Below are 66776 nucleotides of genomic sequence, written 5' to 3'. Positions count from 1 at the left end.
TACGTAGCCATCATTAAGGCTAGCAATTTGGGTTAGCCAACTTTTCGTTAATTTTCTATAAATAACCAGTTTGCTTACGTGACAGCTTATTAATCGAAATTTTTTTACACGTTTACCCTTATTAATTAAGTTGACTAATTAAAGATTTTTTTTAAAAAAATTTGAATCTTTCCGATTTGGAAACAGTTTTTAACGTGTATTTCAGGATTTTATGGACGTGAGATATGCGTTGACTTTAGCTAAGTTTGTTTCTATTTTCGTGGCTATTAATTATGGAATAAAATCAGTACATATATTCTTTTATTTAATGAATATTATTTTATTCAAAACAGCGAATCATCCTTGATGAAACAATTGGTATTAACCGTAAATATGTTTTGTATTTACAATGCATTTACAATGAAACAATTGGTATTAGCTGTAAATCAATGTTGTATTTACAATACTGGATAAGAATTCACTAGAACCAAAATCTCAGCAAATTCACAATCACTGAAACAAATCTCATACACTCAAAACCACCAGCACGTAGCACACCCCACCGGAGGCGACTTCGAAGCTGTCGGATAAGCTGAGGACGAGGCACGAGCACACCCCGCCGGAGGCGTCTTCGAAGCTGTCGGATAAGCTGAGGACGAGGCATGAGGCCGCGCTGATGAATCTATTTACAGAGCCGGATCTAGACTTACAGGCGACAGATAGCCCTTCATCGCTGTAGCATCGCCGCTCCGACACCGAGACTCACCTCTCCGCCGGAAAACCTTGTAAGCAGATTTCCTAGAAGCAATAAGAAATAAAGCCCAAATTATATCCGAAATTGACATGTGAAGATGAAATAAAGCCCAATTTCTCCTCTTTTAAACGAATCTTTTCTTCTTTCTTCTCGTTGCCTCCCCAGAGAAGAAAGAAGATGATAGAAGAAGAAAAGATTCGTGGTGCTCCTGTCGGCAAGGGAGCATCTCGGTGAATTTGTGGTGCATGTGTTTTGAATGGAATTTGTGGTGCGTGATGTTTAAATACGTTTGTTAATGATAGTCACTTGATTTGTGTCTTGATTTGTGCCATAAATTATGACCTAATATTTTATTACCATTTTAATTATTTGCCTGAAAATAATGAGCGGAAATTTAACACTGAGGCCGGTTTGGTCTTTTTACCTTTTGTAAATTGGTGGGTGTGGCTATTTACTAAAAATTAACAAAAAGTTAGCTAACTTTAAATCTCCTACAAAAATGGGTATACACTTATATAACCCGCGTACATATATACACACATGTATAATATAAATCTAAATATATTGTGATTGTAATTTGTATTTGTGACACCAGCCGTGTTATCTATTAATTCACTGCAGGCAATGTTCTTCTTACTCAATAGGAAGGACTATTTTCCGTTAATTGATGGTTGATAGAGTAATCGTCAAAAAATCTACAATATACCCTGATTTCAGGATGGTGGTACGCATTTCGTCACTTTATCTAAGTGACATGTGGCATGCATTTTTATATGTCACTCACTACCCTGTGCGCATAGGTGCATTGATTTTTTTTTTTCTCTTATTTTTATTTTGTTCACATATAACGCCTCATAGCAAACTCTTTCTATCTTGTAAACAGGTAGCGAATTGCTTAAAATACTCTCTTGCGCATGCCTATAAATGTACAGATAACTATGAGATCCGCGGATAACATTTATGGCTTTGTTTTGCATTGATTCATAATTATGTGAAAGACAAAACTTTTAGCTTTTTTCGTTTCTCTATCTTTGGAAATACCCATTTAATTTTTTTTTTTCGCTTTTCTCTCTCTCGTGTATAGCACAAAAACAAATACATAATATAGTACTGAATAAATAAAATATACTGAGAATAAAAATGTTATAGTCTTTTTTATTGCTATACAACTGTTATGGTTAATTGTTGGTACTAGATTTCGTCCACAAAAAACACACAACAAAATTGAGCTATATGATGAAAACCCAATTAAAAAGCAAACAAAAGGATAAGGAAGGCCCAACCATTCGAGGAAGAGCTGGACTCATTCACAGAACTCGAAGAAAGATAGCGCACCTGCAACTCGATGCAGTTCGAAGAGCAGGTAGATCCAGCTTGATAGAGATCCGTTCGGATAAAGTTCAAAATGTTGAAACAGGTGTAATAAACGTGATTACTTACAAGAGCTGCTTTGAAAAAGATATCTTAACGTATGAGTTGCATTGATTGGGGTGGACGTTGAAAAATTAGATATAAAATATATGTAGTGAGGTCCGGAATAGGGGCTGATCTTTTTTTATATATAACTGTTGTACAATTTTTGAAAGTCAATAGATAAACACGTTAGACTTTTATTTTATTCTTCTGAAGATCTCTATATGCGTTCTTGTGCATCACCTTTGGATCCGAAATTTGAAATCCCGAAACATGGATTTAGCCGAGCTTATTACATAAAACAAATATCATTTCAAAATATTTGTGAGTGTTGATCTCTATAATATACACATTAACAATTTGGGCGTCGTCTGTGGGGTTGTGAAGCACCCGAAACTTAGGCATATATAAATTAGAAAATGTGACGTAATATTTCCAGTTTGAATTACATGTTATGTGCTATATATGCTTTATGCTTTACTTGTGCTTTAAAGGTTTTCAAGTTTTTCTATTAGATATTTTATTCGATGATTTATTCGTAATATAATTTGAGACAAAATTATATATGTATAAATTTAATAGTAATGAAAATTTTAGCTATATGTGACACAGTCCCTTTTAAAATAATTTATATGTATATTAATTTTGTACGTACATATAATATGCCTGATAGCACATAATTGTAAATTTATTAAAATGAAATTTAATGGGAGACTATCAACCTCCACTAAAATAGTGCAACACTATTTATAATTGTAAATTCATCCTACAAAACACAAAATTATAAAATTTACCCTAATTTATTTATTTTATAAAAAGTTACATATCATTAATTAAAAAATAGTAAATAACATAACATCAATAAATTATATAAAATTAGTTAAACACAATACATACTAATAAAGTACCACAATAATTTTACTAATAAAAATGAAATCGTATGTAATGAATGTTATCCCAAAATATATTTTTTTCATTGTGATTTTTTTTTATTTTAAGAATAAATTGTGATATATTAACATAATATTTAATATCATTATAATTTAATTTAATATAGTTTATATAGAATAACAATATCATATTTATAAACATAACAAATTAATAGAGAAGGGTTAATATGCATTTGGTAGGAAGTAATATTGAAAATTATAAAAAAAAAAAAAAAGTGAATACTTTTTTCAAATAATTAGGTAACTACTTATCTTAACACTTTCACATTGTTATAAAGTCACTCTTTCGTAAATATTAGGTAAATTGCCACAAACATGACGTTTCATAGCCAACGTGAAAATGTAAATATGATAAATCTTACTTTTTTAGTGCGGGAAATAGTTGTGTAAGTTGTAGACAAAAGTATTATTTGATTTTGATAGTCAAACTATTTAGTATAAAAATTGTACTATTTTAGGTTAGAGATGGTCTTAGGTCCAAAATTGAGATACTCGCTGATACTATGTCGTATCTCAGATTCGAATTTGAAGAAATATTCAAACTCACTCCGATTAAAGATCGGGTGGTACAAAAACTAGATCTAATAAGTTTGTATTATTTAAACATAATTAAAAAAAAAGTGAAACATGTAAAAAGGTACCTTGTCCTATGTCGAGAATCCTCCATGGTCGAGCCCATTAGAGTCTCCTTCTCCCAAGGGAGGCGATGATACTAAAGATTGAAAACCTAAGTCTTGATTTTTTGTGGGAGATAGAGAGTGTGATGGCTACTCTTTCTTAGTCTTTATATGTATATCATTAAACGCAAATATAATACTCCTTATCTTATTATATATTAATTTGTAATGATGAAAGAAATATGTATTCTTTTATAGGTCGGCCCAAATAGCTCTCCACTCTTTTAAAATTATAGGCTAATTATTAACATATTTATAAAAAAAAATTAACTAATTTGTTAAGATTACATTTCAATATTCCAATAATACTCTTAACAATTAATGTTATTAATTCTCAGAGTAAAAAATATTAACCTTCGTATAATTTTGTTAATTAATTTTATTGACGGTAACAAGAAAATAGTCAATCTCATAGTTAATATTATTAATAGTAAAAAGAACAATAGTTAGTCTTATTCACGGTTACAAGAACAATAGTTAGTCTTATTCACGGTTACAAGAACAATAGTTAATCTCATATGTAGTTAATTTTGCTAACGGTAACAAGAACAGTAGTCAATCTTATTAACTGTAACAAGAATAATAATTCATCTTATTAACGATAACAAAGAACAATAGTCAATCTTATTATCGATAACAACAATAATATTCAATCCTATTAACGGTAACAAGAACAATAGTTGATCTCATAATTAATCTTATTTACAATAACAAGAATAATAGTCAATCTTATTAATAGTTATAAGAAAAATAGTTAATCTTATTAATGGTAACAAGAGCAATAGTCAATCTTATTAACGGTAATAAGAACAATAATAAATCTTATTAACAAGGGGAAATGGTGACAATAATACTCAATGTTTAGTCAAAATAATACTTATATACTCAACGTTTTTTTTTTCTTTGGCAAAAATACCACATGTTACGTTATAGTGGTTATGTTCTAGTCGGACCGTTAAGTGAAGAGTGAACGGTCAAAACTGAACAAGTAATATTTATGTTTGGTTTTGTATTTTGTTTATGACTATATATATGTAAATTAAATTAATAAATAAGGGGAATAAATAATCGTTATCAATATTTCTTCTACTTCTTCGTCATCTCTCCTTGTCTTCTTCTTCTTCTTCTTCTTCGGAACCATAGATCTCTTTGAATCTCGGTTTAATCTTCTCCTTCTTCTTCATCTTCTTTTTCCACACTGCTCAGTTTGTTAGTGGTCTTCTTCTTCATCATCTCTTTCTTCTCTTCTTCTTCTTTTTCTTCTTTGAAATCATAGATCTCGTACTCGTCGTCGGAGTTGTGAAACTTAGGACGAGCAGACGAAAAAGACGGAGACTTTCTCATCCCGACGCGGCGACTAGAAGAGCCCATGGAAGAAAGAGAAAACTTTTCTTTCTAATTTATGATTTTCATCGTAACTGAAAAAAACTACGTTCTCTCTCCTTTCTTCTTCACCATCTTCGTCGTTGTCGTCCAAGCACAACGGTTTCAGGCGCGATCCATGTGGCATTTCGACGCTGCGTTTTTCCGCCGTAGACAATGAAGAATCGAAGAAGAATAAGAAGAAGAATCGATATTGATATTTGAACAATCGAAGAAGAAGAAGAAGAATCGATATTGATATTTGAAAAATCGAAGAAGAAGAAGAATCGATATTGATATTTAAAAAATCGAAGAAGAAGAAGAAGAGAAGTTTTGGGGATTTAGGGATTTCGAGTACGATGGCTATTCTATATTGATATTTACTTTACATACTTAGTTTAAATGTTTACTTTAATTATTTTTATTTAAAAAAAAACTACTTTATCGATATTTTAATTCATCAGATAGGTAGATTCAAACCACGTGGATTTCCGTCTATCACTTAACGGACTGAGTAGTAACGGAACCACTATAACGTAACATGTAGTATTTTTGCCAAAGAAAAAAAACATTGAGTATATAAATAGTATTTTGATCAAACATTGAGTATTATTGCCACCATTTTCCCCTATTAACAACAACAAGAAAAATAGTTAATCTCATAAATAATCTTATTAATGGCAACAAAAAACAATAATCAATCTTATTAACAGTAACAAAAACAATCATCAATCTTATTAACGGTAACAAGAACAATCTGTAACCAGATAATTAATTTTATTAACGGTAATAAGAATAACAATAATCATATAATTAATATTATTAAATGTAACAAGATCAATAATTAATCTTATTAACGGTAACAAGAATAATAATTAATCACGTAGTTAATAATATTTTTAGACATATATATTTTTTAGTTAAAAATATTCGTAGGTATATATATATTGATTAATTGACTAACTATTATTATTTTTTAATTATCCCCTTAAAAAGCTAATCACTTATAAGCTCCTATAAATTATTTATATAATTATGCGATTCCAACAATACATTAATAAGGATATACTCGAATTGAAACCAAACCCTATCTTATATTTTCATCCTCACTCTGAAATTGAGGAGTAATTCTATTTAGCTTAGGCAATTAACAGTGATATTCATTTATTTACTCTATGGGAAATATTGCAAAATCATATCAAATCACGTAAAATCGAATAATAATTTGAATCCTAATAAGCGAAGTCGAAATCCTTGACCGCCAAGGAACCTTCCTTAGTCTACATGAAGTTCGCGTCTATATATAAGAGCACATCGAGAGCTAATAATTAGGGTTCCACAAGCTGGCATAGAATATAAATACTACGTACTTACTCACTCGCTCGCAAAAACCATCTCTGATCCTTCCAACGACGATCCCATGGCTTCGAATCGGTTCTTGGCGATCTACTTTGTGCTCCTTCTTGCTTTGGCAAAGACTGGTCAAGCTTATTATGATTATCACCCCGACGATCAAGGTCAAGGAAATTAGTTCGAAGATTGCTTCTTGGCTAGGGCTTTTGGTTTCAAGAGAAGTCTCAAACAGGATGATCCCAAGATAGTTAGGGTTTTTGATTTCGGAGCTAACGGCAATGGCACAGATAGCACTCAGGTGCGTACTTGCGTGTTTATAAATTACCTCTCAGTTATTATATTTTTAGAATGTACGTATATAGAACAAAGAATATAAATATACGTGAATATGTAATTATAGGCGTTTGGTAGAGCGTGGGACGAGGCATGTTCATCGAAGGGTACGGTGAGCATTTTGGTGCCAAGAAACACTTATCTCCTCAGACCCATCACTTTCAAGGTTCCTTGCAAATCCGATCGAATTAGGGTTCAGATTCTTGGAATCTTTAGAGCTTCGACAAAGATTTCGGATTATGGCGATGATAATCCAAGTGGTTGGATTGTGTTCGACGGAGTTCAAAATCGGACTGTGGAAGGCGTCTCCGGTGGAACCATCAACGGTTGGGGCGGTGTTTGGTGGAACCGCCCATGCAAACTGAATAACACTCAAGTGCGTAACATTATCATAATTTGACGTAAATTATATATATTTATTTTGCAATTACAACAAGGTGACTAATTTTTTTTTTCTCTCTATATCAATTCATTACAGCCTTGCCCGCTTGCGCCTGCGATACGTTTACATATCACAATTCACAACACGTTCATATTTTTTTATATTATATAAAAAATTTAGAACAAAATTACTATTAGTTGAATTTATTTGCAATGATATATCTATTGCTTGCATTAGATATATAGCAACATCGTTGATATATTTTTTTATTATATAAAACATAGAAAAAATATTACTAGTTAAATATATTGCCATGATATACTGAACTATAGTTTGAATTACTATACGTGAAGGCTGTTACATTCAACAAGTGTGAAAATTTGGCTGTGAGGAATATGAGATCGTTAAATGCACAAGGAACCCATATTTCAATCAACGGCTGTAACAACGTCACTGTCTCCGGACTCACCGTGACTGCTTGGGCGAATAGCCCCAACACCGACGGAATCAATGTCAGAGGAACCACCACTCTCACCATCTCTGATTCTGTCATTGCAACCGGAGCCGATTGCATTGCTCTCAACGATGGCACGAGTAACGTGCGAGTTTCCGGTATCACTTGTGGACCCGGTCACGGCATTGGGTAACATTATTATTATTAATTTGATTATAAAAAAAATTAAATACTAGCACTTCCTATATTATGTGTGAAATTAATTAACCTATGGTTTGTTTTTTCTTCGTTTAATTAATTAGTATCGGCAGCCAGAATTCAGATGGGCATGTCTTTGATGTCACTGTGGACGGAGTCGTATTTTCCGGGACAACTAGTGGGCTGACAATCAAGACTTGGCCGGTAATTAATCATTCAAAATTCCTACTATATATCTTAGCATGATTTACAATTTATCTGATCTACGTAACGTAATTACATTTGTTGACCACATATTAAAATATAACATAACATGCAGGGAGGTTCAGGAAACGTTACGGGTATAAAATTCATGAACATTGCAATGGCGAATGTCCAAAACCCCATCCTCATAGACCAAGAGCAAGTAAGTGATTCATCTTTCTAAGTTAATAACTCTGGATTCTAATATTCTTTTTTGCTGTATTCTCTTTTTGTCTCTAATTAAATTATGATATAAAAAAAAAAAGATGTAATGATTCACTAGAGAGGGACACGTGCTGTGGTATTGACTATTTTGTTAATTTCTATATTAATCAATAATGTGACAGAACTCTGCGGTCCAAGTGTTGGACGTGTTATACCAAAACATAACGGGAACGACGCTTCTCCGGAGGCCGTGAATTTTGATTGCAACGATCGCTTCAAATGCCGAGAAATCGTTCTTCAAGATGTCGATCTCCGCGGTGACAACAACAATGTCGGCGCTTCATGCAAAAACGTCGAGTTTACCAAAATCGGAGCCATTGCACCTCTTTGCCCTGATGACGTCATCACAAGCTCAACTTCTACTCCGAGTCAACCTCCGGTGACTCATTCTGTTGACCACCCTTCAATTAGCGTCGACGATTTTGGAGCCAAAGGGAATGGCAAGGGCGATGACACTGACGTAAGAACACGCACATTTATTTAAGTGCAATTATTAGTTTATACTAATTTCTGTTTTATTTCAAGGCCGTGCTGAAATTGTTTTTCTTCTTTCAGGCATTTGAAAGGGCTTGGCAACATGTTTGTTCATCCAATGAAGAGATTTTCCTAGTGGTGCCTAAAAAGACTTATCTCATTAGGCCAATTAGATTTAACGGTCAATGCAAATCTAAAATCACATTTCAGGTAAATTAATATTATGTATCAATTGTTTCATCTATTCATATAGAGTCTTTTATTAATCATAATAATTGTATAGATTCTGGGGACAATAGAAGCATCCAAGGACCGGTCACACTATTCCTACAGAAATTGGATTTTGTTTGAGAGAGTCAACGATTTGACTGTCGAAGGTGGCGGAACCCTCGATGGGAACGGAGAAGTTTGGTGGCGAAACTCTTGCAAATGGAACAAGTCAAGGGTAAATTTGATATCCTTACCATATTCTACCCAAAAAGTAAAAAAAAAAAAATTATAAAATATACTCAAGCCCTAATCTAATTACTAATTAGTCTATTTTCGCTGTTTTATTTTGCAGCCTTGCACGAATGCTCCAGCAGTAAGTATCTCTATTAAAGATAAAAATAAAAACAGTGAATAGTTTTTATTTATTTATGGTAATTGAATTTTGTTGTATATTAATTATTTTTTTTATTTTTTATTTTTTATTTTTAAGGGTCTAATTTTCCACGAATGCCAAAATTTGGAATTGAGAAATATGACAATAAAAAACTCCCCACAAATGCAAGTCATAATTGGAAGCTGTGAAAACGTTAAAGCTCACAATCTGAAGGTGAGTGCGCCGGGAAATAGTCCCAACACCGATGGAATTCATATCACTCACTCCCGGAATGTCGACGTCTCTAACGCCATCATAGGAACTGGTAAAAATAGTTACTAGCTACCAATTTTACATTTTTTTTTAATATTGAGTTTTGTTCATTATTTCTCACATAAAAACTTGAATTTAATGCTTGATGTATATATAGGCGATGATTGTATATCTATCGTGAGTGGATCGAGTGGCATCAGCGCTTCAGACATAAGATGCGGACCGGGTCATGGAATTAGGTTATTACTTTTACTAATTTTACAAAATATGGTTTCTCTGACCAAGTAAAAAATAATATCAACATATTCTAATTACATTTTCATATATATAGTATTGGTAGCTTGGGACATGGAAATGCCGAAGCACACGTCTCTGATGTGACGGTAACCAGAGCCAGATTTTTCAGAAGCACAAATGGTGTCAGAATCAAGACTTGGCAGGTAAAAATTAAAGCTAAACTATTTAATACTTTCTATATAAAGCAACATCAATTTAATCTGATTTTCGACCATCTCATATCTATTTTAATTTTTTTCTAAAAAATTCCGGGAGGTTCAGGGAATGTGAGCAACGTCAAATTTGTTGGTTTTTGAACTCAGAATCGCTGCACAAAACAGTGAATACACAAAGCAAAATACACACAGTATTTTCTGGGAAAGGAAAAAAAAAACAAGGTCTGGGACAGTTTTTGTGGCTGAGGTATTTTATCAAACACTTGCAGTACACTAAAAGGAAAAACAGAGGATAAAACGTGAGGAATTTTTCTGGGCTTTTATTATCAAGATGAAGAAGAAAACAAAGCTGGAGATGATGCTCAAACGTACAGACTATTTGCTATTTATAGAAAAACTAGCAAGTAACGTAAATACCTCCATTACATCCCCACATAAATTCCAAAACCGTTACTATCATAATCAATTATCAGTTACCAGCCAGGAGATCAAAACACACATTTATTCCTCCATTATTTCCAGAATAATGCCTTGAACAAGTCACAGTTTAGACTTACAAAATTCAGGGACATTGAGATGCACAACTTTCGCAATGCGATCATCATTGATCAGAACTATTGCATCGACAAAAACGGTTGCAAAGACCAAGTAACAATTAAATTACAAATCACATATTCTTCTTTATTTATTTCTTCTTCTTCTTGGAGTACGTACTAGAGTAAGCTTTTGTGTGTGATATCCATTTGCAGGAATCGGCGGTTGAAGTGAAAGACGTGTTGTATGAGAACATCAAAGGAACGATCGACAGAGGAGTTGCCATAATGTTGGATTGCAGTGAAAGGCACAAGTGTGAAGGCATTGTATTGCAAGACATCAATTTGAGAAGACAAGAAAGAGGAGATCATGCCACGGCTGTCTGCAACAACGTTCACTTCACCACCCTCGTAAATGTTTCACTGCACTGCCCCAATTAATTAATTAGGAGTTTCTAAAATTATTAGGTTTATTACTTACGTTGATAGTATTTTTAAAATTATTAAACGTTTATAGTAGTATTGGTATAGTATATAATTAAGCACTTAAGTGTACGGATGATATAGACCAACAAAAAGTGCACAGATGTTATTTTTATTTAATGAGGAGGAGTATTAAGCATATTTATGTTTATTTTATTTTGTGTCTAATAGAGTCGAATTAAATGTATTGTTTTTACGAATCTGTTTATGTGTTTAGCATTTAATAGAATTTATAATTTCAGAAATTGTGGGTTCAACTTCTTTTCTCCAAGATCTAACTAGGACGAGGATTACTTTACACTGAGGACTTTGTGTTGATGCTTTGAGCAAAGTAGTTGGTATATTTTAGCTTATGTAGTTTATTCGAATTGTCATTTTGTGCTGTATATTCCTTTTGAACTTGGTAAATTTTGTATTTGTTTTCGTTTCTAATAGTGACAAACAGTTACATGTCCAAATTCATAGAATTGCTTACACTTATGCAGATGCGTATCAAATATAATTGTTGTAATCTAGCTCAGCAGTTCGTTCTCCCTTGTCACTTCATCACATCGCCTAAGTTTCACCTCACCACGTCGCCTAAGTTAAGGTTTACCTCGTCACCTCCCCTTTCTTCCTGACAAGCGTGCCTCGGAAACCTTCACTTCATGGAATTCATCTCGCATGGGAAAAAGTGTTGCATTTATTTGTCATCCTATTTTCTATGTCTTGTTATCTGTGTAATATTTATTATCCTTTATTTCATAGGCTTAATTATTACACGTATTTATTACACTCTCATGTATCTAGTCTATACTAATGTATCCACCATATGTATAAATAGTTGATACAATTTCATACCAAATAGAGGAATAATATTCAAAGTCTAGGAATACTCTCTTTCATTTCCGACATTTTTTCTCTTTATTTCTACATTGTATCAGAGCACAGAAATTCAATTATCATGAACACCTTCGAAAACTCATCCGCTCTCAATATCACTTCGACCACCTTGCAGACCCCGTCCACTCAGTCTCACTCTGAATCCTTCTCCCAACATATCACGAGCTAGAAATTCAATGGCCACAATTTCCTACAGTAGTCTCAATCTATGCTCATGTTCATATCGAGACAAGGTAAAGATGACTACCTCATAGGCGTGGCTACATCTCGGAAGATTGAAGATCTGGCGTTTAAGAGTTGGAAGGCAGAAAACAACATGGTGATGTCCTGGCTCATAAACTCTATGCATCCCGAAATCGGGGAAACCTTCCTCCTTTACCCAACAGCAGCAGAAATCTGGCAAGCAGCTAGAGAAATCTTCTCCAACTCCGAAGATGTGTCTAAGCTGTTTGAGACTGAGACTACCCTCCATGACCTACGTCAAGGAGAGATGTATGTTACTCAGTTCTTCAGCTCGCTCACGCATCTATGGCAGAAGATCGAAACGTGTGTTTAAACTATTATCTTGACTCAACTAAGACCTCGATGAGGTCAGAGGTCGGATACTTAGTACAAAACCACGACCATCTCTCTGTGAAGCCTTCTCTGCGGTCAAACACGAGGAAAGTAGGAGGAAACTCATGCTTGGAGTTATCAGTCTTGTTATAGAAGCATTTATTTGTCATCCTATTTTCTATGTCTTGTTATCTGTGTAATATTTATTATCATCTATTTCCTAGGCTTAATTGTATCTATGTAGTATAGACTAGATACATGAGAGTGTAATAAATACGTGTAATAATTAAGCCTAGGAAATAGATGATAATAAATATTACACAGATTAAAAGACATAGAAAATAAGATGACAAATAAATGCAACAATTTTTCTCATGTGAGATGAGTTCCACGAAATTCGTGGTACTGTTTCATATTTTATTTTGAGTGAGTTTTAGAAGAAAAAAAAAAGGGGGGGGGGGGGGGGGGGGTTCTGGTTCGGATTTAATAAAACATTGATTTTCATATGCTTACCCTGCCTTCAAAAGTAATTATTTTGCATCGATTCTTTTTGGAAAAGTTAGTTTTAAATGTCTTCTATCTAAATACGAAATCGAAAACTATTTTCAACAAATACAGAATAGTTTCTAATTATTTTCAAATCGTTGAGCATACCAGTTTCAAAGTTTTGACCTAATTTTGATTTTTAGATCTTAAAACTCTTAATGTGGCTTCGATAATTTTTATTTTTACGTTGATTCTTTTTTAACACGATAATTTTACATGTTGTCTTTCTAAATCAGAAATCGAATAATATTTTTATAAAATATATATTATTTTATGATTATTTTAAAAACGGTGCGCAGACAGTTTTTTGCAAGAGTTTTAAAGTCAGATTTTAGCATTTCTTTTATTTTTAATAAATAGTTAAAAAAAAATGATTTTGGCCATGGTGCCTTTACAAAAAGTGATCAAAATTTTGTTTTATACGTACTGGAATTTTTACATAAGATTTCTCAGAGTTATAATTTTTTCACCGAAACCCTAATAGCCAATGGTATTTTCGTACTTTCACTTTGAAAGTTGTTTCTAAAAATTTCCAGAACCAGAAGTATGTCTTGAATCCTTTTCTCACCTGATCCATGTAGTATTTTATCCCGATTAGGTTCCAAGTCTTTTAGGGCGTCCAATTCCTTTGACAGTTTACGATCGTAACTTCCGATATCTAGGTGAGAATAATCTCACTACAACACGGATTTGTTCTGAAATAAATTAGCGACTATGCGATTTGTTTTAGTTGTGTTATGTGACTTTATATGTTTGATTGTTTTATTATGTGTGGTATGATGATATGTTATGATTCATATGTTTATGATATGTTATGATTCACTTAGGCATGTTATCTACAATATGTTCTTATTCGAAGCATGTTATCAAGTATGTCAATAACTTATGTTATTCTTGCATTTGACGTAATCAAGTAATAAGATTAACATGTAAATAAGAGGGTCGTACCGCCTTGATCCAAGGAGGTAACTAGATGATCTTCTCGAGCCGAATCAAGGGCTCACCTAGAGAATTTCCTCACAAGTTTATCAGACAGATGAGACGTTCTATGGGAGGTTGCAGCCCATAATTCATTACCAAATTGTACACTGAAATTGGTACGACTACTCTAGGAGACCCCGAATCAAAATATGTCAGGCTTTACTATTTGATATCATGTGTCACCATTTAGCAAGTGAAATACTAATAACTGGTTATGCATATTTATTGCTCTTGTTTTGTGAGTATAGTTTTTCTCGCTGAGCGTTAGCTCGCCGATGTATATCTGTCTGTGTTGTAGGTAAACAACCTATGAGCAAGTGAGGAGGGTGGATCAGCGGTGACGATGGCGAGAGGGTTGGGTTATGGTTGCCGTTTTAAAAAATAAAACACTTCCGCTTTACTTTAAGTTTTTCAATAATCCAAACCCAAGGTTTTATTTTTCATGGTTTAAGTTATGTTTTTCAATTCCGTTAAAGGTTACGACTTTATTTATGGTATTTATTTACAATGGTATTTTTGGGTTTTAATTTCGTTTATGCAACTTCGATTGTTTTTTTTTTTTTTTGGTTTGTTTTAGTTCATCAAGTTTTTAAATGAAAAGTTGATATCAGAGCAAAGAACTTGCGACCCCCTTCGCTATCGATCGCACGGCTGCCCCCTTAAAAAACTGCTTGGCCACGGTATCCAACTCGCCGCGGCGGAGAATATTTCTAGCCGCGGCGAGATATCTTCGCCGTGGCGAGATATATACCTCGCCGCGGCGACGAGTTTCTACAACGCCTTTGTTTAGTGTTGTAGAAACCACCCGCCGCGGCGAGAGATGAATTTCGCCGCGGCGGATTACATTTTTTTACAACGCTTTCACTGTGCGTTGTAGTAAGTTCTCGCCGCGGCATAAAACACATGGCGCCGCGGCGTGGATTCTACAACGGATTGTTAAAGCGTTGTGCGAAATCTGAAACACCAGGTTTCTACAACGCTTAACTATATGCGTTGTAGAATCTCCAAGTTTCTACAACGCTTAACCATATGCGTTGTAGAAACTTGGTGTTTCTACAACGCTTATCCATAAGCGTTGTAGAAACACCAAGTTTCTACAACGCTTGTCATAAGCGTTGTAGAATCCTTAGTTTCTACAACGCTTGTCATAAGCGTTGTAGAAAGTGGGTTGTATAATCCAACATTTGTAGTAGTGTATGTTGATGTTTGCGCATGTCTTTATGCTAAGTAAATTTATGTATAATGTATGAGATGCTAGTTAACGTTTTATGTTGAGCTATGTTATGTTTCTTATGCATTGGTAAGTTATGTCATGTTATTTTTTAAGTTATAATCATGTCACGTCTGATGTTATGTATGATGGTTATCTATATTACATGTCATATTTGCATGTCACCTAAATAATAAAGTGAAAAGATAAGTAAGAGAGTCGTACCGCCTCGAGTTACGGAGGTCTACAACACTACTACAAAGAGGGGATTCCACAACGGTACAGTACCGTTGTGGAATGATTCCACAACGGTTCTGTACCGTTGTGGAATCCTCCGCTGTGTAATGATTCCACAACGGTATTCGTACCGTTGTGGAATCTTAGGGATTCCACAACGGTACAGTACCGTTGTGGAAAAATTTAACAGATTTAAACATCTCGCCGCGGCAACGTGTATAGTTCGCCGCGGCGAATCTTTCCACAACGGTATAATTGTACCGTTGTGTAAAGTTTCGCCGCGGCGAAATATACATGTAACCGCGGCGAAATTGTACTTGAGAGCTATTTTTGTAGTTTTCTAATTAAAAAACCTGAAATGAAATTATATATCCAAAACAAAATATTCATAACATCCAAAACCAAATATATATAAAAAAAACATCCAAAACAAATATCTATATCATCCAAAATCAAACTAATATTCACATTCTATAAAAGTTTGTACGTAAAATACCCACTCTTCTCGAAATTTTTCTAAGTTATCCGGTGTATATGATTTCTTTAATTGTACGTAAACTTTGATTGACTGTTACTTCGGGCTCCTTGGTTGTCAAGCTTGAAATCCGAAAAAAAAATCCTTATACGCACAACAACAAAAAACATTAGAAAACAAATATTCGTGTAAATTCAATACTTCAAATAACATGTAATTAATTTACCTTTTTATCAACTTCCTTGGTTGTAGTAGACATAATCTATGAAAAAACAAAATTAAATATAATCTCAATTCAAACCAATTCCAATACAAACTCAAAACGAAATTCAAATTCAATTCAAATTAATTCCGACATAAACTTAAACCGAAATTCAATTTCAATTCAAAACAATTCCAACACAAACTAAAACCGAAATTCAATCTAATATTCTAACTCAATTCCAACTCAAACTCATGGTAATCAAATATTCTAACTCAAATCCAACATAAACTCAAACCAAAATTCAATTCCACACTCATTTTCTACATAAATATCAAATTCAATATTCAATATCTATATAATTTAGACACAATTAAACAATTCTAACCTAATTTCAACATAAAAATACAAATTAAAAAAAAAATACATACCCGGAGTGAAGACGACGAGCATGGGGCGTGGTGAGTCAATGAAGTTGTCGGAGATGTGGGTTGTGGTCGGAGGCAAGGTTTTTGTTATTGTCTACTACAACAACAAAAAAACATTAGAAAACAAATATTCGTGTAAATGAAATACTTCAAATAACATGTAATTAATTTACCTTTTTATCCACTTCCTTGATTGTAGTAGACATAATCTATGAAAAAACAAAATTAAACATAATCTCAATTCAAACCAATTCCAATACAAACTCAAACCGAAATTCAATTTCAATTCAAACTAATTCCGACATAAACTTAAACCGAAATTCAATTTCAATTCAAAACAATTCCAACACAAACTAAAACCGAAATTCAATCTAATATTCTAACTCAATTCCAACTCAAACTCAAGGTAATCAAATATTCTAACTCAAATCCAACATAAACTCAAACCAAAATTCAATTTCACACTCATTTTCTACATAAATATCAAATTCAATATTCAATATCTACATAATTTAGACACAAATAAACAATTCTAACCTAATTTCAACATAAAAATACAAATTAAATAAAAAAAATACTTACCCGGAGTGAAGACGACGAGCATGGGGCGTGGTGAGTCAATGAAGTTGTCGGAGATGTGGGTTGTGGTCGGAGGCAAGGTTTGTGGGTTTGTGTGGGGTGGATCGGAATGTTTGGTGGGTTTGTGAAGAGTGGGTTTGGTGGGTTTGGAAGAAGGAGAGGCGGAGAAGAAGAAGGAGGGCGGAGAAGAAGAAGGGGGCGGAGAAGAAAATGAGGACGGGGGAGAAGAAATGGGCGGAGAAGAAAAAGGAGGGCGGGGAAGAAGAAGAAGAAGGGCGGAAAAGAAGGAGAGGGTTGCGGGGAAGAAGAAGGGCGGGGAAGAAAAAAAGGTGAGAAGAAGAGAATGGCGGAGGAAGAAGAGAGAAAGAGGGCGGCGACGGCGGCGGAGGAAGAAAGAGGGACGGCGAGTGGGCGTGGGTTGGAGAGAGAGAGAGAGATAGTGGGTTTTGGTCGGGGAGAGAGAGAGAGAGAGAGAGAGAGAGAGAGAGAGAGAGAGAGAGAAGAAGAAGAAGAAGAAGAGAATGAAATTTCTGAAATTTTTGAAAAAAAAATCGAGAGGGAAGTTTTTAAGTTCCAGTCTGCGACATCTCGCCGCGGCCAAATATATACGTGGCCGCGGCGAAATGTTTCCACAACGGATTATTGTACCGTTGTGGAAACATTTCGCCGCGGCCAAGGCTTAATGTTTGGTTTTACAGTTCTCCCACAACGGTACACTGTACCGTTGTGGAAGTGTTTGGCCGCGGCGAGTTGATGCCTTGGCCGCGGCGAGATCCAACAACGGGTCACTGTACCGTTGTGGAATGTCCGGGATTCCACAACGGTACAACTGTACCGTTGTGGAATCCCGGACATTCCGTTGAAGCATATAGATTCCACAACGGTACTGTGTTCCGTTGTGGAATATCCGTTGTGTGATCCAACATTTGTAGTAGTGCAAGGAGAATTTCCCGAGCCGACTTACGGGCCCAAATGGGGAAATTTTTCATATGTTATAAGTTTTATAAGATGGAGTAAAGTATGGGACCTTGCAACCCCATATCTTTGTTTCCAAAGTGTACACTGAAATTGGTATGACTACTCTAGGGGAGCCCCGAATAAAGTATGATAAGATTTATGTTAAGAAAGACCATTTCACTTGTAGAATGAAAATACTAATAACCGGTTCATGCATTGCATCACTCATCTTGTTTTGTGAGTTTTATTTTGTTCTCGTTGAGCGATAGCTCATTTCCACGAAATATTTTTTATGTATATGCTGTAGGTAATCAACTTACTGCTAAGTGATGAGTATGGACCAGCGGCATCGATAGCAAGAGGGTCGGGTTATGGTTGCAACTACGTAAGAAAGACTTCCGCTAAGCATAAGATAAATTCGATTTTATATAATTTATAAAATAAAGTTTTAATATAGATTAAGTAGTAGGTTATAGTATTGTATCATTTTATCCTTGGCTTGATTAAAAAATTTATTATAATTTATTTTCTATTAAGTTGGTATTAAAATACCAGTTTTCAAGTAAATGTCAAAATATTTTCAAGTCAAAGATTTACCATGATCAAAGCTTAAAGTTTAGTTTTTATTCACTTATTTGTTATATTGTTGACCAAATTATTTTGATAAGGACTAGTATGGTTTTATTGTTTTATGGTATTTGAGAATGTATGTATTCGAAGAAAAAAAAACAAATATATAATCCGTGAATTTCCAGATTACGGTTTTGTAAGGAAATTATATGATTTTAAAAAAAATCCTCATATTTTTTTTATACATAATTTTGATAAGTAAAAGAAGTAAGTAAAGTAAGATGGTCCGAAAAGTCGGGTCGTCACAAAAATTTCCCACCGTGATGAGAAATGATTCGACGACAAAAGAGTTTCTGTCGTGGAATGAGTTTCATCTCGTTGCGACAAGAAATTACGTGTCATGACGAGACGGATTGAAAACAATTCATTGAAAGTCTTGTCAGGACCGGATATTCCGTTTCACGGCGAAATGGTTTTGAAATAGTTTATTTACAGTCTCCCTGCGATGGTATTTATTTGCGTCACGAAAAAAAAAACATCGTTAATTAATAAGGATTTTAATTTAAACCCTAGTTTTTTTTCATTTGGTATTCTCTCTTCTTTTCTTTGCAATGACCCACCCACCATTTTCTCCCTTCCTCACCATCACCATTTCTCTCTCTCTCCCCCCATCCGATCACCTGTTCTCCGTTTGTCTATCTAAGATTTGGTAGGCCTATGAAGAAAACGATACTCTTATAATGAGAGTGGACGTTAAGCATAAATGTGGGTGCTTTAAAAAGAAGGGGCACAACAAGAAGACAACAAGAGCTCATACTTTGTTCTTGAAATTGTGAACAAATTAGCTATTCCTAGTATTCAATTGAGAGTACTCACTAATCAAGCATTGTGTCCTGGTAGCTCCATCTTACTAAAAAAACTTGTCCTTATTCACATATAACAAAAGAGTTGAAAGAATTATTAACTAGAAGGGTATAGGTGTTATTTCATAATTCTCATAAAGCATTTTGTAATATATTTAATGATATTCATGAATGAAAGGTAAAAACGTTTGTGAACTTCGTTGTCCAATGGTTCAATCAAACTCATACGAGTCCATAAGGTCTCTCCAACTTACCAAAGAAAGTACTCCAGTTTAAAAGATGCAGTTTATTGTTTACATAAAGATAACGAAGAAAATACACGTGATTTTATTCCAACTCACACAGAAATACCACATTAAAAAGAGGAAATATAAACGGATGAACAATGACATAGTAGCTAGCCTTATAATATCATTTTTATTTAAGGGTACACGTCATAATGGTGCCCAGGAGAGATATTATTTTAGTAGCTAGCTACGTCGTAACCCATGCATGCTTATTACACGATGGAGGCTAGTGCTTTTTCAGAGATGCACTTCCCACCGAATATCGAGAACCCAGTGTAGCAGAAAAGCTCCGGACAGCAAAACCTAAACACCCCACAAACGTCGCCTAGTGTAACGCAGTTTGGCTGTGGGCCCGGGAGCAACATCATCGCAAGCTTCCTGTTTCCGACATCCACAACCACAGACTCCGTTGCGGTCAGAGGAGAAGTGTTTTTAATTATCATCTGCTTCTCATCAGAAGATATCGCTGGCGATGAAGCCAACAAGGCCATGAGAGCGACCAACAATATTGCAGCTTTGGTATTCATGGTTTGTTATATGTGTAAATGTATGTTTGATGTCATTACAATGTTGCTGAAACCCCTATTTATAGTGCTACAACGGCAATAATTTATATCGGCTAACTTGAGGTAAATAACCACTTGTAATGTCTTAATAGAAAATCTCATTAAAAAAAAAAAGAGAAATTGTCTCGGCTAACAACATTTGATGAGTTTTTTTTTTTTCCAATTTCTCACCAAAAAATTAATATGGTTAAAAATACTAATAATGCACTTGTACAAATACAATTTTACCTTTAATATGATGTCAGCAATAGATATGTATTGTTGACATTTATAAGTTTTAGATTTTCTATTTGTTGACATAGATGTCAATAATCGAAATCTATTGTTGATATCTATATCAACAATTGACATAAATTGTTGACATCAATTATTGATGATAAATATTTTTACAAGTGGTTTAGCAATATATTTTGATCAAATTAAGCTTTTGATAAAAAAAATTAGAAAAACATTTAATTATTAAATGGTGTTAGTCAAAGTAATTTCTCATTAAAGAATAGACACACCCAATAAACCTGTTTGCTACGATAATGAGTGCGTCTGGTTCACACTGAGACCAACTCCACCCGATAAGTACACTATTTTTTACTCTATTTTACAGTACATGTCACATCAAACACTACCTCATCTTCAACCGAACTCTATTTTTACACCAAATTGAAATATTAATTTTATATTCAACTTTCTCTTATTTATTTTTATACCCTTATATTTATTTAATATTAATCAATTATACCACTTATTCATGATTTAATAATGAAGTATTACTCCATAAAATTATTCAAATTACAAATTAACAGAAAGTAAACTAAATATTTATTAAACACAAAATACAATACAAAAAAATAACATAAAATAAAATAAAAAGTAAAATTACACATCTGAATTAGAATATCTCTCCCACAAATGGTCGATCAATGCATTTCTTGAGCAAATGAAGAAGTCAGGTGATATGAGGGAACGCCTCTTAGAAAGTATAGATAAAGCTAATAATTTGAAAACAATCAAAGAAGAAAATAAAATAATGAAAATGAATTTAAATAAAATATCAGATACTCAGGTTCGTGCATTTTGGGAAGCTGAACAAGCCAAAGTTTTACAAAAGAGAGCCAAACAACAACAATCTCAAACACCATTTTCCAATTTTGATTCATATTCACAATATTTCACCGGTCTTGGAGGATCCGGCGCTAATATTCCCGACTACTAGTTTATGTATTGCAAATTTATGTTTAATTTTATTTTGTTGTATTTTGTTTTTTTATTATTTATTTTAGTGTTCTTTTTTTTTTTTACATTTCGATGTCGTTGTAATGTTATTTTATTTCTCTTTTAATATTAATGTCGTTTTAGTTTTTCCCAAACTCCAACTGTTAACGTTGTATTTGAAAATAAATTTAATGAATAATTTAAGAATAAATATGATATAATTTTATAAATCAATACAAATATATAAATTATAAACTTTATAGGGATTAAAAAAATATTTTGGAATAGTGAATAGTGTCACGTCATATTTGGCGTGACACCAAATTCAATAAATATCTCACACCATAATAGCGTGAGATAAAACGTACGGTTGGAGCATCAATATACGCTATTACCGGCATATAGCGTCCGGCTGGATAAGGCCTGAAGGGAGCGCTTTTTACAGTGATTTTTTTTGGCAGGTTTTGGTAAGTTTTTTTTTAGGTCGTTTTCTTCAAATTTTGATTGGTTGGTTGCCTGTGTAATCAAACCACGAGTGCTCTTTGGTTGTTGCCTTGTCTAATCAAATAATGTATTGCAAAAAGACAATGGCACTTTATTTTCTTAATCGTAGCTTAAGTCATGGTCCCCATGTGATCAATCAACGATTGAAATGCCGCTGAGGGCCGATGTCGTGACCAGGGTCCCAAAACTCGAAATCGAAGTAAACGATGAAAATTGTTATAAAAATAATATGAAAATTTGAAAAAATTATGTCGAAAAAAATTGTGATGACCGACGAATATTTTAATAAAACACGAGAGTTATGACGAAAATAATATTGTAAAATAATTATATATATATATATACACACGCACGGATGTTCAGTTTTTTTTTTTATTTCTTCCAATTTCATTTTAGAATACAATTTTAGATAATTAAAAAATCAATTGAATACATCAATTAATTAGTGTATGTTGCATATATAAAATCATAAATACATATTTGATTTATTTATATGCACGGAACCATTATTTGGACTTTTGGTTTTTAATGGATGGGATTAACGTTTTCCATACATGAATTAATTGCTTTAAAATAATATACATATTTATCTCAAAATTTTCTTTCAAACTTGACAATTCTCTCTCTCTCTCTCTCTCTCTCTCTCTCTCTCTCTCTCTCTCTCTCTCTCTCTCTCTCTCTCTCTCTCTCTCTTCGGTATATGTATTATGTCCTTGTCAAATCATAATACATTTATTAAAAAGTGGAGCCATATTCTTCTTCTTCTTCACCATTCTCTTTCACATACCTTTAAAATTCAAACATGGGTAAGAGTTCAAATTAAAAAAAAAATTGATTTTTTCACACAAACAAAAGGAAGAAAGTTTGGCCCGACGGTGATGTGGCGTCGAAATCACCGAAACATTGTTGGATTTGCAAAAGATGTGTCGGCTTTTGGACGGCCTAAGCGATATTGCGCCGTGAGTGAGCGATTTAGGTTGGCGATCTAGAACGAAGATTCTAGGGTTTAGTTTGGCGATTTTTTTAGAAAATAACGTGTTTTTATTATCTTTCATAGTCTCCACTGAATGACACACGGAAGCAACAGCATCGCATATTCCACGCATGAAAGACGACATTTCATTGACATCGTGCGGCAAAATGGCCAAGACGTACGAAATACACCAATCTTCACCAATCATGCAATATTGACGCCATTTCTCCAAAATTATCCGAAATTTAAATCCTTGCTTGTGATTGATGCTTTCTGGCTCTTATTTTGTTTTTGCTCCTATTTCATCAGTATCGTTCTTTGTGGGGGCATACATATATAATAGTTGTTTTTATTAGACGTGAGAGCCGAATAATGTATGGGGAAAAAAGAATACAAAATTGGTTACGTAGCCATCATTAAGGCTAGCAATTTGGGTTAGCCAACTTTTCGTTAATTTTCTATAAATAACCAGTTTGCTTACGTGGCAGCTTATTAATCGAAATTTTTTTACACGTTTACCCTTATTAATTAAGTTGACTAATTAAAGATTTTTTTAAAAAAATTTGAATCTTTCCGATTTGGAAACAGTTTTTAACGTGTATTTCAAGATTTTATGGACGTGAGATATGCGTTGACTTTAGCTAAGTTTGTTTCTATTTTCGTGGCTATTAATTATGGAATAAAATCAGTAAATATATTCTTTTATTTAATGAATATTATTTTATTCAAAACAGCGAATCATCCTTGATGAAACAATTGGTATTAACCGTAAATATGTTTTGTATTTACAATGCATTTACGATGAAACAATTGGTATTAGCTGTAAATCAATGTTGTATTTACAATACTGGATAAGAATTCACTAGAACCAAAATCTCAGCAAATTCACAATCACTGAAACAAATCTCATACACTCAAAACCACCAGCAACCACCAGCACGTAGCACACCCCACCGGAGGCGACTTCGAAGCTGTCGGATAAGCTGAGGACGAGGCACGAGCACACCCCGCCGGAGGCGTCTTCGAAGCTGTCGGATAAGTTGAGGACGAGGCATGAGGCCGCGCTGATGAATCTATTTACAGAGCCGGATCTAGACTTACAGGCGACAGAGAGCCCTTCATCACTGTAGCATCGCCGCTCCGACACCGAGACTCACCTCTCCGCCGGAAAACCTTGTAAGCAGATTTCCTAGAAGCAATAAGAAATAAAGCCCAAATTATATCCGAAATTGACATGTGAAGATGAAATAAAGCCCAATTTCTCCTCTTTTAAACGAATCTTTTCTTCTTCTGTCATCTTCTTTCTTCTCGTTGCCTCCCCAGAGAAGAAAGAAGATGATAGAAGAAGAAAAGATTCGTGGTGCTCCTGTCGGCAAGGGAGCATCTCGGTGAATTTGTGGTGCATGTGTTTTGAATGGAATTTGTGGTGCGTGATGTTTAAATACGTTTGTTAATGATAGTCACTTGATTTGTGCCAGAAATTATGACCTAATATTTTATTACCATTTTAATTAATGGGCTGAAAATAATGAGCGAAAATTTAACACCGAGGCCGGTTTGGTCTTTTTACCTTTTTTAAATTGGTGGGTGTGGCTATTTACTAAAAATTAACAAAAAATTAGCTAAATTTAAATCTCCTATAACAAAAATGGGTATACACCTATATAACCCGCGTACATATATACACACATGTATAATATAAATCTAAATATATTGTGATTGTAATTTGTATTTGTGACACCAGCCGTAGTGTTATCTATTAATTCACTGCAGGCAATGTTCTTCTTGCTCAATAGGAAGGACTATTTTCCGTTAATTGATGGTTGATAGAGTAATCGTCAAAAAATCTACAATATACCCTGATTTCAGGATGGTGGTACGCATTTCGTCACTTTATCTAAGTGACATGTGGCATGCATTTTTATATGTCACTCACTACCCTGTGCGCATAGGTGCATTGATTTTTTTTTTTTCTCTTATTTTTATTTTGTTCACATATAACGCCTCATAGCAAACTCTTTCTATCTTGTAAACAGGTAGCGAATTGCTTAAAATACTCTCTTGCGCATGCCTATAAATGTACATATAACTATGAGATCCGCGGCTAACATTTATGGCTTTGTTTTGCATTGATTCATAATTATGTGAAAGACAAAACTTTTAGCTTTTTTCGTTTCTCTATCTTTGGAAATACCCATTTTATTTTTTTTATTTTTTTCGTTTTTCTCTCTCTCGTGTATAGCACAAAAACAAATACATAATATAGTACTGAATAAATAAAATATACTGAGAATAAAAATGTTATAGTCTTTTTTATTGCTATACAACTGTTATGGTTAATTGTTGGTACTAGATTTCGTCCACAAAAAACACACAACAAAATTGAGCTAAATGATGAAAACCCAATTAAAAAGCAAACAAAGAGATAAGGAAGGCCCAACCCATTCGAGGAAGAGCTGGACTCATTCACAGAACTCGAAGAAAGATAGCGCACCTGCAACTCGATGCAGTTCGAAGAGCAGGTAGATCCAGCTTGATAGAGATCCGTTCGGATAAAGTTCAAAATGTTGAAACAGATGTAATAAACGTGATTACTTACAAGAGCTGCTTTGAAAAAGATATCTTAACGTATGAGTTGCATTGATTGGGGTGGACGTTGAAAAATTCGATATAAAATATATGTAGTGAGGTCCGGAATAGGGGCTGATCTTTTTTTATATATAACTATTGTACAATTTTTGAAAATCAATAGATAAACACGTTAGACTTTTATTTTATTCTTCTGAAGATCTCTATATGCGTTCTTGTGCATCACCTTTGGATCCGAAATTTGAAATCCCGAAACATGGATTTAGCCGAGCTTATTACATAAAACAAATATCATTTCAAAATATTTGTGAGTGTTGATCTCTATAATATACACATTAACAATTTGGGCGTCGTCTGTGGGGTTGTGAAGCACCCGAAACTTAGGCATATATAAATTAGAAAATGTGACGTAATATTTCCAGTTTGAATTACATGTTATGTGCTATATATGCTTTATGCTTTACTTGTGCTTTAAAGGTTTTCAAGTTTTTCTATTAGATATTTTATTCGATGATTTATTCGTAATATAATTTGAGACAAAATTATATATGTATAAATTTAATAGTCATGAAAATTTTAGCTATATGTGACACAGTCCCTTTTAAAATAATTTATATGTATATTAATTTTGTACGTACATATAATATGCCTGATAGCACATAATTGTAAATTTATTAAAATGAAATTTAATGGGAGACTATCAACCTCCACTAAAATAGTGCAACACTATTTATAATTGTAAATTCATCCTACAAAACACAAAATTATAAATTTTACCCTAATTTATTTATTTTATAAAAAGTTACATATCATTAATTAAAAAATAGTAAATAACATAACATCAATAAATTATATAAAATTAGTTAAACACAATACATACTAATAAAGTACCACAATAATTTTACTAATAAAAATGAAATCGTATGTAATGAATGTTATCCCAAAATATATTTTTTTCATTGTGATTTTTTTTTATTTTAAGAATAAATTGTGATATATTAACATAATATTTAATATCATTATAATTTAATTTAATATAGTTTATATAGAATAACAATATCATATTTATAAACATAACAAATTAATAGAGAAGGGTTAATATGCATTTGGTAGGAAGTAATATTGAAAATTATAAAAAAAAAAAAAAAAAAAAAAAAAGTGAATACTTTTTTCAAATAATTAGGTAACTACTTATCTTAACACTTTCACATTGTTATAAAGTCACTGTTTCGTAAATATTAGGTAAATTGCTACAAACATGACGTTTCATTCTTAGTTCACCTTTTTATTGAAATAAAAAAAAAAGTGGAGTATTTACGTCAATTTACACATGTAAATACATGGATGTGGTCATCTACTTGGTATTTATGTAAGGTTAGCCAACGTGAAAATGTAAATATGACTATATACCTAATAAATCTTACTTTTTTAGTGCGGGAAATAGTTGTGTAAGTTGTAGACAAAAGTATTATTTGATTTTGATAGTCAAACTATTTAGTATAAAAATTGTACTATTTTAGGTTAGAGATGGTCTTAGGTCCAAAATTGAGATACTCGCTGATACTATGTCGTATCTCAGATTCGAATTTGAAGAAATATTCAAACTGACTCCGATTAAAGATCGGGTGGTACAAAAACTAGATCTAATAAGTTTGTATTATTTAAACATAATTAAAAGAAAAAGTAAAACATGTAAAAAGGTACCTTGTCCTATGTCGAGAATCCTCAATGGTCGAGCCTAAGGGAGGCGATGATACTAAAGATTGAAAACCTAATTCTTGATTTTTTGTGGGAGATAGAGAGTGTGATGGCTACTCTTTCTTAGTCTTTATATGTATATCATTAAACGCAAATATAATACTCCTTATCTTATTATATATTAATTTGTAATGATGAAAGTAATATGTATTCTTTTATAGGTCGGCCCAAATAGCTCTCCACTCTTTTAAAATTATAGGCTAACTATTAACATATTTATAAAAAAAAAATTAACTAATTTGTTAAGATTACATTTCAATATTCCAATAATACTCTTAACAATTAATGTTATTAATTCTCAGAGTAAAAAATATTAACCTTCGTATAATTTTGTTAATTAATTTTATTGACGGTAACAAGAAAATAGTTAATCTTATTAATAGTAAAAAGAACAATAGTTAGTCTTATTCACGGTTACAAGAACAATAGTTAGTCTTATTCACGGTTACAAGAACAATAGTTAATCTCATATGTAGTTAATTTTGCTAACGGTAACAAGAACAGTGGTCAATCTTATTAACTGTAACAAGAATAATAATTCATCTTATTAACGATAACAAAGAACAATAGTCAATCTTATTATCGATAACAAGAATAATATTCAATCCTATTAACGGTAACAAGAACAATAGTTCATCTCATAATTAATCTTATTTACAATAACAAGAATAATAGTCAATCTTATTAATAGTTATAAGAAAAATAGTTAATCTTATTAACGGTAACAAGAGCAATAGTCAATCTTATTAACGGTAATAAGAACAATAATAAATCTTATTAACAAGGGGAAATAATGACAATAATACTCAATGTTTAGTCAAAATAATACTTATATACTCAACGTTTTTTTTCTTTGGCAAAAATACCACATGTTACGTTATAGTGGTTATGTTCTAGTCGGACCGTTAAGTGAAGAGTGAACGGTCAAAACTGAACAAGTAATATTTATGTTTGGTTTTGTATTTTGTTTATGATTATATATATGTAAATTAAATTAATAAATAAGGGGAATAAATAATCGTTATCAATATTTCTTCTACTTCTTCGTCATCTCTCCTTGTCTTCTTCTTCGTCTTCTTCGGAACCATAGATCTCTTTGAAGCTCGGTTTAATCTTCTCCTTCTTCTTCATCTTCTTTTTCCACACTGCTCAGTTTGTTAGTGGTCTTCTTCTTCATCATCTCTTTCTTCTCTTCTTCTTCTTTGAAATCATAGATCTCGTATTAGTCGTCGGAGTTGTGAAACTTAGGACGAGCAGACGAAAAAGACGGAGACTTTCTCATCCCGACGCGGCGACTAGAAGAGCCCATGGAAGAAAGAGAAAGCTTTTCTCTCTTTATGCTTTTCATCGTAACTGAAAAAAACTACGTTCTCTCTCCTTTCTTCTTCACCATCTTCGTCGTTGTGTCCAAGCACAATGGTTTCAGGCGCGATCCATGTGGCATTTCGACGCTGCATTTTTCCGCCGTAGACAATGAAGAATCGAAGAAGAAAAAGAAGAAGAATCGATATTGATATTTGAAAAATCGAAGAAGAAGAAGAATCGATATTGATATTTGAAAAATCGAAGAAGAAGAAGAATCGATATTGATATTTGAAAAATTGAAGAAGAAGAAGAATCAATATTGATATTTGAAAAATCGAAGAAGAAGAAGAATCGATATTGATATTTAAAAAATCTAAGAAGAAGAAGAAGAGAAGTTTTGGGGATTTAGGGATTTCGAGTACGAAGGCTATTCAATATTGATATTTACTTTACATACTTAGTTTAAATGTTTACTTTAATTATTTTTATTTAAAAAAAAACTACTTTATCGATATTTTAATTCATCAGATAGGTAGATTCAAACCACGTGGATTTCCGTCTATCACTTAACGGACTGAGTAGTAACGGAACCACTATAACATCACATGTAGTAATTTTGCCAAAGAAAAAAAACATTGAGTATATAAATAGTATTTTGATCAAATATTGAGTATTATTGCCACCATTTTCCCCTATTAACAACAACAAGAAAAATAGTTAATCTCATAAATAATCTTATTAATGGCAACAAAAAACAATAATCAATCTTATTAACAGTAACAAAAACAATCATCAATCTTATTAACGGTAACAAGAACAATCTGTAACCAGATAATTAATTTTATTAACGGTAATAAGAATAACAATAATCATATAATTAATATTATTAAATGTAACAAGATCAATAATTAATCTTATTAACGGTAACAAGAATAATAATTAATCACGTAGTTAATAATATTTTTAGACATATATATTTTTTAGTTAAAAATATTCGTAGGTATATATATATTGATTAATTGACTAACTATTATTATTTTTTAATTATCCCCTTAAAAAGCTAATCACTTATAAGCTCCTATAAATTATTTATATAATTATGCGATTCCAACAATACATTAATAAGGATATACTCGAATTGAAACCAAACCCTATCTTATATTTTCATCCTCACTCTGAAATTGAGGAGTAATTCTATTTAGCTTAGGCAATTAACAGTGATATTCATTTATTTACTCTATGGGAAATATTGCAAAATCATATCAAATCACGTAAAATCGAATAATAATTTGAATCCTAATAAGCGAAGTCGAAATCCTTGACCGCCAAGGAACCTTCCTTAGTCTACATGAAGTTCGCGTCTATATATAAGAGCACATCGAGAGCTAATAATTAGGGTTCCACAAGCTGGCATAGAATATAAATACTACGTACTTACTCACTCGCTCGCAAAAACCATCTCTGATCCTTCCAACGACGATCCCATGGCTTCGAATCGGTTCTTGGCGATCTACTTTGTGCTCCTTCTTGCTTTGGCAAAGACTGGTCAAGCTTATTATGATTATCACCCCGACGATCAAGGTCAAGGAAATTAGTTCGAAGATTGCTTCTTGGCTAGGGCTTTTGGTTTCAAGAGAAGTCTCAAACAGGATGATCCCAAGATAGTTAGGGTTTTTGATTTCGGAGCTAACGGCAATGGCACAGATAGCACTCAGGTGCGTACTTGCGTGTTTATAAATTACCTCTCAGTTATTATATTTTTAGAATGTACGTATATAGAACAAAGAATATAAATATACGTGAATATGTAATTATAGGCGTTTGGTAGAGCGTGGGACGAGGCATGTTCATCGAAGGGTACGGTGAGCATTTTGGTGCCAAGAAACACTTATCTCCTCAGACCCATCACTTTCAAGGTTCCTTGCAAATCCGATCGAATTAGGGTTCAGATTCTTGGAATCTTTAGAGCTTCGACAAAGATTTCGGATTATGGCGATGATAATCCAAGTGGTTGGATTGTGTTCGACGGAGTTCAAAATCGGACTGTGGAAGGCGTCTCCGGTGGAACCATCAACGGTTGGGGCGGTGTTTGGTGGAACCGCCCATGCAAACTGAATAACACTCAAGTGCGTAACATTATCATAATTTGACGTAAATTATATATATTTATTTTGCAATTACAACAAGGTGACTAATTTTTTTTTTCTCTCTATATCAATTCATTACAGCCTTGCCCGCTTGCGCCTGCGATACGTTTACATATCACAATTCACAACACGTTCATATTTTTTTATATTATATAAAAAATTTAGAACAAAATTACTATTAGTTGAATTTATTTGCAATGATATATCTATTGCTTGCATTAGATATATAGCAACATCGTTGATATATTTTTTTATTATATAAAACATAGAAAAAATATTACTAGTTAAATATATTGCCATGATATACTGAACTATAGTTTGAATTACTATACGTGAAGGCTGTTACATTCAACAAGTGTGAAAATTTGGCTGTGAGGAATATGAGATCGTTAAATGCATAAGGAACCCATATTTCAATCAACGGCTGTAACAACGTCACTGTCTCCGGACTCACCGTGACTGCTTGGGCGAATAGCCCCAACACCGACGGAATCAATGTCAGAGGAACCACCACTCTCACCATCTCTGATTCTGTCATTGCAACCGGAGCCGATTGCATTGCTCTCAACGATGGCACGAGTAACGTGCGAGTTTCCGGTATCACTTGTGGACCCGGTCACGGCATTGGGTAACATTATTATTAGGATAAATTACACTATTGCTCCCTCAACTATGACGTCGATAACGTTTCACCCCCTTAATTCTAAAATCGTACATGACAGATCTTAAAATCCTACATCGCAACAAATTTAGTCCTTCTGTTAAAATTTACTTGACGGCGTGAAATATTAAGGCTAAAGAAGTATTTTTTTTTTTGTTTTTTTATTATTATTCTGGTTATATATAAATAATAAATAATAAATAATCAAATATTTTTAGAGGAATTGCCATAACTACCACCAACTCAATAACAATTTCCAATAATCCACCAAACAATAATTTTGGCCAAATATACCACTTGCCTCTATGTGTAAAACCCTAAATACCCTTAAAAAAATTATTCTTTACATTTTATCATTTAATTCTTTTTCTCTCTCTCTCTCTCTCTCTCTCTCTCTCTCCCTAACGTCTGATACATTTCCAAAATCTCATCACTCAAACCCACCCAAAATCAAAACCATTCTTCTTCTTTGAACCACGATCGAAATCCTTGCCCAAACATTTCAGCGAACGAAACTCTTTTTCTTCTCCACGAATCTCTTCTCCTTCTCCACGAATCTCTTCTCCTTGCCCGGATTCTACTTGGTTAGTTTCAGTGAATCTCTTTGCCAAAGACTCTACTTGGTTAGTTTTAATGTTTTTTCTTACCATTTATTTCGTTTTTGTGTATGTTTATTCTGGGTATGTTTAAATTTGGGACAAAAATAAGGTTTTCGTGATTCTGGGTAATTTTTGAAGTTGTTCAGCGAAGTTCGTAAGTTTCGTCATATGTCAACAGTTGACGTCAACAGTTGACATCATTTGTTGACATCTTATGTCAACAGTTGATGTCATATGTTGACATATATTGTTGATGTAAAATGTCAACAGTTGACATCAACTGTTGACGTCAACTGTTGACTTCAACTGTTGATGTCAACAATTACTAACTTTGGATTTCTTCTTGATTTGTACAGTGATGGCGGAAATTTATTTATTATTCAAGCACAATAGTACTTGGATTGAACCTGGTCGGTATCATGAGAAAGGATATTTCGGAATTATGCTGCCGTCTGAAGCGAACTTCGCTAGCTTTGTTCAATACCCTTATGCCATCGAATCCCCTTATGCCATCAATACTCGAGGAAGGGTGTGATTCGGTCCCAATTCATGAATCGGCAATTCGTTCTACATTAGGATTGGATGACTACTTTTTTAATTCTTTGTTCAGACTACTTTTTTTTTAATTTATTATGCTTTGTTCATATTACTTTTGTTTAAGAGTCTATTTTTTTAATTCATTATGCTTTTTGTTCAAACTACTTTTGTTAAAGAGAATCCAGACTACTTGTTGACCTCAACTGTTGACGTTGATGTCAACTATTGACATCAATGTCAACATCATCAATATCAACAATTGACGTCAACTGTTGATATCAATATCAACAATTGACATCAATTGTTGATATCAATGCCAACAGCATCAATGTCAACAATTGACGTCAACTGTTGATACCAATGTCAATAATTGACGTCAACTGTTGATATCAATGTCAACAATTGACGTCAATTGTTGACATCAATGTCAATAAACAGAGAGCTCATAAATCACAGATGTCAACAGTTGATGTCAACTGTTGACATTGATGTCAACAATTGACGTCAAAACCATTAAAAACAACTACAAATTGATAATTGATATATTGTTGATATTCATTAAACATGCTATCAAAAGCATACCAAAAGAATAAGATACGAGTAGTACGTGAACAACATTGCTATCAAAAGCATACCAAAAGATTAAGATAAAAGTAGTATGTGAAACATATTGCTATCTATTGTTTACATTGTTTCCTAATTGTCATAAATCTCCATGTCCAATCCAACATGGGTCGCTAACTTCACTGCCCCGTGCCGGTATAAGTCGATCGTGAACTTTTGCCGGTGCATGTACATCTCCTCTTGTTTGACATCTTGCAGAGAGCTCAAAAATCACATATGTCACAGATGTCAACAATCGACGTCAACAGTTGACATTGACGTCAACAGTTGACATTAACGTCAATTATTAACATTGACGTCAATTGTTGACATTGATGTCAACAGTTGATGTCAATTGTTGACATTGATGTCAACAATTAACGTCATCTGTTGACATCAATGTCAACAATTGACATCAACTGTTGACATCAATGTCAACAATTGACGTTAATGTCAACAATTGATGTCAACAGTTGACGCCAATTGTTGACATTGCTGTCAATTGACGTCAACTGTTGACATCAATGTCAACAATTGACGTAAACTGTTGACATCAATGTCATCAATTGACGTCAAAACCATTAAAAAACAACAGTAGAATTGATTGTCGTACCTGATCGCCAAGCCATTCTTCTTCGGTCCAGAGTTCTTAGTAAAATGTCTTCAATTTGATTTCAACTTCTGTGAAATTCCATCCCTATGACAATTTATCTTCTAGTGGCTTGTACCAACGCCTTTCCTCATCTTTCTTCTTCAACAATCCAAACTTCAGCAAACTCTCCATTACAGTGACGTCCTCAATAAATTTCTGCCATCACTGCGTACAAATCAAGAAGAAATCCAAAGTTAGTAATTGTGGACATCAGATGTCAACAGTTGATGTCAACTGTTCACATTATATGTCAACAGTTGATGTCAACTGTTCACATTATACATCAGCAATATATGTCAATAGATGACATCAACTGTTGACATAAGATGTCAACAATTGATGTCAACTGTTGACATAAGATGTCAACAAATGATGTCAACTGTTGACGTCAACTGTTGACATCTGACGAAACTTACGAACCTCGCTGAAAAACTTCAAAAATTACCCAGAATCACGAAAACCTTATTTTTGCCCCAAATTTAAACATACCCAGAATAAACATACATAAAAACGAAATAAATGGTAAGAAAAAACATTAAAACTAACCAAGTAGAGTCTTTGGCAAAGAGATTCGCTGAAACTAACAAAGTAGAATCCGGACAAGGAGAAGAGATTCGTGGAGAAGGAGAAGAGATTCGTGGAGAAGAAAAAGAGTTTCGTTCGCTGAAATGTTTGGGCAAGGATTTCGATCGTGGTTCAAAGAAGAAGAATGGTTTTGATTTTGGGTGGGTTTGAGTGATGAGATTTTGAAAATGTATTAGACGTTAGGGAGAGAGAGAGAGAGAGAGAGAGAGAGAGAGAGAGAGAGAAAGAAAGAATTAAATGATAAAATGTAAAGAATAATTTTTTTTAAGGGTATTTAGGGTTTTACACATAGAGGCAAGTGGTATATTTTGCCAAAATTATTGTTTAGTGGATTATTGGAAATTGTTATTGAGTTGGTGGTAGTTATGACAATTCCTCATATTTTTATTAGTATATCTCTGTCCATGTTTTCATGATATACACAAAAAGCATATTTATACATATGCATAAACAACACACATACACATTTTTTTTTTATAAAAATCGGTAAATCCACACAAACACACACATACATATTCTTTTCAAGAAAGACCAGCATTTAGCTTTTAGCATATGTGATTCACACATCTCTTTGTATATCTCTCTAGTCATCAAATCTTTCCAATCTACAACTCACCCAAACAAAAAAGAAAAAAATCCATTGTCAGCTCTTAGCGAATCCAATCCATCTCCGTCGTCGACCAAGAAAAACCAGAAGATGAAAAAATTCAAAATTTGACAGCGACGTAACTAAGCATAAAGAATTTGGGGGCGAGAACTGACTATGAGAGCAACATCGATATTGGCAAGGCCTTTTGATTCTATTATGTCGGCATTGGTGAAGAGAACGACGAGATTTATAGTCGATTCTCGGCAGCAAAGATGATGGTGTTTTCTTGTTTTGGCAGTGGGAACTTGAGGATTGCGAGTTCGAGTATGGAGGAGGCAAGAAGATTGGGTTCATCGTGGTCGTCCCTATAGAAAAAGAGAGAATTTAAAGATTTGTTGAAGAACCTGGTTGGTGAGAATGGGGCTGAGGGATTGGGGACCGAACAGATGAAAAAATATAAGGGATTTGATGGGGAAAGATTTGGGGATTTTGATTCAGTCCAGTAATAGAACTCCATTGGAGATTTCTCTATGATTTTAAGCATCCTGGGTAATAAAATCAATAATAAATGAACGAATAAATATATAACAACACATCATTTTTGTTTTTAGCAAGTTTAAATAAGGGTATTAATGTAATTTCACTTAAATACCAATTCACATGCTTGAAACGTGATCAAAGTAAAGACTTCCGTTAATAAAACTTGACAGAAGGAGATGTTTGTTACAATGTAGGATTTTAAGGTCTGTCATGTACGATTTTAGAATTAAGGGGGTGAAACGTTATCGACGTCATAGTTGAGGGAGCAATAATGTAATTTATCCTTATTATTATTAATTTGATTATAAAAAAATTAAATACTAGCACTTCCTATATTATGTGTGAAATTAATTAACCTATGGTTTGTTTTTTCTTCGTTTAATTAATTAGTATCGGTAGCCAGAATTCAGATGGGCATGTCTCTGATGTCACTGTGGACGGAGTCGTATTTTCCGGGACAACTAGTGGGCTGACAATCAAGACTTGGCCGGTAATTAATCATTCAAAATTCCTACTATATATCTTAGCATGATTTACAATTTATCTGATCTACGTAACGTAATTACATTTGTTGACCACATATTAAAATATAACATAACATGCAGGGAGGTTCAGGAAACGTTACGGGTATAAAATTCATGAACATTGCAATGGCGAATGTCCAAAACCCCATCCTCATAGACCAAGAGCAAGTAAGTGATTCATCTTTCTAAGTTAATAACTCTGGATTCTAATATTCTTTTTTGCTGTATTCTCTTTTTGTCTCTAATTAAATTATGATATAAAAAAAAAAGATGTAATGATTCACTAGAGAGGGACACGTGCTGTGGTATTGACTATTTTGTTAATTTCTATATTAATCAATAATGTGACAGAACTCTGCGGTCCAAGTGTTGGACGTGTTATACCAAAACATAACGGGAACGAACGCTTCTCCGGAGGCCGTGAATTTTGATTGCAACGATCGCTTCAAATGCCGAGAAATCGTTCTTCAAGATGTCGATCTCCGCGGTGACAACAACAATGTCGGCGCTTCATGCAAAAACGTCGAGTTTACCAAAATCGGAGCCATTGCACCTCTTTGCCCTGATGACGTCATCACAAGCTCAACTTCTACTCCGAGTCAACCTCCGGTGACTCATTCTGTTGACCACCCTTCAATTAGCGTCGACGATTTTGGAGCCAAAGGGAATGGCAAGGGCGATGACACTGACGTAAGAACACGCACATTTATTTAAGTGCAATTATTAGTTTATACTAATTTCTGTTTTATTTCAAGGCCGTGCTGAAATTGTTTTTCTTCTTTCAGGCATTTGAAAGGGCTTGGCAACATGTTTGTTCATCCAATGAAGAGATTTTCCTAGTGGTGCCTAAAAAGACTTATCTCATTAGGCCAATTAGATTTAACGGTCAATGCAAATCTAAAGTCACATTTCAGGTAAATTAATATTATGTATCAATTGTTTCATCTATTCATATAGAGTCTTTTATTAATCATAATAATTGTATAGATTCTGGGGACAATAGAAGCATCCAAGGACCGGTCACACTATTCCTACAGAAATTGGATTTTGTTTGAGAGAGTCAACGATTTGACTGTCGAAGGTGGCGGAACCCTCGATGGGAACGGAGAAGTTTGGTGGCGAAACTCTTGCAAATGGAACAAGTCAAGGGTAAATTTGATATCCTTACCATATTCTACCCAAAAAGTAAAAAAAAAAAAAGAATTATAAAATATACTCAAGCCCTAATCTAATTACTAATTAGTCTATTTTCGCTGTTTTATTTTGCAGCCTTGCACGAATGCTCCAGCAGTAAGTATCTCTATTAACGATAAAAATAAAAACAGTGAATAGTTTTTATTTATTTATGGTAATTGAATTTTGTTGTATATTAATTATTTTTTTATTTTTTATTTTTTATTTTTAAGGGTCTAATTTTCCACGAATGCCAAAATTTGGAATTGAGAAATATGACAATAAAAAACTCCCCACAAATGCAAGTCATAATTGGAAGCTGTGAAAACGTTAAAGCTCACAATCTGATGGTGAGTGCGCCGGGAAATAGTCCCAACACCGATGGAATTCATATCACTCACTCCCGGAATGTCGACGTCTCTAACGCCATCATAGGAACTGGTAAAAATAGTTACTAGCTACCAATTTTACATTTTTTTTTAATATTGAGTTTTGTTCATTATTTCTCACATAAAAACTTGAATTTAATGCTTGATGTATATATAGGCGATGATTGTATATCTATAGTGAGTGGATTCGAGTGGCATCAGCGCTTCAGACATAAGATGCGGACCGGGTCATGGAATTAGGTTATTACTTTTACTAATTTTACAAAATATGGTTTCTCTGACCAAGTAAAAAATAATATCAACATATTCTAATTACATTTTCATATATATAGTATTGGTAGCTTGGGACATGGAAATGCCGAAGCACACGTCTCTGATGTGACGGTAACCAGAGCCAGATTTTTCAGAAGCACAAATGGTGTCAGAATCAAGACTTGACAGGTAAAAATTAAAGCTAAACTATTTAATACTTTCTATATAAAGCAACATCAATTTAATCTGATTTTCGACCATCTCATATCTATTTTATTTTTTTCTAAAAAATTCAGGGAGGTTCAGGGAATGTGATCAACGTCAAATTTGTTGGTTTTTGAACTCAAAATCGCTGCACAAAACAGTGAATACACAAAGCAAAATACACACAGTATTTTCTGGGAAAGGAAAAAAAAATAAACAAGGTCTGGGACAGTTTTTGTGGCTGAGGTATTTTATCAAACACTTGCAGTGTACTAAAAGGAAAAACAGAGGATAAAACGTGAGGAATTTTTCTGGGCTTTTATTATCAAGATGAAGAAGAAAACAAAGCTGGAGATGATACTCAAACGTACGGACTATTTGCTATTTATAGAAAAACTAGCAAGTAACGTAAATACCACCATGACATCCCCACATAAATTCCAAAACCGTTACTATCATAATCAATTATCTGTTACCAGCCAGGAGATCAAAACACACATTTATTCCTCCATTATTTCCAGAATAATACCTTGAACAAGTCACAGCTTAGACTTACAAAATTCAGGGACATTGAGATGCACAACGTTCGCAATGCGATCATCATTGATCAGAACTATTGCATCGACAAAAACGGTTGCAAAGACCAAGTAACAATTAAATTACAAATCACATATTCTTCTTTATTTATTTCTTCTTCTTCTTGGAGTACGTACTAGAGTAAGCTTTTGTGTGTGATATCCATTTGCAGGAATCGGCGGTTGAAGTGAAAGACGTGTTGTATGAGAACATCAAAGGAACGATCGACAGAGGAGTTGCCATAATGTTGGATTGCAGTGAAAGGCACAAGTGTGAAGGCATTGTATTGCAAGACATCGATTTGAGAAGACAAGAAAGAGGAGATCATGCCACGGCTGTCTGCAACAACGTTCACTTCACCACCCTCGGAAATGTTTTACCGCACTGCCCCAATTAATTAATTAGGAGTTTCTAAAATTATTAGGTTTATTACTTACGTTGATAGTATTTTTTAAATTATTAAATGTTTATAGTATTGGTATAGTATATAATTAAGCACTTAAGTGTACGGATGATATAGACCAACAAAAAGTGCACAGATGTTATTTTTATTTAATGAGGAGGAGTATTAAGCATATTTATGTTCATTTTATTTTGTGTCTAATAGAGTCGAATTAAATGTTTTGTTTTTACGAATCTGTTTATGTGTTTAGCATTTAATAGAATTTATAATTTCAGAAATTGTGGGTTCAACTTCTTTTCTCCAAGATCTAACTAGGACGAGGATTACTTTACACTGAGGACTTTGTGTTGATGCTTTGAGCAAAGTAGTTGGTATATTTTAGCTTATGTAGTTTATTCGAATTGTCATTTTGTGCTGTATATTCCTTTTGAACTTGGTAAATTTTGTATTTGTTTTCGTTTCTAATAGTGACAAACAGTTACATGTCCAAATTCATAGAATTGCTTACACTTATGCAGATGCGTATCAAATATAATTGTTGTAATCTAGCTCAGCAGTTCGTTCTCCCTTGTCACTTCATCACCTCGCCTAAGTTTCACCTCACCACGTCGCCTAAGTTAAGGTTCACCTCGTCACCTCCCCTTTCTTCCTGACAAGCGTGCCTCGGAAACCTTCACTTCATGGAATTCATCTCGCATGGGAAAAAGTGTTGCATTTATTTGTCATCCTATTTTCTATGTCTTGTTATCGTAATATTTATTATCCTCTATTTCATAGGCTTAATTATTACACGTATTTATTACACTCTCATGTATCTAATCTATACTAATGTATCCACCATATGTATAAATAGTTGATACAATTTCATACCAAATAGAGGAATAATATTCAAAGTCTAGGAATACTCTCTTTCATTTCCGACATTTTTCTCTTTATTTCTACATGGTATCAGAGCACAAAAATTCAATTATCATGAACTCCTTCGAAAACTCATCCGCTCTCAATATCACTTCGACCACCTTGCAGACTCCGTCCACTCAGTTTCACTCTGTATCTTTCTCCCAACATATCACGAGCCAGAAATTCAATGGCCACAATTTCCTACAGTAGTCTCAATCTATGCTCATGTTCATATCGGGACAAGGTAAAGATGACTACCTCATAGGCGTGGCTACATCTCCGAAGATTGAAGATCTGGCGTTTAAGAGTTGGAAGGCAGAAAACAACATGGTGATGTCCTGGCTCATAAACTCTATGCATCCCGAAATCGGGGAAACCTTCCTCCTTTACCCAACAGCAGCAGAAATCTGGCAGCAGCTAGAGAAATCTTCTCCAACTCCGAAGATGTGTCTAAGCTGTTTGAGACTGAGAATACCCTCCATGACCTACGTCAAGGAGAGATGTATGTTACTCAGTTCTTCAGCTCGCTCACGCATCTATGGCAGAAGATCGAAATGTGTGTTTAAACTATTATCTTGCCTTGCCTTCAAAAGTAATTATTTTGCATCGATTCTTTTAGGAAAATTTAGTTTTAAATGTCTTCTATCTAAATACGAAATCGAAAAATATTTTCAACAAATACAGAATAGTTTCTAATTATTTTCAAATCGTTGAGCATACCAGTTTCAAAGTTTTGACCTAATTTCGATTTTTAGATCTTAAAACTCTTAATGTGGCTTCGATAATTTTTATTTTTACGTTGATTCTTTTTTAACACGATAATTTTACATGTTTTCTTTCTAAATCAGAAATCGAATAATATTTTTATAAAATATATATTATTTTATGATTATTTTAAAAACGGTGCGCAGACAGTTTTTTTGCAAGAGTTTTAAAGTCAGATTTTAGCATTTCTTTTATTTTTAATAAATAGTTAAAATAATGATTTTGACCATGGTGCCTTTACAAAAAGTGATCAAAATTTTGTTTTATACGTACTGGAATTTTTACATAAGATTTCTCAGAGTTATAATTTTTTCACCGAAACCCTAATAGCCAATGGTATTTTCGTACTTTCACTTTGAAAGTTGTTTCTAAAAATTTCCAGAACCAGAAGTATGTCTTGAATCCTTTTCTCACCTGATCCATGTAGTATTTTATCCCGATTAGGTTCCAATTCTTTTAGGGCGTCCAATTCCTTTGACAGTTTACGATCGTAACTTCCGATATCTAGGTGAGAATAATCTCACTACAACACGGATTTGTTCTGAAATAAATTAGCGACTATGCGATTTGTTTTAGTTGTGTTATGTGACTTTATATGTTTGATTGTTTTATTATGTGTGATATGATGATATGTTATGATTCATATGTTTATGATATGTTATGATTCACTTAGGCATGTTATCTACAATATGTTCTTATTCGAAGCATGTTATCAAGTATGTCAATAACTTATGTTATTCTTGCATTTGACGTAATCAAGTAATAAGATTAGCATGTAAATAAGAGGTTCGTACCGCCTTGATCCAAGGAGGTAACTAGATGATCTTCTCGAGCCGAATCAAGGGCTCACCTAGAGAATTTCCTCACAAGTTTATCAGACAGATGAGACGTTCTATGGGAGGTTGCAGCCCATAATTCGTTACCAAATTGTACACTGAAATTGGTACGACTACTCTAGGAGACCCCGAATCAAAATATGTCAGGCTTTACTATTTGATATCATGTGTCACCATTTAGCAAGTGAAATACTAATAAGTGGTTATGCATATTTATTGCTCTTATTTTGTGAGTATAGTTTTTCTCACTGAGCGTTAGCTCGCCGATGTATATCCGTCTGTGTTGTAGGTAAACAACCTATGAGCAAGTGAGGAGGGTGGATCAGCGGTGACGATGGCGAGAGGGTTGGGTTATGATTGCCGTTTTCAAAAATAAAACACTTCCGCTTTACTTTAAGTTTTTCAATAATCCAAACCCAAGGTTTTATTTTTCATGGTTTAAGTTATGTTTTTCAATTCCGTTAAAGGTTACGATTTTATTTATGGTATTTATTTACAATGGTATTTTTGGGTTTTAATTTCGTTTATGCAACTTCGATTGTTTTTTTTTTTTTTGCTTTGTTTTAGTTCATCAAGTTTTTAAATGAAAATTTGATTTTTTAGGTCACGAGTTTTCAAAGTTTATATTTTAAGTTATGTTTAAAAAAAAATTTACCTCAAATTTTCTAAAGTTTTAAAAAGTAAGGTAAGTATGACGGTCCGAAAAGTCGGGTCGTCACAGTTGGTATCAGAGCAAAGAACTTGCGACCCCCTTCACTATCGATCGCACGGCTGCCCCCTACTCAAGTAAGTTATTTTTGTTTTATTTTGTACCTTTAGTTTTTTTTTACCTCTCTTATTAGATGGATGATGAAGTCACGGAAACCCGGTGTCGCAATGGCGATACCAACCTCCTGATCAAATTCCTAGAGACGAAATCTCCAGTTCTTAGTAGGGAGGTGACAAATATCATTGGCACGCGGGAATGGTGTAACAACATGGACATTCGCTTTAAAGTGTTGCAAGTTCGGGAACCTCTACAGTTATCTTTTGCGAACTACAAGTACAAGGGAGAGTATTGGAATACTGGAAAAGAAGGTTCAGGATCATCCCAAAATCGTTTGGGAATACATGAAGGATGGGGTCATACGAAACTTCACCGCTCAAGGATGGAAGAAAAAATTGGAGAGAATACGTTACCGGTAAATCTTGAGTTCATGGAAGATGAAGGACGGGGAGACGGCAAAGGAGTACTAATACCGTTTCTTCGACATGTTCTATCGCTGTCCTTTTCATCTCAATGATGATGAGGCTATTAGTGTTTACTGGAGCGGGATCTCCGACTTTGAAAAAAAACGAGGGAAGTATCGCACCTACGAGCATGCGCCCGGAATAACCTACGAAGATTTCTTGAGGCACATGATGCACTACATGGAGCTCGTCGACGACGATGACTTGCCACTATGGAACAATACTAGGATGGATCCTGTCGAGTCTGAACCAGAGGAGGACCCTTCTGAAGAGGATCCGTACGAGGACCCTTCTGAAGACGAACCAGTAGAAGACTAGACTCACCTTTTATTCTTTAGGATTCTTATTAAGTTGTTTTTGTTAGTTTGCTTTAATTTTTTGTTTTTCTTTGCTCTTTTGATGGGTATGTTAGACTTGTCTTTTGAAATCAAACTATTCTAATATTTTGATAAATTAAACTTTTATTAAGAGATTTTCACCATCCCTCTTTGGTTGCGTATGACTATATGAAATATATCGATTCAAGTATATATGAGAATACAAGAATCCACATTTCTAATTTAATAGTATATTCTACAAACCTAATATGGAAAATGTTCAAGCTGCTCGTGGATGAGGTAATAGAAGGATAAAAGGCCGGGGTAGAGAAAGAGGAAGGGTTGTCGCCGAAGCTCCAATGCGAGATGCCCCTCAGGCTATTCATGTTGCTTAACAACAAGGAGTAGAATATGCTCAGGGCCCTGCCCCTGTTCCTCAGCCAGCTGCCCAACCCGATCTGGCGGCTTTAGTTAACACATTGATGCATCGTATCAAAGCTCAAGACGCCGAGATATGCAAGTTGAGGAACCAGCAGCTACCGCCAGCTCAAGTGCCAATGCATGCGGCATCACAAGCAGACCCTCAGGTGGTACCCCCAATGGGACAAGTCAATGTTGCTGCTGATCTATTCGAGAGGTTCAGAAGGATGAGAGCCTCCCCTGAATTTGAAGGATCGACCGACCCTTTAGTGGTTGACGAGTGGATGTCAGAGATAAAAACAATATTCAATTTCATGGACATAACCGAGGAGGAGAAGGTTGTATGTGCATCCTTTGTCTTGAAGAAAGACGCACGCTATTGGTGGGAAACAGTGGCAACGAGGAGAGACGTACGAGCTATGACTTGGGTATAAGAATATTTCCATTTTTGAGTTTGTTATCAATGGAAATAATCTCTCCATTAATATGGTCCATTTATACAAACGGTTTTCGACCAAATATAACGCACAATTAAGAGCCAAAATTAAGCAAATTGATTACATTTATTATAACGTGATATTTCTCATTGATGGTTATAAGAATATATTATAAACGATTTTGAGGTCCCTAGGCTCACTCATTCAATTCAGAAACTAACACCATCTAAGAGAGAGAGTAAGAGCCTAGAAGAACCACAAAATTCTCGTCGGAATCGGAGTCCCGAGCTCGCCGGAAAAACACAACAATGGCCGGAGGTAAAACGATCCTTTTCGCTTCCGCTTAACGTGTTCATGTTGCTAGAACACCTTTAATATGTGTAAAAATATCTTACATTTGGTATCAGAGCCCCACACAACCTCTACCTTGTTTTTGAAAATTTCCATATTCTTGTGTGTTTATATTTTGCGTTTTTTTGACGTCAAAATGTTAATGTTATTATGGAAATCTTTGAGAAAATTGTTTTGTGATTCTTTTGGCTTTTGAATCACTCAATTCGGTGTTAAAACGAGGGAAAAGGAGTCGGATCTTGAAACGGGTCACAACCGGGTCGTAATAACCCATCTAGAGGTTGAAGACGATGAAAAACAACATGTAGTTTATTTTGGCGTCGTTTTCAGTTTTTTGTCGTTTTTTCTTTCCTTATGTCGTTTTTGTGCATGCTGTCTTCTTTTTTTTTTTTTTTTTTTTTTTTTTTTTTTTCAGCATGTCTTGGGCTGATTCCTTAACAGGCCTGCTCTTATTTATTTTGGCCCATTAACTTAAAACCTCTTCATTACATGTTTTCAAATATGAGGTCAACTCCAAACTTGGTTTTTATTACATGTTGTATATATATAATATTATATACGTACCAAACTTGGAATCTAAAAAACCACCAGACTTGGTATATGTCTTAATATTGTGCACTTTATGTGATGTGGCTGATGTTTTCAATTGTTTTACATATACCATTTAGTTATTTACACGGTAAAATTGTTTAAGATCTTTATTAAGAATATGATTCATTGTCATATTGTACAGAAAATAAAATATTTTGATGCATGTTATTAATTTTATTTGCATTATTTAGAATCTATGTGCAAATATTTAGTTTTAAATTTATATTGTGTTAGAATAATTAAGAAGTTATATGACGGTTTATTATTATTATTTTGTAATATGCATATAACATTTAGCAATGACTAGCACAATATTATTTATTTTAGTCTTTATTATTGTTTGTGATTTATATGGTCTTAATTAATTAAAGAATAGCCACAGCATCTTTAATTAATTTAGATTGTATATTTAGAATTAATATCACATAAAACAATAGTTGTGGTTAATCATATACTATATTATGAAATCTACCCACAAGAATTTTGTAATATTTGTATGATTAATTAGGATAAAATATCAAATTATATTTCCTAATTAACCCACAGGTATTAGGAAAGGGAACATAGTTTGACAGTTTTATCATAATCGTGTGAATCTAATTGAATTAGAACTTTAGCCCACAAGCAAGTTTTATGTCTCTAGATTCATTGAGTAAAAACATGTTTTACATTGGTAAAACATGATATAGTAATTTTATTCAAAACAAAATTTTTAATAAGCATGTCTAATTATGTAAATTGCAGCTCGTCAACCTGTTAGTTACTCTGATGTGGATAGTGACAATAAGGGGCTTATCCTTCATTTAGGATGGATGGATATGCTAAATGAAGTTATGAAGCTAAAGCCACCCACAATTACTCACGTGAGTACCCCAGATCAGGTTATTCTTTATGAAAAGTGGGAGCGTTTTAATCGCCTCTGCATCAGGCTCATAAGGAACAAAATATCTGCTGGGATTGGGGCTTCCCTTGAGCAATATGAAGCAATTGGTCTTTTGTTGAAGGCAATAGACCAAATTTCTGTCACTTCACACAAAGATTTTATGAATGCCCTTATCGCGCGCATGACAAATATTGCATCTCTAAAGGCCTTGGAAGTTGACATGCCAGAAACCCTTAAAGATCAAAAGGTCAATAAGAACATTAAGAAAAAGGCAAAGTGTTTCTTTTGCAATCAGAAGGGACACATAAAGAAAGAGTGCCCTATGTTCAAAAGGTATGACTGATAAAAGGGTGTTTAACTTTTGTTCGTATGTCATAAATTAAATCTAACAAATGTTGGTCATAATACTTGGTGGATTGACTATGGTTCTACAATCCATGTTTCAATTACCTTGCAGAGTTTCAAAACCTACGAAAGCCAGTAAGAAGTGAGCAATACATCCATTCAGACATAACAGGATGAACTCACATGTGGAGGCTATTGGTTCTTGCAATTTGGTGTTAAGCAGTGGTTTTGTTTTGCGTTTGGAAAAGACTTTTTACGTTCCTAGTTTTTCAAGGAATTTAATTTCAATTTCAAGGCTTGTGCCCTATGGTTATGAATTTCACTTTTTCGGATAAAGGTTTAACCTTATTTAATAAATCTGAAGTTAGTGGTCATGTTACATTGTCTGAAGGTCTTTATTCCATTACATTACAAACTAACATTGCTCATTACTCCATGAATGTCACTGTTGGGTTGAAGCGTTGTATTATGAATGAAAATTCTTCTCTATTGTGGCACCACAGATTGGGACATATCTCTATTTTTTAGAATTAAAAGGTTAGTGAATGAGGGAGTACTTAGTGCTCTTGATTTTACTGACTTTGAGACGTGTGTGGATTGCATAAAGGGAAAGCAAACCAACAAGTCTAAAAAGGGTGCAAAGAGAAGTACTGAATTGTTAGAAATCATACATACAGACATTTGTTGTCCTGACATGGATGCAAGTAGTTCAAAATACTTTATCACTTTCATAGATGATTTCTCACGATATATGTATCTCTATTTACTTCGTTCCAAGGATGAAGCTTTAGATGCCTTTAAAGTTTTCAAGACCGAAGTAGAGAAACAATGTGGTAAACAAATCAAGATCGTGAGATCAGATAGAGGTGGTGAGTATTATGGTAGATACACTGAAAATGGACAAGCACCTGGACCATTTGCGAAGTTTCTTCAAGAACATGGGATTGTTGCCCAATACACTATGCCTGGTATTCCGGACCAGAATGGTGTTTCAGAAAGAAGAAACCGAACTTTAATGGACATGGTGAGAAGTATGAGGAGTAAAACAAAACTTCCTCAATTCTTGTGGACTAAAACACTAAAGACGGATGTGTATATATTAAACCGAGTTCCAACCAAGGCTGTTTAAAAAAAACGCCATTTGAGTTATTCAAAGGTTGGAAACCCAGTTTGCGAGATATACGCGTTTGGGGATGCCCGTCTGAAGTGAGAATTTATAATCCACAAGAAAAAGAAACTAGACCCTAGGACTATAAGTGGGTATTTCATTGGATATGCCGAAAGGTCCAAAGGTTATAGGTTCTATTGTCCGTCTCACAGTACTAGGATTGTGGAATCAAGAAACGCAAAATTTCTTGAGAATGAATTGATTAGTGGGAGTGACCAATTGCATGACTCAGTGTCTGCATTATATCACAATGAAGATGAACCTTCTAGTTCAAGTGATAGATTGATTATCGTACACACTCCTCAAGCTCAATCGTGTGTACGACAACCAACTATTGAAGTTCCACAAGCTAATAATGTTGATCCTTTAGATCAAGTTGCTGGTCAAGATCATGTTGAACAACATATTGAACAACAAGATTATCAAGAGAATGATGAAGCAACATTAAGAAGATCTACTAGAGTTAGAAGATCAGCAATCCCTAGTGATTATGAAGTGTATATGCAAGAAATGAACTGCAACATTGGAGCCGAGAATGATCCTGAAACGTTTTCACAAGTTGTAAGTTCTAAAGAATCTAACTTATGGCACAATGCCATGATTGAGGAAATGAACTCTATGGCAACTAATCAAGTCTGGGATCTCGTCGAGTTGCCTAATGGTGTAAAAGCCATTGGATGCAAATGGGTCTTTAAAACAAAGAAAGACTCACAAAGCAACACCGAGAGACATAAGGCAAGACTTGTAGCCATAGGGTTCACTCAAAGAGAAGGAATCGATTACACAGAGACCTTTTCTCCCGTATCAAAGAAAGATTCTTTTCGCACGATTATGGCATTAGTAGCTCATTTTGATTTTGAGTTACATCAAATGGATGTGAAAACAGCCTTCCTTAACGGAGATCTAGAGGAAGAGGTTTACATGAAACAACTTGAAGGATTCTCTTCTAGTGATGGTGAGCATTTAGTCTGCAAGCTTAATAAATCCATTTACGGTTTGAAACAAGCTTCCCGCCAATGGTATTTAAAGTTTCATGATGTCATCACTTCATTCGGGTTTGAAGAGAATGTCATGGATCAATGTATATACCAAAAGGTTAGTGGGAGCAAGATATGTTTCCTTGTTTTATACGTGGATGATATTTTACTTGCAACTAATGATAATGGAATGCTATATGAGGTGAAACAGTTTCTTTCAAAGAATTTTGATATGAAAGATATGTGTGAGGCATCTTATGTTATTGGCATTAAGATCCATAGAGAAAGATCACGAGGCATTTTGGGTTTGTCTCAAGAGACCTATATCAACAAAGTTCTTGAGAGATTTCAGATGAAAGATTGTTCACCAAGTGTAGCACCCATTGTGAAGGGTGATGAATTCAGTTTGGACCAATGTCCGAAAAATGACCTTGATAGGGAACAAATGAAGAATATTCCATACGCTTCCGCTGTAGGAAGCCTTATGTATGCTCAGGTTTGTACCAGACCTGACATTGCATATGTTGTTGGAGTATTGGGTAGATATAAGAGTAACCCAGGTCTTGACCATTGGAAAGCTGCAAAGAAGATTATGAGATACCTTCAAGGAATAAAGGACTACATGCTTATGTTCAGACGGACCGATGAATTGGAGGTGGTTGGCTACTTTGATGCTGACTACGCTGGCTGCATGGATTCGAGAAAATCCACTTCAGTATACGTTTTTATGCTAGCCGGCGGAGCCGTGTCTTGGAGAAGCAAAAAGCAGACATTGACTGCTACTTCCACTATGGAGATTGAGTTCGTATCTTGTTTTGAAGCTACATCACACGGTGTTTGGTTGAAGAGTTTCAAATATGGGCTTAGAGTTGTCGACTTTATTTCTAGGCCACTAAAGTTGTACTATGTCAATTCAGCTGTTGTTTTGATGGCGCTAATAAAAGTGAAGTCGAAGCAACACATCAACATTAAGTATTTAGCTATTATAGAACGTGTTAAAGATGATAAAGTGGTCATCCAACAAATTAGCACTGAGTTGATGATTACCGATCCTTGACTAAAGGCATGCCACTAAAGAAATTCAAGGATCATTTAGAAATCATGGTATCTGGTTACATGATGTAATCCTTATTATGGGGTACATTTGTTTTTTCATAAACTCTAATTCAGTTAGATATTTTCTCATATGGTTGTGCACATTCATTTTAGTTTATCGAGAAATATCGTTTAAGTGGACCTAGAATAAACGTATGGTTTATTCACTAAAGAATTAGAAAGGCTATTGAATTGAGAAACTTAGTATATCGTAATACATGGAAGATAATAATCGCTCATAGAGAACCTATCGCCATGATTCATATATTGTGTTTCTTTAATGTGAGTGCTTCGTTATATGGACCAAGTGGGAGAATATGAGAATATTTCCATTTTTGAGTTTGTTATCAATGGAAATAATCTCTCCATTATTATGGTCCATATATACAAACGGTTTTCGACCAAATATAACGCACAATTAAGAGCCAAAATTAAGCAAATTGATTACGTTTATTATAACGTGATATTTCTCATTGATAGTTATGAGAATATATTATAAACGATTTTGAGGTCACTCATTCAATTCAGAAACTAACACCATCTAAGAGAGAGAGAGTAAGAGCCTAGAAGAACCACAAAATTCTCGTCGGAATCGGAGTCCCGAGCTCGCCGGAAAAACACAACAATGGCCGGAGGTAAACCGATCCTTTTCGCTTCCGCTTAACGTGTTCATGTTGCTAGAACACCTTTAGTATGTGTAAAAATATCTTACATTGGGAAGACTTTCTGGAAGAATTCACCAGGAAATACTTCAACATGAGGGCAATGAATGCTCAACAGAAGGAGTTTACAGAGCTGAAACAAGGCACGATGACAGTGACTGAGGCGGTTAGTAAGTTCAACCAATTGGCTAGACTGTGCCCTTATTTGGTTCCGACAGAGGCATAAAGAGTTAGACGGATGATGGGAATCTTCCGACCGGAATTAGCCTTAACCATTGATAGTGGCAGACAGCCTCGAACATGCCATGCGAGCCGAGTATCACTTGATCCAGGTAAAGGAGGAACGAGCCCAGTTTTACAAGGCTCGAAAAGAGGAGAAAGGCCATAACCGAGGACCTGACAACAGGAAACCAAACCAATCAAGAAATCCCCAGCCCAATTACAGTAGTCAAGGCTCCAAGGCACGACCCCAATGGAATGAGAATGGAAAGAAGAAAAGTCATCTTGGAAATGGTGGTAACGCCAACACCAAGGTCAAGACAGAGGGAGCGACATTTCTTGTATGCAACACTTGTGGAAAGAGGCATATTGGAGAGTGACGGAGGGGAAACACGACCTGCTTCAAGTGTGGTTAGCCAGTATATTAAAGATTGTCCGAAACCAAATTTCGCTCCGAATGCACAGTATCAGCAACACAATCAGAATGGACGACTCAACTCCATGTAAGTTGCCATTGAAGGGCCACATATTTTCCAGGTTCGACTTGAGGCACCATCCACAACTCAGACGCCACCGCCGCCCCAAGGTTGCATTTACGCCTACACCAACGCCGATGCTCTAGCCAGCTCTTCGAATGTTGTAGCAGGTCAGCTTCCTATAGCTCACTTTGATGCTCTAGCTTTGTTTGACTCTGGTGCTATGCATTGCTTTATTTCATTGGAACTGGCTAGAAAATTAGGCAATAGTGTAGTGAAACCTATGAAGGTTTTCAGGACGGAATTACCATCTGGTGATGTGCTATTATCAGAGTACTGTTTAAAAATGGGTGGCCACCACAAGGTCTAGAGAGAGAAGCTCTCAATCTCTAACTTATGTGGAATGAGAAAACAATGAGAATGAGGCCTCTATTTATAGGGGAGGGATCACATTCAATAAGGTAGTTTCCTCTTCTATAGAATATCACATATTCATGAGTAAATATTGCCTCTTTCTCCTTCCATTTGGACGTGCAACCTAATAGTGCAAGTCCTTGGATTTGTTTCCTCTTTTATCTTGCTTCTCCCTTGACTCATGTTGGCCGCCCACTTCATTTCCCTTTAGAGGAAATTTATTTCCTCTTCTTCCTTTGGAAAGTATCTTGATACATTAATGCACAAAATTGATCTCCCTTTTCCTCTTATTTGGACGGCCAAGACACCTTTTAGAAGGTGTTTCTAGATTTTTCTTCATTTGTTCAAGACAACATATAAAATGCCCATTAGGAATTTTCAAGTAAAATTCCATGAAATGAAATTAATCTTCAAGGCCCAAATTATTCAACTTGGCCGAGTGGTTTAAGTCATCATATGACAATGTCAAAAATTTATTGACATTCATTTCATCCTATGTCCAAAAAGACAAAATTACCCTTTAGACAATTTTCGTAAAACTTGTTTCGTTCTTGTTTTGAATTAGCTTCTAGTTTAACTATTCCTACTCGATATGATTTGTGACAGTGACCTCATGGATCCAAATGAACAAAGCTTGAGCTAGAATGTAATATACAATCTTTTGTAACGCTCGACTTGTGGATATGAATAAAATAAACGAGCTTCCGTTTGTTACAATTATGTTTTGAGTGAATGATGGACGTATAAGTTTCTCGAGTTAATTTAAAATATATTAAGGTAATGAGAAATCTCGGAATAAATAAAGGAATTATCGAGTTTATCTCGACTAATAAATTATTTCCGAGGAAATATTCCGGAAATTAATTTAAGAAATAAATTCTCAAGAACGAGAATTAATTCCGAGAAACCTTAAATATATTTTAATTAATTTAGAACGAACGAGAAAATTCTCGGTTCGAATCATATAATTATAATCCATTCGGTTATGGGTTTAATTAAATAATTATATGAAGAGGACTTGGTTGTAATGATTTTTAAGGGACCCATTTGAAAGAAAACAAAGAAAATGGGTTAATTTTGTAGATAAGAGGATAAGTATTAGGTTGCCACATCATCAAGGATTCCTTATCTTCTTCACGTCTATATCTTCTCTTCTCCTTCTTCTTCACTCACGCGAGCTCCACCTGCAAAGAGTAACAAAGAAAAAAAAAATTTGACAACAACCACCGAGTCTCTCTCTCTCCGGCCGACCAACCACATCACCACCCTCTCCTCATCTCTTCTCCTCCGTGCTTGCGCTCGACCAGCCGCCCATCTCCGAGTCGCGCGCACACCACCAGCCGAGAGGAGAAGGTCGCCGTGCGTCCTAGGAGCTCCGGCGAGCACCTCCGGCTGGGGAAAAGAGGGTGAGGACGGTCCAAATGGTCCGACTCTTCAAGTGAGGTATGGATTTCTTGGGCTAAAGTGAAGATTTCGAAATCTAGGGTTCATAGCTCAATTTGGGGGTTTTTGATCCGAGCTAAAATCAGTGGAATTGATTGGTTTTATTTGGTTATTGGACTTGATTAATGATGTTCCTAGCTCGGATTTGTGTTTTTGAGTCGATTTTGAATGATTTGAGAATTTTTGAGCTCGCTGTGAACAGCCTCTGTAAATTGACGTGGGCAGTTCGGTACCGATTTAACTTGGATTTGTTGATATTTTTCTTGGATAATAGACGTCATGAGGTTTCTAAAATGACCAAGAACGTGTAAATCCGTTGAGAATTGAGTGAGTTATGAATTTTTGAAATCTGTGTTTGAAAGCTGGGAAAAATGGGTATACCGAATTGATAAGCTGAAATTGTGAGATGCTTTTGAGTTAGCTGCCTTGGTCCAAAATTGGTTTGTAATACCTTGTTAGAAAGATGTGGATGTTAATTTCATTCTGAAATTGGAATCGTTGGTTTTCGGGTTGTGTAGCGGAAGTTATGACCCGTTCTTCACCGGGTGTCGAATATGTGATTTACTTGTTAATCCGGTGTGGATTCGGAAATGTTTAGGTTGATTTGAGAATTGAGATTTTTAATTGGGATTTGATTTGGAAGTGAATTTGAATTTTGAGACGTGAGAATTGAATTTGAAATGTGGATTTAATGACAAGTCTAAGGATTTTGTGACTAGTTAGTTGGATTCGTGTTTGGTCGTGTGACTTGTTTGGGTTCGGGTTTTTGAGTCGAGATGTCGGATTTGGAATTTTGGAAATTGATAAGAGTTTAGATTTAAGGAAGTAACTCGTTATCGAATTTCGAACCGACTCAAATCTAATCCCGACACTGGACCCTATATTTTTCAAGTAATTTTGAATCCAATAACTAACGGACTTTTAACCTCGGATGCTAGTTCTTTAGACGTTTCGACAAGCATCAAGTATCTCATAGAACGTGAAAAGCAAGACATCGCCGGAGGTCGTCGAGCTTCTGTCACAGTATTCCAGGTAAGTGTGGAGACATAAGTCAACTACTTACCAAGGGAATAATCCTGTTTACGTGCATTTACGTGTTAATAATAAAAAGAGTAGGAAAAGCCTTAAAAGACACAAACACCAAAGATTAAGGCTTCGGCCACTCTTTTTGGAAAATTTAGTTGGGTTTATACCCATAGGTTCAAATGCTAAGTTGAACCAGCCACGTTGCTATTTTGTTGTAGTTAGATCCCTCTGCTAACCATAGAGTTTAGCTAGATCTGAGGTGACAGGAGAGCATGTTGGACTCTCGGATTCGAGCCGAGGGTAGGAGTACCGGGAGTCATATCCCGAGTCTTCAACTTAAAACACTAACGAGCATAAAAGTGAAATGATAATTCTTTCGGGATTTAACCCGAGTCGCTCTCCTGTAAGTAGCATAGGTGTGTACTCTGAGTGCTGCAGAGTACCCGAACCCTAAAGAAATGATGTGTCGATGGTACCAAAAAAGGAATTGAACCCTGACGGGCTATGAGGGCCTGGGGGATGGCGCTGAGTACTCATATTTCGGGGAGTCGACCAAGAGTCGTACCCGACTTTGTTGCCAGGCTATGAAGGCCTGAAGAGCGGGGAGTCGACCAAGAGTCGTACCCGACTTTGTTGCCAGGCTATGAAGGCCTGAAGACCTTGACGGGCTATGAGGGCCTGGGGGTGGCGCCGACGTCGAATGAAGTGGTACCATTAGTGGATCCCAGACAGATGTTAAAACTCTTAGGCCGCCGGACGACTGCTGCTCGAAGTCTAAGGCTGGTCTCTTGTCGTTCTAGAGGTTATAGCGGGGGATGTGTGTAACCTTAAAGACGACAAGTACTAGTTAGAGTGTGTACACACGAGTCATGCTCTAGAACTTGTTAGATTTGCATCCTTGCATTCTTATGTGCCTGTTTGCACGTCACATGTTATCACATGGCATTAGTCGCTTTTATTTTTCTAGGTTAGACTCCCACTTACTGAGTCAATCGACTCATAGTTTTATGACCCTTGGTAATGTAGAGAAGGGCAAGGCGCCGATGTAAATAAGGAAGTCGTGGATGAAGACCAGACGTGTATCTCTTGACCTTTGGGCTAATGGGAACTCACCCGGGTTCAAATCTTTCTATAATAATATCGATATTTTGTTGAACCCCTTTCGTAAACTATGATCCCCAAACTATCCCTTGTATATATACTTAAAATTAGGGAGCTTGTGTATAAATAAGAGTCGCTATAAGGCTCTAATTCCTAAAGTTAAACAGCGAAAAATTTACCCAGGTTTTCGTATAACCACTTATAGTACTTATATATGATCGTGTTATGTTTAATATAAGTATTATGGTTATTATGTTGATTTGATTCTGTTTCCGCTGATATGAGATATATTGTTATATATTGATGTTGAAATCTGAGACGTAACCCCACCGTCTCGGCCCGTGAGCCGCCGACGAGAGGTCGCGGGTCGTGACATAGAATTCTTGGACTCAAAAGTTCACTAACCTTTTCCAAGTTTAGCTTCATGTCAACTGACTCTACTAAAGAGTTGACACTGAGAATCTCTCGGTTCAAATGAATTTATTTTCTACTCAAGAATTCAACGTAATTTTGATGAGTGGATCCGCTGAATATTATCTATGTTTACCCTTCATGAATATCATCAGCTAGTCGGGATTTACAAAATTACCATTTTACCCTTCTAGCGGTTATTTCCTCAACTCCTTTGTCACTTGTGAATAAGTTAGAAACAATGTATTGACGATGAGCTAACAAGTCACATTGTTTCATCTTAAAGAGTCATGACTCAATTTGGACACTGGCTAGTTCATTTATTCACATTCCAAGGAACAAAGCATGATGTGATATACAATGCATTTCAGCAATCTTGTACATGAATTCCATATCTATGAGAACTTCACAAAGTTACTCATGACATCTTCATAACTTAGTACTTCACCAATAGGTCCTGTTCGGAATCACATAGTGAATCTGAACTCTGACTTTCTCAAATGAGAATACGTAAGCTATGAAATGACATGTCGTCTCATTTCAGGATTGAGGTACGCATGATGCAATTCATACGTAGTAACTTCGAGACATAAGAGGTTAAATGGTTTGTTCTTATTTTGTCTCTAGAAGTGCAATGGTCAACTCAGTACCTTCAGAAGATACCTAGAAGAACTATAGAGTCTCCAACTCTCAATTTCCCATAAACAGACATCATAGATTCTCCTAACAATCGTACTGAGGTCAATAGTCATTTGACCCTTAGATCGCGAATATATTGTTTTAAGCAAACTATGAATAGTTTATTCATGCAAATCTACATTTGTCTCTTCATAAGTTGTTAGATTTGTTTATGGACTAAAGACTAAGGTTTTATCATAAAGCTTCAAACAGACAAGGAAGAATGAATGAACGTTTCAACTTTTATTAATAAATAAGTTATTACAAGCAAGAGTCTTCGTGAGACTATATTACATCAAATTCACATAAATAGACACTACTACTCTTCTTGTTGGCACCATTGACAACAGAGGGTTCACTTTCATGTGTACGCTAATGAAATCTTGCACATATGTGTATATATATATATATAGTTGACTTTTAAGATTAATGCTCTCAAGGCTGATACTTGATAATAAGATCTTGCCTCCTTTTTGAACGTGGGATTTTGTTTTTATTAATTACCGTATATAAAATTGTAAAGCGAGATTTTTAGTACATTAATTAGACATAATGTATATTGATATCATACCTTTTGTCGTTCCTTTCATTTGTTTAGCTCCAGCCTTTTTTCTTTGCCTTTTCTTAAGCTATCAAAACATCCTTTTTCAAAACACTATCCCAGAGAAAGAAAAAAAAAGAGAGTAAGAACGAACGAGAAAAGAGAACGAATACATCAAAGTTATTAGGTGGTTTCCTTTCCCCAATTTCGTTTTGTTCCTAGCAAATTGTTGGAATTTATTCTCTGACCAAATAAGAGGCATTTTTTATGTAAATTTTCTTTTCTTTTGCAATTTTTTTTTTTAATGTTTTGTTTGCAGATGAGCAATTTTAGTCTGAATATTTTATACATGACTACTTAAGATGTTTTCAATACAGTTGTAATATATCATAATTTTTTACATGAACGGTTTTTATTTCAAAAATCTTTTGCGCTCACTGCACAAAAATTTTATTTCTATTTCAAACAGCGTAGTTTTGTATTTAATTAAAATACCTACGAAACATATTTTTATATGAATTTTTAATACAAAATATTTTAATACGTCATTGATACATGATAAAATTTATATAAATTTTGAATGCGTATTTATGTATAAAAAATATGTTTTCAGACCGGTATGTAGATTGTTTCAGTTTTCTCTAATATCATTTTTATCATTTTATACTTGATTTTTGTTTCCGTCAACTTAAACTCCGATTTTGGTCTTATCACTGAAGACTAATATGTTCAAATTTATATTTTCTAGTCTCTGGAATTTTTCCAGAATTTTATCTGAAATTATTTTTTTCCCGGAACCCAAGGACAAAGGGTATTTTCGTCTTTTGACGTCTCTGTTCCTTCTCCGTTTTTTTTTTCAGAATCTTTGTTATGTCTAGAAGTGTCTTATAAGAACCTAATTCCTATCCGTTCGAATAGGTCCCAAGCCGCGCTTTTCCAATCGTTCGAGTGTCTAAGAACTTTTCCCCGACTCAATAAGGTGAGAATAATCTCACTGCAATACGGATTAGTTTAAAATTAATTACGATGAGTGTGTGATCTGAATTAGTTAATATGTGTTATATGATTGATTGTGTGGTATTTCTTATTTGCGTGTATGTGTTTTTGAGTGAATGGTGATTATTATGTTATGTCTTGTTATGATGAGTTTACGTATGAGTTTAGTACAACTTTGGCATAACATGTTCTAATTATTAGCATGTTTTATTTATGTTTATGTCATCTTTGTATGCAACGCAAATAACCAAGTGAAAAAATAAGTAAGAGAGTCGTACCGCCTCGAACGGGAGGTATTAAAAGAATTCTCTCGAGCCGAACTACGGGCTCTAAAAGAGAGTCTTCTTATAAGTTATATGTTTATTAGATGGTGCGAACTATGGGAGGTCGCAGCCCCGTAGATCATTTCCAAAGTGTACACTGAAATTGGTACGACTACTCTAGGGGAACCCCGAATAAAATATGATAAGATTTATGATACGAAAGACTATGACACCGTTAGAACTAAAACACTAATAATCGGTTCATGCATTGCATTACTCATCTTTTTGTGAGTTCTAGTTATTCTCGCTGAGCGTTAGCTCATATTATGTGTATTCGTCCGTGTTGTAGGTAAGCAACAAATGAACAAGTGAGGAGGGTGGATCAGCGGCGTTCGATGGCTAAGGGGTTGGGTTGTGGTTCCGCTCGCTTATTTAAAAGACTTCCGCTACGAAATTTTTTAAACCCTCAGTTTGAGATTATTTTTTATGCTTGAGATATTTTTGAAGTTTAATTAGTTTTGCAAAATTGAAGTTGAATTTTTATGATTTTATTTCCGTTGAATATTCCGACCATCTACTTTAGTTTGGAATTCCAAATTAAGTAATTCTCTTATTTTCATCAAAAAATTTTATAAGATTTCAAATGTTGGTTATCTTCAATATATTTTATTTTAAAGTCTAAACTTTATAAGTAAATGAAATGATGTTTAAAAAAAATTATCCATTTTTTTTTCAAGTAAAAGTATTAAGCTTTGTATGTCGGTACGGAAAGTCGGGTCATCACAGCTTTTCCGACCGGTCTAGTTTTTCCGAGCCGTCCTCCACCAAGGGTCGTATTTTCCAAAGCGATGGTGAGAATAATCTCACTGCAACACGGACTAGTTCAAAAATATATTAAGTATTATGTGATCATAAGTATTTATGTATCGTTTGAAATTTTGTGTGTGTGATTGTTCGGAATGTGCTTGATATGATATGATATGATATGACGATATGTGAGTTTATGTTATCTTATGCTGTGTATTATGATATCTATAACACGTCTTACTTTTTCTAGCTATGTTATCATGTATGTTTATATCTTATGTCGTTCATGCATTTAACGTAATAAACACAATTAATACGTTAAGTAAGCAAGAGAGTCGTACCGCCTCGAACTATGGAGGTAACTAGAGGAATTTCTCATATGTTTATGTATGTGACGGGACGTTCTATGGGAGGTCGCAGCCCCATGGTTCGTTTCCAAAGTGTACACTGAAATCGGTAAGGCTACTCTAGGGGACCCCCGAACTAAAATACGATAGACTTTTTTTAGGGCATCTCATGTCACGATTAAATTTAAAATACTAATAACCGGTTCATGTATTTTATTTTTACTACTTATGTTTTGTGACTTATAGTTATTCTCGCTGAGCGTTAGCTCACTCTATGTATATACGTTCGTGTTGTAGGTAAACAACGTATGAACAAGTGATGAGGGCGGATCAACGCCGACGATAGCGAGATGGTTGTGTTATAGTTGCTGTTTTCGAAAATAAAAGACTTCCGCTTTGCTTTCAGTTTTTCAATAATCCAAACCCAAGGTTTTATTTTTCATGGTTTAAGTTATGTTTTTCAATTCCGTTAAAGGTTACAAGTTTATTTATGGTATTTATTTTACAATGGTATATTTGGGTTTTAATTTCGATTATGCAACTTTGATTGTTTTTTTTGTTTGTTTTAGTTCATCAAGTTTTTAAATGAAAAATTTATTTTTAGGTCATAATTTTTCGAACTTTATATTTTAAGTTATGTTTAAAAAAAAAAAAGAATTTACCTCAAATTTTCTAAAGTTTTAAAAAGTAAGATAAGTAAGACGGTCCGAAAAGTCGGGTCGTCACACAGTGAGTCAAAAATCATGACTTCCATGAGGTCATTTCCGCCCTTGAGGTCTTCGCATTTTCCTTTCATACCATTATATTTTCGCTGAGATCGAGTAGGCTTGCCTTGGTCGTGAAACTATGACTATTTTACAATAGCTAAAACTTAAAAAGACTATTTTGCTTTAATGCCAAAAATTAATGATTAAAATATCCTCTTCTTTTTTTATAAATGGTTCCTCAAATGGATATATTGATAAAAGTCAGAGGGCTTATATTACAAGAATAACGCAAATGAAATTCAAAACATCTATAGGAATAAAGATAGATCTAATATGTCTGAATTATAGAAATATAATAAAAAGAAAATGCAAAACATGAAGAAGAAAATAAAGAGAAAAGTACATTCTCATAGGTCGAGAATTTGTCATTAATGGCCGACACCATCGGAGTCTTCGTGTCCCAGAGGAGGCAACGACATCGAAGATTAAAAGTCCAAGTCATGATTTTTCTAGAGAAAGAGCGCGGCGGGTAGAGTTTGGGAGAGAGAATGCATTTTTGTATTTTTATTAAATATCCCTTTTTTGTGTTTCTCGATATTCGAAAAACATATATGCAATTAAACATATACTTTTTATGTTTATGGGTTTTTCGTAAAAATAATAATAGTAAAAAAAATAATGTTAATGGAATCAATAATAAAAAAAACCCAATTAAATCAGATATTAAGTTTTATTCTTAGTTACGAAAACATGCATTTTAGTTCCAAAACTCCATATTTTAATTCGTAAATAAAAAATTAAAATATATTGTTAAACCAAAACGTTGGGAGAAAAAATTATGTCCAGAACGTCATTTAAGCCAGAAACCATAATCGCTGATTAAAAGCTATTTTATATCTTTTTATCATCAAGCATATATTTTTCGAGAATGTCTTGAATTTTTAATTGAACTCTTAATCGATTTATCAAAACCCTTGAACAATATATTTTTCTTGACGAATAGTGTGTCTCGGAGAAACTCGTATATCAAAGCATTAAGTTTTGAAATAAAATCTATTTTTATTTGACTGACATGGTTGCGTGTAACAGGATATGCATCCATAGACAATTTGGTTGCGGTTTTGCCAAAGCCTAATCCTGTCAAAGATGTCACAATCCTCCCTAGAAGAACGCTGCCAAATATATTCCACACACTTCTGGAGATCAGTTTGGTCCTGTGGAGGAATACGGTTATAAAAAATCGATTTTTGATTTTTTACAATTTCAGAATCTTCCAGTACTCAAGGAAGGCATAAGCGGCTATGTCCGGCTTCCCACAATTATTGTAGGCTTTCGAATAATTTATATCACTATTAACCAATGCCAGAGAGGTCGGAAGGCAGTCATTTATTGCTCTCCAAACAAAATGCTTCACCTTCGGAAGTGCTCTTATTTACCACACCTTCGAGCATAGAGAGTTTTCTCAAGTTGGCGGGGCTGGCATTTGACTAGATCAAGTTCTCCCGGATTTCTCGAAATGCGGTCGGGACTGGAATACGTTCAAGCCGCACGTGTAAAAAAAGTTGCGACTAAATTACGACAGCGCCGACTAATGCGCCTACTGGATTGCACGCTAAAAGGAGGTAAGAGAAACACCGACTCCTTTGTTGTGGAAAAAAGGTTAAAGATGAACTACGTACCCCAAAAGTGCCCATAACTCGAGTATACGAGTGACTTGGATGGCTTGGAGATGCCAAAACCAGCAGCCTATTTCGAGGATGCAACAACGCTTGTAGCTACAAGCCGGAACACAGAAATGCTAAACATATTTGAAGAAGAAGAAGAAGGAATCACTGCAAAGTATGCGCTCGTTCTCACACTGCACAGAAGCGTTGTAGCAATAAAACAAAATAAACATACCATCAGATTCAAATTGAATCCACAAAATGTGCAAGTTTCTTGGCTAATTGCATGTAAATGAGAATCCCATATTCAAACTGTTGATATCATTTTAATAAAACAGAATTGGAAGAAATATTTTTCATGTTAAGTCTAACCAGAAACATGTAGAAAAACACCAATTTCAAACGCATTTGTGCATTCTCAGCTAAAAGAAAATTACATTATTAAAATGTAGAGCTTGCATCATATCAATATTGTATATTTCAATATTATTAGCATACTGATGCAACATGGGAAAGTCATCGCATACGCTTCTCGACAGTTGAAAGATTACGAAACTCGGTACCCTACACACGATTTAGAGCTTGCAGCTGTCGTTTTTGCTTTGAAAATTTGGAGACACTATCTGTATGGAGTGCATTGCGACATCTATACGGATCATAAGACGCTGAAATATCTTTTTACTCAAAAAGAGCTTAACATGCGACGAGGACGTTGGATGAAACTTCTGAATGACTATGACTTTGATTTGCATTATCATCCTGGTAAGGCAAATAAAGTCGCAGATGCGCTTAGCCGCAAATCTGTAGCGTCCTTAGCAAGTTTGGTTGAAACGTCTCTTCAACTAAAAGACGATGTTCAGCAGCTAGAACTTCAGCTGATCACTGGGAGATTAGCTTCTCTTAGCGTACGTCCGATGTTGCTGGAACAGATCAAAGATGGTAAGTACGCAGACGAATATCTTCTTGGGAAGATGTTTGAGGCTCAAAATGGTAACGAGGGTGATTTCAAGTTAGATGAGAACGATGTTTTAAGATGTAATGGAAGAGTTTGTGTGCCATCTAACGAGCAAGTCAGAAAGAAGTTGATGGTGGAAGCTCACGGGACACCATATTCGGTACATCCAGGTGTGACAAAGATGTATCAAGACTTGAAAAAGGTATATTGGTGGCCAGGAATGAAGAAAGATGTAGCTGAGTTTGTTCAAAAGTACCTAACTTGTCAACAAGTTAAGGCCGAGCATCAAAAGCCAGCTGGACTGCTGCAACCGCTTGAGATTCCATAGTGGAAGTGGGAGCAGATAACGATGGATTTCGTGTCAGGTTTGCCAAAAACCACAGTTTGTCACGACTCAGTATGGGTCATTGTCGACAGGTTGTCCAAAGCAGCTCATTTTCTGCCCATCAAGACCACTCACACCGTGGATAAACTCGCTAAACTTTACATCAAAGAGATTGTTCGTCTACATGGAGTTCCTAGCTCAATCGTCTGTGACCGTGATGCTCGTTTTACGTCCAAATTTTGGAAGAGTGTACAACAGCATTTGGGGACGCGACTGAAATTCAGCACTGCTTTTCATCCCCAAACTGACGGTCAGAGTGAACGCACGATCCAAGTGTTAGAAGATATGCTCCGAGCGTGTGTTTTGGAGTTCCACGGCTCGTGCAGTCGTTATCTTCCATTGGTCGAGTTCTCGTACAACAACAGTTATCAAGCGACGATTGGGATGGCACCCTATGAAGCTCTTTATGGGCGAAAGTGTCGCTCTCCAGTTCATTGGGATGAAGCTGGTGAGAGCGATTTCATCGGACCTGAATTGCTCGAGCGGACCACCGAAGCGATCAAGAAAATTCAAGCCCGGATGAAGACCGCACAAAGTCGTCAGAAGAGCTACGCAGATAAGCGTAGAATACCTCTAGAGTTTGAGGCGGGAGAGAAAGTCTTTTTGAAAGTCTCTCCGATGCGTGGTGTCATGAGATTCGGAAAGAAAGGGAAACTCAGCCCGAGATTTGTTGGACCTTTTGAGATTCCGGAACGAGTAGGCAAGGCAGCGTATCGCCTAGCCCTACCGCCGTCTATGTCAAATCTTCATGATGTGTTTCACGTATCGATGTTGCGGAAATACTTGTCTGATCCTTCACATGTACTACAAGATCAAGAGGTTGAGATTTCTCCTGACGTCAGATATGAAGAACCAGCCGTTGCAATCTTAGATCGCAAGGAGAAAGTCTTGAGGAATAAGACTATACCTCTAGTCAAAGTACTGTGGAAGAAACACTCCGCAGAAGAAGATACTTGGGAGCTTGAGAGCGAGATGCAAAAGAAATACCCTGCCTTGTTCTAAGTTTCGAGGACGAAACTCTTCTAAGGGGGTAGGGATTGTAATATACGAACTTTTGCAACGCTCGACTTGTGGATTTGAATAAGATAAACGAGCTCCCGTTTGTTACAATTATGTTTTGAGTGAATGATGGACGTATAAGTTTTCCCGAGTTAATTTAAAATATATTAAGGTAAGGAAAAATCTCGAAATAAATAAAGGAATTATCGAGTTTATCTCGACTAATAAATTATTTCCGAGAAAATATTCCGGAAATTAATTTAAGAAATAAATTCTCAAGGACGAGAATTAATTCCGAGAAACCTTCAATATATTTTAATTAATTTAGAACGAACGAGAAAATTCTCGGTTCGAATCATATAATTATAATCCCTTCGGTTATGGGTTTAATTAAATAATTATATGAAGAGGACTTGGTTGTGATTATTTTTAAGGGATCCATTTGAAAGAAAACAAGGAAAAGAGATTGGTTTGTGAATAATAGGATAAGGATTGCCACGTGACGTTCTTATCCCCTCTTTCTCTTATCTTCTTCACGTGCACTATATCTTCTCTTCTTCTCCTTCTTCACGCGATCACCTGCAAAGGATAACAAAGAAGAAAAAAAAAAAATTCAAGCAACAAAAGCTTTGGCCATCTTCAAGCTTCACCAAGCCTTACCTTCACCGCCATCTTCTCTCTCTCTTCTCCTTCCTTTCTCCTCTTCGCGCGCTGTCGGCCGAGCTCTCCATCGCCGCGCGCTCCAGCTGAGGAAGAACGAGGTCGCCGTGAGTTGTGTGGACACCGGAGCTAGCGTGACCACCGGAGAAGGGTTGAGTAAGGACCGGAGAAGCTTATTTCGTGATTGAAAGTAAGGAATTTCTTCTCCTTGGTTTGATTCATGATTAGGGTTCATAGATCCATTTTTGGGGGTTTTTGAATCCGAGTTGAATCTGAGATTTTGGTTGGTTTTGTTTGTTCTTTGAGCTTGGTTGTTGTTGATTATGAGATGAATTTGATGATTGAACTCGTTTTCTTGTGTGGTTTGATTTTGGACGAAATCTGAGAGTAAATGGACGTGGACAGATCAGTAGCGGTTTAATTTGGATTTGTTGATATTTTTCCTGGATAGTAGACGTTATGGGCTTTCTAAAATGACCAAGAACGTTAAAATCCATTGACTATTGATCTAGTTATGAATTTTTGAAATCTGGTATGCAAAGCTGTGAACTGCTGAATTCCAGAACAGCGACCCAATATTGCGGGCTGTTTTTTAGATAGCTATTCTGGTCATATGTAGGCTTATAATATATCGTTAGAAAGGTACGGAAGTTAGTTACGTTCTGAAACTGGGATTGTTGGATTTCGAGTTGTATAGCTCGAGTTATGATGCATTTTTCAGTCGCTGTCCAAACCAGTCCGATTATGTGCCATAAAATTTTGATTATGTGTTTGAATCGGGGACTTGAGTCGAGATTGTGCAATTGTTTGTGTATGTTTGGCATCGATGAGGATATGATGTGCCTTGTGTTTGAATATGGATACGAGTGTTTGTGCACGTTTGGTTGTAGGATTGCTCGTTGTGTCTCCGGAATTGTTTGGTTGTGTGACTTGCTTAGGTCTGGATTTTGAATAGAGTATGTTTCCGGGCTCGTTGAATTGTCTCGAGGAATTTAGTTTTGATTTCGGAAATTTATGGGATTTTGGAATCATGAATTTGACTAGGTATCGGATTCCACGAAAGGGATTACAGAATTAGACGGACGAGTGGGAACCGACAGAGTCAGGCAACGAAGCAGGAATTTGAAGTTTCGAGGAAAGTGTTATCGATGTTAAAACTCGATTAACTCTTCCTTTGACATTTCGACAAGTGTCAAGTATTCCGGAGAACGTGAAAAGCAAGACATCGCTGGAAGTTGTCGAACTTTCTGTCGAGCTGTTCCAGGTAAGCGTGGAGACATAAGTCAACTACTTACCAAGGGAATAATCCTGTTTACGTGCATTTTCGTGTTAATAATAATAAAGAGTAGGAAAAGCCTTAAAAGACACAAACATTGAAGATTAAGGCTTCGGCCACTCTTTATGGAAAATTTTAGTCGGGTTTTTACCCATAGGTTCAAACGCTAACTTGAACCAACCACGTTGCTACTTTGTTGTAGTTAGATCCCTCTGCTAATCATAGGCTTTGGCTAGATCTGAGGTGACAGGAGAGCAAGTTGGACTCTCGGATTCGAGCCGAGGGTAGAAGTACCAGGAGTCACGTCCTGAGTCTTCAACCTAAAACACTTAACGAGCATGAAAGGGAAACAATAATTCTTTCGGGATTTAACCCGAGACGCTCTCATGTATATGCTTAGTTGTGTACTCTATACGCTAGAGTACCCAAAGATTAAAAACGTTGTCGGTGGTACCTACAAGTCACTGACTTGTATGAAGCGGATTTAGAAATCCGTGCGCTGAGTACTCTTTACGCAATGGGTGAAGGTCGCGATTCGCGAGCTCATTGTGGGACTGGAGACTCGACGGTAGCTGATGCAGGCACCGTACGGCGGAATGGGTGAAGGTCGCGATTCGCGAGCTCATTGCCGTCAAGAGCCCAGTAGGCGCGGACGTCCTAATGAGAAGGAAATGGTACCACTAGTGGATCCCAGACAAAACGAAAACTCTAGGCCAGCGGAAGGCGGCTGCTCGAAGCCTGAAGTTGGTCTCTTGCCATTCCGGAGGTTAGAACAAAGAAATGTATGACCTTGCGGAGTGACAAGTGTTAGCTAGGATGTGATCACACATTATGCATGCTATAGAATTAGCGGTAATATTGGCATCTTGCATTCTTATGTGATAATTTGCACGTCACATGGCTCTGCATTAGATGTTTTCTTTCATAGGTTAGACTCCCGCTTACTGAGTCAATCGACTCATAGCTTTATGACCCTTGGTAATGTAGATAAGGGAAAAGCTTGTAAGCGGAAAACGAGATCGAAGACCGAGACCGAGCGCGTATTGCCTTGACCTATGGGCTATGGGGTTTTTTTAATCGGGGGTTAGTATCTTTTGTTAAAACATTCCGGAATGTATTTGTATAGGAGTCGTTATAAGACTCTAAGTTATAAAAGCGAAAAATTTCCCCGGATTTTCGCAAACTATTTTAATATATATA

The 66776-nt window shown here is 35.1% G+C and overlaps 5 protein-coding genes, 1 long non-coding RNA gene and 1 pseudogene across 8 annotated transcripts; 6 read left to right on the top strand and 1 right to left on the bottom strand.

Annotated features, from left to right (window-relative positions):
- The first annotated feature begins 6555 nt into the window (after window positions 1-6555).
- On the top strand, window positions 6556-10192 carry LOC149404792 (uncharacterized). Its single transcript, XM_089607675.1, has 13 exons — window positions 6556-6652; window positions 6776-6786; window positions 6889-7197; window positions 7536-7815; window positions 8175-8261; window positions 8446-8783; window positions 8879-9007; window positions 9081-9242; window positions 9360-9380; window positions 9498-9705; window positions 9811-9892; window positions 9985-10093; window positions 10136-10192. The coding sequence occupies exons 1-13, from the start codon at window positions 6556-6558 to the stop codon at window positions 10190-10192; spliced, it is 1890 nt and encodes a 629-aa protein (XP_089463801.1).
- A 14-nt stretch (window positions 10193-10206) lies between these two features.
- LOC149404791 (polygalacturonase-like) lies at window positions 10207-11395 on the top strand. Of its 2 annotated transcripts, none has more exons than XR_016294411.1 (2): window positions 10207-10352; window positions 10855-10938. XR_016294411.1 is itself a non-coding variant. In XM_089604914.1 (2 exons), exons 1-2 carry the CDS (start codon window positions 10682-10684, stop codon window positions 11077-11079), a joined length of 297 nt encoding a protein of 98 aa, XP_089461040.1. In that variant the 5' UTR covers window positions 10207-10681; the 3' UTR covers window positions 11080-11395. The 2 variants fall into 2 exon arrangements, 1 of the variants encoding a protein (XP_089461040.1); XM_089604914.1 differs by having other exon boundaries at window positions 10207-10753; window positions 10855-11395.
- Window positions 11396-20105: 8710 nt separating this feature from the next.
- Window positions 20106-20420, bottom strand: LOC149404790 (beta/delta-urticatoxin-Ui2a-like). The gene has a single exon (XM_089607674.1). It carries the CDS (start codon window positions 20418-20420, stop codon window positions 20106-20108), a length of 315 nt encoding a protein of 104 aa, XP_089463800.1.
- Window positions 20421-30281: 9861 nt separating this feature from the next.
- On the top strand, window positions 30282-36651 carry LOC149404789 (polygalacturonase-like; the record flags this gene model as incomplete). The annotated part of the gene is made up of 7 exons (XM_089607673.1): window positions 30282-30378; window positions 30502-30512; window positions 30615-30927; window positions 31347-31572; window positions 36101-36200; window positions 36316-36402; window positions 36586-36651. Coding segments are annotated over exons 1-7 (900 nt in total), but the record flags the coding sequence as incomplete, so codon positions are not given.
- A 570-nt stretch (window positions 36652-37221) lies between these two features.
- LOC149404788 (polygalacturonase-like) lies at window positions 37222-38234 on the top strand (annotated as a pseudogene). Its single transcript, XR_016295557.1, has 5 exons — window positions 37222-37383; window positions 37504-37524; window positions 37641-37848; window positions 37954-38036; window positions 38129-38234. The product of XR_016295557.1 is annotated as a polygalacturonase-like (transcript).
- Window positions 38235-38350: 116 nt separating this feature from the next.
- LOC149404787 (polygalacturonase-like) lies at window positions 38351-39387 on the top strand. The gene is made up of 3 exons (XM_089605622.1): window positions 38351-38498; window positions 38818-38899; window positions 39001-39387. The coding sequence occupies exons 2-3, from the start codon at window positions 38828-38830 to the stop codon at window positions 39223-39225; spliced, it is 297 nt and encodes a 98-aa protein (XP_089461748.1). The 5' UTR covers window positions 38351-38498; window positions 38818-38827; the 3' UTR covers window positions 39226-39387.
- A 24697-nt stretch (window positions 39388-64084) lies between these two features.
- On the top strand, window positions 64085-65561 carry LOC149404786 (uncharacterized). The gene is made up of 2 exons (XR_016294463.1): window positions 64085-64490; window positions 65364-65561. It is a non-coding gene; the product is annotated as an uncharacterized LOC149404786 (long non-coding RNA).
- Window positions 65562-66776: the final 1215 nt, after the last annotated feature.

Source organism: Urtica dioica, chromosome 2 (assembly GCF_054948205.1).
Source record: "Urtica dioica subsp. dioica isolate 48M chromosome 2, U.dioica_male_clone48M_v1_H2, whole genome shotgun sequence".
NCBI lineage: Eukaryota > Viridiplantae > Streptophyta > Magnoliopsida > Rosales > Urticaceae > Urtica > Urtica dioica.
The sequence above is the reverse complement of the archived record's forward strand: the minus strand, read 5'-3'. Positions and strand labels throughout refer to the sequence as shown.

Excerpts from the sequence above, each read along its gene's own strand:
- LOC149404792 (XM_089607675.1), top strand. The coding sequence starts at position 6,556 with ATGGCTTCGAATCGGTTCTTGGCGATCTACTTTGTGCTCCTTCTTGCT. Across the intron at positions 7,198-7,535 it reads GCAAACTGAATAACACTCAA|TTTGAATTACTATACGTGAA; the intron begins GTGCGTAACATT and ends ACTGAACTATAG. Across the intron at positions 10,094-10,135 it reads TCAGAATCAAGACTTGGCAG|CAACATCAATTTAATCTGAT; the intron begins GTAAAAATTAAA and ends TTCTATATAAAG.
- LOC149404791 (XM_089604914.1), top strand. The coding sequence starts at position 10,682 with ATGCACAACTTTCGCAATGCGATCATCATTGATCAGAACTATTGCATC. Across the intron at positions 10,754-10,854 it reads AAAACGGTTGCAAAGACCAA|GAATCGGCGGTTGAAGTGAA; the intron begins GTAACAATTAAA and ends ATCCATTTGCAG.
- LOC149404790 (XM_089607674.1), bottom strand. The coding sequence starts at position 20,420 with ATGAATACCAAAGCTGCAATATTGTTGGTCGCTCTCATGGCCTTGTTG.
- LOC149404787 (XM_089605622.1), top strand. The coding sequence starts at position 38,828 with ATGCACAACGTTCGCAATGCGATCATCATTGATCAGAACTATTGCATC. Across the intron at positions 38,900-39,000 it reads AAAACGGTTGCAAAGACCAA|GAATCGGCGGTTGAAGTGAA; the intron begins GTAACAATTAAA and ends ATCCATTTGCAG.